At 36.3% G+C, this 72,089-nt stretch overlaps 4 protein-coding genes across 7 annotated transcripts; 2 read left to right on the top strand and 2 right to left on the bottom strand.

The window, feature by feature from the left end:
* Positions 1-24,586: 24,586 nt before the first annotated feature.
* On the top strand, positions 24,587-31,159 carry LOC107781937 (external alternative NAD(P)H-ubiquinone oxidoreductase B2, mitochondrial). The gene is made up of 11 exons (XM_016602755.2): positions 24,587-24,828; positions 24,990-25,120; positions 26,409-26,688; positions 27,167-27,373; positions 27,513-27,763; positions 28,780-28,999; positions 29,105-29,209; positions 29,634-29,906; positions 30,007-30,128; positions 30,472-30,591; positions 30,686-31,159. The coding sequence occupies exons 2-11, from the start codon at positions 25,032-25,034 to the stop codon at positions 30,771-30,773; spliced, it is 1,755 nt and encodes a 584-aa protein (XP_016458241.1). The 5' UTR covers positions 24,587-24,828; positions 24,990-25,031; the 3' UTR covers positions 30,774-31,159.
* Positions 31,160-50,334: 19,175 nt separating this feature from the next.
* LOC142172040 (uncharacterized) lies at positions 50,335-51,748 on the bottom strand. Its single transcript, XM_075235797.1, has 3 exons — positions 51,305-51,748; positions 51,038-51,157; positions 50,335-50,949 (listed from the first exon to the last, which is right to left on the bottom strand). The coding sequence occupies exons 1-3, from the start codon at positions 51,746-51,748 to the stop codon at positions 50,335-50,337; spliced, it is 1,179 nt and encodes a 392-aa protein (XP_075091898.1).
* Positions 51,749-53,146: 1,398 nt separating this feature from the next.
* LOC142172039 (uncharacterized) lies at positions 53,147-54,210 on the bottom strand. The gene is made up of 2 exons (XM_075235796.1): positions 53,836-54,210; positions 53,147-53,665 (listed from the first exon to the last, which is right to left on the bottom strand). The coding sequence occupies exons 1-2, from the start codon at positions 54,208-54,210 to the stop codon at positions 53,147-53,149; spliced, it is 894 nt and encodes a 297-aa protein (XP_075091897.1).
* Positions 54,211-55,965: 1,755 nt separating this feature from the next.
* On the top strand, positions 55,966-62,262 carry LOC107769845 (protein TRANSPORT INHIBITOR RESPONSE 1-like). 4 transcript variants are annotated; one of them, XM_075234819.1, is made up of 5 exons: positions 55,966-56,067; positions 56,587-57,329; positions 59,243-59,735; positions 60,705-61,478; positions 61,561-62,262. In XM_075234819.1, the coding sequence occupies exons 2-4, from the start codon at positions 56,821-56,823 to the stop codon at positions 61,455-61,457; spliced, it is 1,755 nt and encodes a 584-aa protein (XP_075090920.1). In that variant the 5' UTR covers positions 55,966-56,067; positions 56,587-56,820; the 3' UTR covers positions 61,458-61,478; positions 61,561-62,262. The 4 variants fall into 4 exon arrangements, with proteins under 4 accessions (XP_075090920.1, XP_075090922.1, XP_075090923.1 ...); XM_075234821.1 differs by having other exon boundaries at positions 55,994-56,067; positions 56,768-57,329; XM_075234822.1 differs by lacking the exon at positions 55,966-56,067 and adding an exon at positions 56,105-56,418 and having other exon boundaries at positions 56,768-57,329.
* Positions 62,263-72,089: the final 9,827 nt, after the last annotated feature.

Here is a 72,089-nt window from a genome sequence, read left to right as displayed (position 1 = left end):
TTACAAAGGTCGTATTATGAGCGTTCATGGCGCGAACTTTCAAAGGGTCGGTGGGAGGCCTGTTCTCATGGTGAGATTCCTTTCCTGTGTAAGTAACATTTGAGTTCCTCTCGTGTCGTTAAGTTTTCACTTGTTTCATTTCCTTTTGCAGGTTTATCCAAGGATGTCACACTGAGGCCTCCATCCGGTGGCGAGAACTTCCCCGTTGAGTACCCTATTTTGAGACAGTGTGGTAAGAAGAAAGTAAAGAGGGCCTCGAGTTCTCCGAGATTGGAGAAAAAGAAACCAAGGTGAAGGTTGGTGCGCAAATCCAAAGAAAGCACGAGCGCTCGAGCACCATCTTCAGGTTTACTCTATTGGTTGAGGTATGAATCCGAAGAAGAACAAGAAGAAGAAGCCTTCAATCTGGTGGCCCGAGTGTCGTCACGACTCGAAGGGCAAGAGGCCTCTGAACCGGAAAGAGATGAGGTCGATTCGCCTCAAGTTAGGGAGGCCGATGAGGAGGCCGTGGCCGACGCTTCTCAGGATGTGGGTAACGCACAGAAGGAGGCACTCGGTGTGATAGACATCATCGAGTCACCTTCGTTTAGTGAGTCCGTGTATAACGAGGCTCAAACGGTGAACGGTGAAAGAACGTCCCAACGAGGGGGCCCATAGAGTGGACGACCCCTTCCGCGGATTTTTTGATGACGTGGATTCTACCACCATGGAGGATATCGCCGGGTTGGGTGACTTGGAGATGCCGAAGAAGAGTCTGTCTTCGGGAACAAGCGGGCCTTCTTCAAGCTCGAAACTAGTCAATCGGTTCCCAGCTCCAAGTGTGGATCCTGACCGGAAGTGATTGATCGTCATCTCTGTTCCGGAGGATGCCCGGGTCCTCTCTGCCCCCGTAGGGATGGCCAGCTACCTTCGGCGTTTGGTGATCAAGGAAGACCAAGCTAATATGAATGAGGTGGACGCGCCATGCATGTTTAATGAACCACAACAGGTACTAAACCGGGTAACTTCAAATATCTCTTGATGACTTCAATTCATACTTAGACTAATTTGTAGATGATCCTAACATTTTTCTTTGTGTCTGCAAGCCTCAGTGCTTCATCATGAGACCTTTCTCCGATATCAAGACGATCTGAACCAGCTTGAGTCCTAGGTCCAAGTGCTCACTGAGAAGATAAATACTTACAAACTTCTCAGCGAGCATCGCGAAGGGGAGGCTAAGAGCCTATGAGCTGAGTTGGAGGTGTCTCGGAAGGAACATGCCGACCTGGTCGAGCAGGTAAAGATATTTGAGGTTAGTGACGACGATCTAGAATCGGTGACTAAAGGTCAGAATCCGCAGGTCCAACAGAAAATCGACCGGATCGCCCAACTTCGAGCTGAGATGGATGTTGTCAAGGCCGAGACCGATGAATGGAGAGGTAAGATGGATTGTTTGGCCTCAAAAAAAGAGACTGCATGGGCGAAGCTGACCTCGGCTGAGACCCAACTTTGAACGGCAAAGGAAAAGGCTGAGGTGCAGGCCAGAAAGGTTGAAGAGATCCAGTCTCAGTTAAGTGCGGCCGTCTCTGATAGAGAAATTCTTGCCAAGAAGCTCGAAACGTCCAAGTCGGTGGTCTTGGTGGTTAAAGTCAATGCTGATGAGATGGTGGCCTAATATAAGGCCGATGTCGAGGTGGGCCGGGATCGAACGAAGGATATCATCGGGCATGGAAAGTGGCAATCCCGAAGGGAGGCCCTTGAGGAGATTCATGCTCGGGGTTTCGACTTATCAGTCAAAATCGAGGGTGCTAAGGGGCTCAAAACTGAGGTCGAGGCTGAGGCCAAGAAGCTGGCTTATCCCGAGGATGAAGAAGGATCCTAGGGTTCGAGCGGATTCGAGGGTGGAGGAGACTCCGAAGACCTTGGCGACGAGGAGGGCTCCGGTAAAGACCATGCCGTTTAAGTGCCTTGTACATTTTTTCTTTGTTTTTTGTATTTTTGTACCTTTGTACTTTTTTGTCAAGGCCGTTTGGCCTTTGTAAAGACTTCATGTATATATAATACAAGGCTTTCTTTTCCCTTTGACAATTTCTGAATTTTGTTTTTCTCTACTTTATTCTTTATGTTCTCAAAGATCGAAATGCCTTAGCATGAACTAGTTAGGTTATGTTCGGCGGTTCGAACATGCCTTGCTTTTAATATTATTTTGTTTAAGGCATCGTGGAGGTTCAGTATACCTAGAACTTTTCCCCAAAGTATTTATAATTTTTCGAGCCGTTTTAATATGGTCGTAGCCTTTGAGTTCGGGTGTTGCCCTGTGGGCTTGTCACCTCGAATTATCTGGACTTGCCTAAGATAATAGTCCCCAAATGAGGATGGCCATTGACTTTTAGTTTGGACGCTGCCTAATAGGTCTTGTGCCCCCGGGCTCTGATAGCCCGGGCCGTCCGAGATTATTTCTGGATGGCAGTCCTCGAGTGGGACCGATCGTTTGAACCCAGATAAAAGCGGCTCGAGATCTTTATGGAATCGAATGTAGGAAATTCAGAAAGAAAAGAAAAGGTTTAAGGGACAAGATGTCTATCCGCAAGGTGGAGACTTTCTTTTATTTTTATGCGTAATATATACGATTACACATGCGTACAAGATTTATGTCAGGGATCGAGCAGTCTATGTGGGCACAGTTTATTTGACCATTTGGCCCTTACAGTAAATCCTAACGTCCGAGCTGAGACTATTCAATCAAAAAGTTTCTTTCCTTGCTAAATTCGTTATCCGAGGGTGATGGCCCCAGTGTTCGGGACCGATCATAGAGGGGCCTCGAATACTATTGTTGTGATCTTAGATACCGGTTCGCAACCAGCATTCAATGCTAAGTTAGCATGATTTACTATTGCCTTGTTAGAAACCTTGCTAGAAAACCCATTTGGGACAAAACCGGTTCAAGAAAAAAGAGTGCAACACATGCTTTCAAGCCTAAATATTGTGTCGTTCTTTGACGGTCGCATGCAAGTGTTAGTTCAAAATGCAAATAAGTTAAAGGAATGAATGGGGTCGTACCTTAGCAGTAATATCGCATCAAGTGAATTACGTTCTAGTTGTTCGGTAGTTGCTCACCGTTCATTATTCTTAGTTTGTACGATCCCTTACCGGTGATCTCGATATTTGATAAGGACCCTCCCAGTTCGGTCCCAACTTCCTTTCGTTCGGGTTCCGGGTACTTAGCGTGACCTTCCTTAACACCTAGTCCCCAACATTAAAATGTCGAATGTTAGCTCTTCGATTGTAATACCTCTCGATCCGCTACTTTTGGGCAACAAACGAACAAGGGCGGCTTCGCACCTTTCATCTAATAGCTCCAGGCTTGTATTCATGGCCATTCGATTCCTTGGTTGCATATCGGAACCTGAGACTTGGTTCTCCAACTTCAACCGATATTAGAGTTTCGACGCCGTAAACCAACGAGAACGGGGTGGCCCCGATACTGGACTTCGAGGTCGTACGGTATGCCCATAGGACTTCGGGCAGGATTTCTTTCCATTTTCATTTGGCGTCGGTTAATCTCTTTTTGAGGTTTTGCAGTATGGTTTTGTTGTTGATTCCGCTTGTCCATTCCCACTAGGGTGGTAGGGTATTGATAGGATCCTTTTGATCTTATGGTCTTTGAGAAACTTGCTCACTTTGCTGCCGATAAACGGCTTTCCGTTGTCGCACACGATATCGGCCGACATTCCGAACCGATATATAACGTGATCCCAAATGAAGTCGATAACTTCTTTTTCTCTGACCTTCTCATATGCCTAGGCTTCCACCCGATTAAAAAAATAGTCAGTCATAAATAATATAAATTGAGCCTTACCGGATTCCCATAGAAGGGGGCCGACGATGTCCGTTCCCCATTTCATGAACGGCCATGGCGACAAAATCGAATGCAGCAGCTCCCCAGGTTGGTGAATCATCGGAGCATGTCTTTGACATTCATCACATTTTCGTACGAACTCCTTCGCATCCTTTTCCATATCGATCCAGTAGTCGCCTGCTCTGATTATTTTTAGAATCAATGATTCAGCGCCCGAATGATTTCCACAGGTGCTTTTGTGTATTTCCCTAAGAATGTACTCGGTATCACCTGGTCCTAGACATATCGCGAGTGGGCCATCGAATGTTCTTCTGAAAAGGGTTCAATCTTCGGACAAACTAAACTGGGCTTCCTTCCTACACAGGGCCCTCGATTCCTTTGGATCTGAAGGCAGGTTTCCAGCCTTCAGATATTCTATATATTTGTTTCTCCAGTCCCAAGTTAGGATCGTTGAGTTAATCTCGGCATGGCCTTCTTCCATTACCGATCTCATGAGTTGTACGACTGCCCCCGAGTTGAACTCGCCGTCCTCAATTGATGATCCTAATTTAGCAAGGGCGTCGGCCTCACTATTTTGATCCCGAGGTATGTGTTGCAAATTCCACTCCTTAAACTGATGTAATGTTAACTGCAACTTATCCAGGTACCTTTGCATTCGTTCTTCTCTGACCTCGAACGTTCCATTAACTTGGTTCGCCACGAGGAGGGAGTCGCACTTAGCTTCGATCACCTCTGCCCCCAAGCTTTTGGCTAGTTCGAGACCTGCAATCATGGCCTCATATTCGGCCTCATTGTTAGTCAATTTCACGGTCCTAATAGATTGTCTAACTACATTTCCAGTTGGTGGCTTCAATACGATGCCAAGTCCGGACCCTTTTGCGTTCGAGGCGCTGTCTGTAAGGAGGGTCCAGATCCCCGAGGACGTCCCTGAGTTCACCAAAAACTCTATTTCAACCTTGGGTATTAGGGCCGGCGTAAAGTCGGCCACGAAGTCTGCCAATATTTGAGATTTAATGGCGGTCCGGGGTCGATATTCAATATCATACCCGCTGATCTCCACAACCCATTTGGTCAATCGTCCAGAGAGCTCAGGTTTATGCATTATATTTTGCAATGGGTAAGTAGTCATAACACATATAGGATGACATTGAAAATATGGTTCAGCTTCCTAGAGGCGCTTAGCAAAGCGAGCGTCAATTTTTCTAGGTGAGGGTACCTAGTTTCGGCCTTACCTAGAGTCCTGCTAATATAGTAAATTGGAAATTGCGTACCTTGCTCTTCCCGGACCAGGACTCCACTTACCGTTATCTCTAATATAGCCAAGTATAGGTATAGTTATTCGTTTGTCTTCGGCGTGTGAAGTAGCGGGGGGCTCGATAGATACCGGTTGAGTTCCTCCAAGGCATGTTGGCGCTCCGGGGTCCACGAGAAGTTATTCTTCTTCTTCAATAATGAGTAGAATCGGTGGCTCTTATCGGAGGACCTCGAGATGAATCGTCCCAAGGCGGCTATGCGTCCGGTTAATCTTTGCACGGCCTTCACATTGTCCACTACCGTGATATATTCGATGGCTTTGATCTTGTCGAGTTTGATCTCGATTCCCCGATTGGATACTATGAATTCGAGGATTTTACCTAATCCAACTCCAAACGCACATTTCTCCTAATTGAGCTCCATATTGTATTTCTTGAATATGTTGACGGTGTCCTGCAAATGTTTTAAATGGTCCTCTGCTCACAGGGACTTAACCAACATATCGTCAGTGTAAACCTCTATTGATTTTCCTATTTATTCCTCGAACATCCGATTTACTAGGCGTTGGTAAGTAGCACCGGTGTTTTTTAATCCGAATGGCATCATGTTATAGCAGTATATGCCGTATTTAGTGATGAATGAGGTTTTTTCCTGATCACCCAGATTCATCCGTATTTGGTTGTACCTAGAGGAGGCATAGAGAAAATTGAGGATCTCGTAGCTGGCCGTGGCATCGATCATGCGATCGATGTTGGGCAAAGGGAAAGAGTCCTTGGGACATGTCTTATTAAGGTCTTTATAGTCTACACACATTCTTAATTTATTCCATTTTTAGAGACTACCACTACGTTTGCTAACCAATCCGAGTATTTAACCTCCCGAATGGATCATATTTTAAGGAGTTTAGATACCTCATCCTTGATGAAAGCATGTTTGACCTCAGACCGGGGCGTCCTCTTCTGCTTGACCGGGTGGAACTTTGGGTCCAGGCTTAGCTTGTGAGTGGTTATCTCCGGAAGGATCCCTATTATATCAAGGTGGGACCAAGCGAAACAATCTCCGTTAGCTATAAGAAATTGAATGAGTTTTTTCCTTAGCTCGGGGCTTAACCCCGTGCCTAGGTATACCATTCGATCGAGCAAATGTTTGGTTAGCACGACTTATTTCAGTTCCTCGACCGTTGATTTTATAGCGTCAGAATCATCGGGGGCTATGAAAGACCTGGGGATCCCGTAGTCGTCATCCTCGTCTACTCTTTGTTCCTTCGATTCCGTCGAGGCTAGTATTGGTGATTGTTATTTGGCCCCGTCTTTGACCATCCGATTCGGATCCTCCAATGTCGAGAGTGTGGATGTCGGGATCACCTCATCGATCGTGAACATCTCCTTGGTGGCCGGTTGTTCCCGATAAACTGTTTGGACTCCTCCTGGTATTGGGAATTTCATCACCTGGTGCAGTGTCGAGGGTACTGCTCTCATGTTATGAATCCATGAACTCCCGAACAAAGCGTTGTATCTTATATCCCCTTCGATTACATAGAACTTGGCTTCCTGCATGGTTCCGGCGACGTTCACCGGTAATGTTATTTCCCCTTTAGTGGTCTCGCATGCCATGTTGAACCCGTTCAGGACTCGGACCGCAGGTATGATCTGATCTTGTATGCCGAGTTGTTCTACGACCCTTGATCTGATGATGTTGGCTGAGCTACCTGGATCAATTAACACACGCTTAATTTGAGATTTATTTATGAGTACAGATATTACCAGTGCGTCATTGTGGGGCTGCACGATTCCCTCAGCGTCTTCGTCGTTGAAAGACAAGGTTCCTTCCGGTACATAATCCCAAGTCCGTTTTTCCCTTGTGATGGATACTTTGGTGCGTTTCAGCATCGGACCCTGGGAAAGTCGACTCCACCGATGATTATGTTAATGACGTGTTGAGGCCCTTCCTGCTCGGTTTGCTTATTAGAATCCCTGTTCCAGAATTGGTTCTTAGCCCTATCACTCAAAAACTCTCGGAGATGCCCATTGTTGAACAGTCGGGCCACCTCTTCTCTTAATTGTCAGCAGTCTTCCGTTCTGTGGCCATGAGTGTCATGATATTTGCACATTAGGGTGGGATCCCTTTGGGATGGATCAGACTGTAAAGGTCTAGGCCATATGGTATCTTTGATGCGTCCGATAGCAGATACAATAGCGGTGGCATCGACGTTGAAGTTGTACTCCGATAATCTCGGTGCTTCTTTAGGCCCGGCGGGCCTGTCGAAGCTTTTTTTGCTTATGAGTCCTAGGTTGCTCTGACCTAGATCACTTGTCATTTCATTTATCATAGAGTTACGCTCGGACCCACTGCTTCTTTGGTCTCTATTGTACGACTGATACCGATCCCTGTTTGATCTCGGTTCACGATCGATGTCTCTCTTGACTCCATCGATGGTTCTGACGGGATACACTGACCTAGAAGGGGGGCCAAGTTATCTTCGACCCTGATTTTTGATTGATATCGGTTATGGAAATCGGCCTAAGTGACAGCCGAATATTCCACCAAGTTTTGTTTTAACTGTTGTGAAGCCAACGAGCTTCGAACGTTGAGTCCTTGGGTAAAAGACTGAATGGCCCAATCATCAGCGACCGGTGGCAGGTCCATCCGTTCCATTTGAAACCGGGATACGAACTCTCTGAACATCTCATTATCCGTTCCTGGTCTCGACCTTGATAGCCCCGGCTTATGCTTTCACAAAAGAATCCACAACCATAGCAAATGAGTCAATAGAATTAAGAGGTAAGTTATGATACCATATCATAGCTCCTTTTGACATGGTCTCTCTGAACTTTTACAACAAGACATATTCGATCTCATCATCATCCAAGTCGTTCCCTTTGATGGCACATATGTAAGAGGTAACATGCTCGTTTGGGTCGGTCGTTCCATTGTACTTAGGGGTCTCGGGTATGCGGAACTTCTTAGGGATCGGCTTTGGAGCCGCGCTCGGAGGAAAAGGTTTTTGCACGAATTTCTTGGAATCCATGCCTTTCAATATCGGCGGTGCGCCCGGTGTGAGCACCTAATTTTTGACTATATTTGAATTTTTATCACCTTCTACTATGTAAATATTTTTAGAAAATTAGTATATGTTTTTTTAGCTTTGTTATATTTTTTTATATAGGGTAAGAATTAAAAATAATTTAAAAGGTAAAATTATTACTATTAGTGTTATTTTTATTTTTTATCTTTATTTTAAAATAAAATAAATTTAAAAAAACGAAAAAAAAAAAATTAATTTTCGAATGGGAGTAAAAAATAGGAAAAGTATAAGGTGGGAAATTAAAAAGAAAGGAGATTTAAAAAGTAAAAGAAAGTAGAAAATTAAAAAAATAAAAATAAAATAATGTGAAAACTTAAAAAATAAAAAGTAAAACAAAGTTGGAATTAAAAAATAAAAGTAAAGGTAGGTGAATTTTTTTTTTTTAAAAAAAGTAAAAGAAAGTGGAAATTAAAAAAAAAGTAAAATAAGTGAAAATTAAAAAAAAAGAAAGTAAAATAAGTGGAAAAAAAAAAAGGAAAAGTAAAAAAGTGGAAAATTAAAAAAAAGTAAAGGAAAGTGGGGAATCATTTTTTTTAAAAAAGAAGAAAAATGGGATGTAGGAATTCGTTTTAATTAAAAAATAAATAATAAAAAATTATAAAAATCTGAAAAAATTCTGAATGTTTTTTTTCTTATAATAGAAGAGAAATGTGAGGAGAAAAATCAAGGGAGAAGGAGAAAAAAGAAGAGAGGAGGGAATTGAGAGAAATTATTTTTCTTTTTAGGGAATTTCTACTTGTGTCATTCTTTCTTCGTCTTTCTTTCGAAAAATCCAGCAATTCATCACCCAAAATCCAACAAAAAATACTTCAAAATATTCTTTTTCACACGCCAAACAGTGGAGTCAAAAGTCGAGGTCGAGAATTTCGTTGGAGCTCCGTTCACTAGCTTTGATGTTCTTCTTCGCTTATGCTTGTTCGGCGTTCGTCTAAGTTATTGTACCTGTTCTTGAAGACTCATTTAATTAAAAATTTTGCATTAAAGGTTTATTCTTTCCTCTATTCTTTTTATCTTATTTCATGTGATTTTTTTATTTGCCTTTATATTTTATAAATAATAATGTAAATTAGTCCTTAAAAGCTATATGCTTAATTATGTTTCTGAAAATATGGTATTCAAACTTTCTTTAAAGTTGGGAAGATTTGGATCCTAATAAGTTTGGGCTTCAATTGTTGGGCTATGGGGTATTGGTATATGATGATTTATTTATTCAAATATCTAAAATCATACACTTCTTCCACAAGTAATTCCATAATTCATGACCTCACAATAATCTCAAAGTTTAGGAAGAATAATGAACATCGTTAGAGTGCTTTCGGCGTGCTTTTAATTAGTTTATCGCAATTATGTATATGTTTGCGTGGCATAATTGTAATTTTCAAAATTAAAATCGAAGTATGTATTCGCGCAACTTTGGTCAAAACAATCTTAATATAATAAAATGCTATTAATTGTGTACGCGTGCGCGTGACATAATTTTGGCACAATAAACAAAACGGATTCACACACGTGATTCGTTTCAAAGATAATTCCATATTTTAATAATTAAAAGCGAATAGATAAAGCATGGAAACCAATAAATTATAGTTTATCCAAAATTAATTCAAGCCAAATGTAGTCAATAAAGCGACCGTGCTAGAACTACGAGACTCGGGGAATGCCTTACATCTTCTCCCCGATCAACAGAATTTCTTACCCGGACTTTGTTTTCGCAGACCAATAATAATAGAGTCAAACCTTCCTTTGACTAGGGATTCAAATAAAAGGTGACTTGGAACACCTAAAAAATCAATTCCAAGTGACGACTCTGTAAATAAAATAATCTCTACTCAAATTTGTCACTTTAATTGGAAAAACTCTTTAACCCATAATAATCCATAATACATATCTTTTTGGGGGGTATAAAAGGGGAGTGACAGGCAGTATAGATGCCGGGGAACTCAACTAGAATTCGAGCTTGTACATATTGACTTTTATTTGGCTTTATTAATTTTGTATATATTGTGATTTATTGGTGCCTAATGTTCTACTTCCCTACTTTTTACCGCTTTGATATTGTTGAACTTTACATATATATTGTCTTCTCACGCACCCATCTAAGTCTTCTTGAAATTAATTGGGCATTTGCTTGACATAGCCCGCTTTCTTTGAGATAGTTGAGTTGCTTGCCACCCGGTGAAGTATTTAAGTCACACATATTTTAGGCGGAGAGCACCACCAGCTAAGCCGAAAAGTAATGCTACCGGTACCCTGACCCTCCTCGGCTCGAGTTGTCTGCTCGAGTAAGCCAGTCTAGATACCTTCACCATCAAGATTTAAACCTAGAAGAATAAACCTCATGCCGGATATTCCTAGTAGGCTCGCTTTATTTGCATCACGTGCATTTGACTTAGCAAGGGTCAATACAGGGTCCGAGTTCTGTTTTAGGACAAGTACCTTGTTGAGATCATTATGTCATGCTATGTGCTATTTGTTGCATTATTTGGGAGGCTTGCATGTTGATCGACTTTATCATAAATTAGTTGAATAAACAGAGAAAACAAAAAGAAAAAAATGATGTGGTCTAGTGCGAATAGTTTTTAAAGATTAATTTTCATAAAAAGAAAAAAAGAAAAGAACATAGTCGGTTTTGACCGAACTACGCGGGTTTGATTCTCACCGGATGTGAGATACGTAGGCAAACCTCATCGATTTTGGCCCCAATTTTCAAAAAACAAAATCAAAAATATTTTCCCTTTCCTTGATTCCATCTTTAGAATTCTTTCCTTAGAAAATCCACAAAAAAAAAATTAAATCCAAAAGTATTTTCCATCTTTTCCGAAGTCTTTCATTCGAAAAATAAAAAGAACAAAAAAAATTTTCAAATCAAAATCCAAAATATTTTCTTCCTTCTTTAGAATTCCTTCTTTTTAAAAAAAAATCAAAATTCCATAAAAAGAAAAAAAAATTAAAGTCTTAATATAAAAAAAAGAAAAAGAAAAAAGAGTTAGTCTATTCCCGATCTCCCTGAACTACGGAATGATCTGATTCATGCGGCGACATGATACGTAGGCAACCCAAAAAAGGTTCGATCAAAATATTTTTCAACGATTCTAAGATGAGGGATCAAAATGAGGTGTGAGGGAAAAGAAAAAAAATGGTGATAATGTTAGGAGCATGACATATTACGTGTGATTCATATCTATAAAATGCCTAACCCTAACATATATGCTATCTCTTATATAGTAAGCTTAAGGTGGTTGGTTTGTGGTGAAACTGACAACACATCATTACTTCACCAGATCAAAGGGAATGGTAGTAATAAATAACAGTCATGAAATCGAGTTGCTCAGTTACAATCCCCAGGGCCTGTCAGTTGAGCAAGAATCGGAGGAAATAAGAAAATTGAGACAACAACTGTCTGATGTATATCAAGCTTAGGTTTCCTGTCAGCCTCCATCCCAGGGTCCCTCGGAGGGAACTTCCACCGTACCCCGGGCTACTCAACCACTGCTCCATGCAGTGAGCGATCACATTCTACCACCAGGGTATGTGCCAAACTACATCCTCCATGCTGCCCCTGATACCTCTAATATGTGACCTCCAGTCGCACCGGTGAGGAACACCCCTCTCGGCGTGTCTGGCACACCGGTGTATACAATCCCGCCACCACCTTCTGTGACGAGGCCAAACAACGAGCCACCACCTCAGGCTTATGATGGCCAATAGAACTCTACAAATATGGCTTTCAAGGTCTCGGCTCCATACATTCAGACTCCTCAGTACGAGTCACCAGTGGAAAATGAAAACTCTGCCAAGACATGTGAGCCAGATGAGATGGCCAGGAAAATGAAAAGTCTTAAACAAAACATAAAGAACATACAAGGACTAGGTGGTCACAAAAGTGTTTCGTTCAATGATCTATGCATGTTCCCTCACATCTACTTTCCACCCGGGTTCAAGACCCCAAAATTTGAGAAGTATGATGGACACGGCGACCCTATCGCCCACTTGAAAAGGTATTGCAACCAGTTGAGGGGTGCATATGGAAAAGAAGAATTATTGATGGCTTATTTTGGGGAAAGTCTTGTGGGGGTAGCCTCTGAATGGTTCATTGACCAAGATATCTTTCACTGGCATGTCTGGGACGACATGGCCCAAGCCTTCGACAAACAATTCCAGTACAACATTGATATTGCACCAGATCGCACCTGTCCAATATGAAGAAAAAGCCGACGGAAGGCTTTAGGGAGTATGCCATCAAGTGGAGGGAGTAAGCAGCTAGAGTTAAGCCGCCCATGGATAATCATGAGTTGATCACTATTTTTCTAGTGGCTCAAGAGCTTGATTATTTTCAGAACATGATGTCTGCTATGGATAGACCATTAGCCGAGGCTATCAAAATTAGGGAGATGGTCGAAAATAGTTTGAAAATGGGCCGGATCTTGAGTCAAGCTGCTTTTAAGGCCGCATCACAGGCCGTTCAGAATAGTTCGGGGGGTTTGATGAACAGAAACGGGAGAGAAGAGATAGTCATATATGCTTCCTGAGGTCCAACAACACTATTATCCATGTCAAGATGCTCCTTATGTCATGGCACAACATCCCTATGCGGTGATGAACGCGCAATCTTACACGCGGCCATAACATTATACACAAAACCGAGCTCTACCTCCCAGAAATGCCCGTCCCTAGCAAGCTCCATATAATCCCCAACCAAATGTTCCCCAATATAATCCTTGCCCAAGAGATTCCCTCAGAAGGAATCAGTTCACCCCTATTGGTGAATCATACTCTAGCTTGTTCCAAAAGCTAGTCAAGCTAGGTATGCTCTAGCCAGTGGCCCCGAACCGGCCAAACCCCGAGTCCCCCTCGCACTGAGTTGATGCTAGATGTGAATGCCACTTCGCAGTAGTGGGACATGATACTAAAGATTGTTGGACTTTCAAAAGAGCAGTGGAAGACCTCATCGAGATCAAGGCTAATAGTTCTTCAGGATGAGGAGGCTCATGATGCGACAAATAATCCATTGCCTGCTCACAACACTGGACCAGTAGTCGGAATAATTTGTGAAAATGAGAAATTTGATCCGGCACTGATGGTCATTGCAGCCATTGCCGAGACAGAAGAAAATCCAAAAAATGGTCGCCAAACCTGAAAGTTCCCTATCAGACGAGAGTCTCAGTAGCCGGTCTTGCTATCCTTTCTGCGTTTGGATTATTTCAGGGTGTGATCCGGATATTTAACTTTGTTGTCTTACTTTCCGATGTAAACCCTTCTATCTTTAAATTTTTAAAAAAAAAATCAAATGAAATTAATATTTCATTGTCTAGGAATGTCTCTTTTCTTAATCTTGTCACTTTTCTTATTCTTTTTTCAGTTCTATTAAATGCAGATTTTAATGACGTGACATGCCTGTGGACTTCAGGCTCAGATCCTAAAACGCTGTCACACTTTGAAATAATGAATCAAAGATCAGAATGCAATAAAGATAATTTTAAGGAAATAAAATAAAGAATCGAAAATGTCAAAAAGTCCATACATTGTAGCGAGAGTACTGCCAAAAGAGAGTGTTGTACTTGGGAAACATCGAAGGAAATCTCCCTGAAACAACTGTCAACGCAGGTGCAGTAAAAATGTGCTATGTTTGATCCTTTATATAATATTAATGTTCTCCGGTTGGGATGAAGAAGGCTTTCTTTCTCACTATCCAAGTACTATAAACCTTTTGCAAACCCTTTGAGCCAGCTCCCTTTTCTTTGATTACCCTCTTTGGAACTTGGAAGTTATTATTGAAAAAAAAAGAATGAAAATGTAAAAAAAAAAAAAAAAAAAGGAAAAAAAAGAAAAAGAAAGAGAAAACAAAACAAAAAAAAGTATTACTTGAACTACGTTCAACTTGATTCCAAAAGGATACCTAGGCAGCCTCTCTATGGGGTTCAGTCACACCAACATAAAAATCCACTTTCCCAAAAAAAAAAAATTAAAACTAGGGAAGATGTTACAATTGGTTCAGCGATGGTTTCGCCTGAAAGGTTCCAAAGTTGTAATTCAATCCAAATCCTTTTTACCCAAATCCTTTTCAAGTCCTTCTGATCAATCAACGAGAATGTTCAAGAATTGGAGGATACAGTTACTTGGATCTGATACAACCAAATGGGAGAAATAAAATAAAAGAGTCTTATTGGTGAAGACCCTCACGGGCACCGTAGGGCGATGGAGAGCAGAGAAAATAAAAATGAGAGTGTCTTGTTAGTGAAAACCTGCAAAGGGTACTATAAGGCGATGGTGAGAAGAGAAATGAAGGAGGTTAGCTGGTGAAAACCCGCAAAAAGCACTACTGATCGAAAAAAGGATCTTCACATCCATTGGCATCGACACAGTCCTGGGCAAGGTTTCTCGGTTTCGAGGGAAAAGTTGTGATGAATTGCTGAGAGTCGGACAGTTTACACAGATCAGGCATTCAGTCCAAAAGGTATGTCATGTTCATTGAAGTCCGCATGTACTCCTAGATATGTCCTTTAATTTCTATTCCCCAAAAAGGACACCTCTTGTTTAGACTCATTCTCCATTCCATTGTTGTTTTTCTTTGAATCCCTTTCGGTATAACTTCGTGTCAAAATAAAGGCAAAGAAAGGATGGTAAGACCGATTACAGGGCTCTCGTTTGAAGCGAACAGATACTTTAAAAAGGCACCCAACCTCGTTAAGGGCATCAAGGCCACAAACTGACCACCACTTTGAACACTCATGATTTTTCTTTGTGTACAGTAGGAACAGAGCATTGCAGAATGGCGATTCCTAAAGGAAGAATGTCTCCAAAGGTAAGTTTCCTCAAAATCTCCACTGTCCTTTATTTTTAGCATGCATCACGTTTGCTCATACGTCTCATTTTCGTAGCTTAACCCAAGTAGAACCTTTTCTCTTAGGGGGATCCAGCTCATAGTTCCGGGTAGAAGTACTCTTCGCTCAGGTTATTTTATATAGCTTAACTCAGGTAGAACCTTTTCTCCTAGGGGGATCCAGCTCATAGTTCCGGGTAAAAGTACTCTTCGCTCGTGCTGTTTTTCGTAGCTTAACCCAGGTAAAACCTTTTCGCTTAGGGGGATCCAGCTCATAGTTCCGGGTAGAAGTACTCTTCGCTCAGGTTACTTTTCGTAGCTTAACCCAGGTAGAACCTTTTCGCCTAGGGGGATCCAGTTCATAGTTCCGGGTAGAAGTACTCTTCGCTCAGGATGTTTTACGTAGCTTAACTCAGGTAGAACCATTTCGCCTAGGGGGATCCAGCTCATAGTTCCGGGTAGAAGTACTTTTCGCTCAGGATGTTTTACGTAGCTTAACCCAGGTAGAACCTTTTCGCCTAGGGGGATCCAGCTCATAGTTCCAAGTAGAAGTACTCTTCGCTCAGGATGTTTTATGTAGCTTATCCCAGTAGAAACTTTTTGCCTAGGGGCATCCAGCTCATAGTTTTTGGGTAGAAGTACTCTTCGCCCAGGCTATTTTTCGTAGCTTAACTTAGGTAGAACCTTTTCTCCTAGGGGGATCCAGCTCATAGTTTTTGTGTAGAAGTACTCTTCGCTCAAGATGTTTTACGTAGTTTAACTCACGTTGAATCTTTTCACCTAGGGGGATCCAGCTCATAGTTCCAAGTAGAAGTACTATTCGCTCAGGTCGTTTTCCGTAGCTTAACCCAGGTAGAACCTTTTCGCCTAGGGGGATCCAGCTCATATTCTGGGTAGAAGTACTCTTCGCCCAGGCTATTTTTCGTAGCTTAACCCAGGTAGAACCTTTTCGCCTAGGGGGATCCAACTCATAGTTTCCGGGTAGAAGTACTCTTCGCTCAGGTTATTTTACGTAGCTTAACCCAGGTAGAACCTTTTCTCCTAGGGGGATCCAGTTTATAGTTCTGGGTAGAAGTACTTTTCGCTCAAGATGTTTTACGTAGCTTAACCCAGGTAGAACCTTTTTACCTAGGGGGATCCAGCTCATATTTCTGTGTAGAAATACTCTTCGCCCAGGCTATTTTCATAGCTTAACCCAGGTAGAACCTTTTCTCCTAAGGGGATCCAGCTCATAGTTTCCGGGTAGAAGTACTCTTCGCTCAAGTTGTTTTACGTAGCTTAACCCAGGTAGAACCTTTTCGCCTAGGGGGATCCAGCTCATAGTTTCGGGTAGAAGTACTCTTTGCTCAGGATGTTTTACGTAGCTTAACCCAGGTAGAACCTTTTCGCCTAGGGGGATCCAGCTCATAGTTCCGGGTAGAAGTACTCTTCGCCCAGGTTGTTTTTTGTAGTTTAACCCAGGTAGAACCTTTTCGCCTATGGGGATCCAGCTCATAGTTTCCGAGTAGAAGTACTCTTTGTCCGGGATATTTTACGTAGCTTAACCCAAGTAGAACCTTTTCTCCTATGGGGATCCAGCTCATAGTTCCGAGTAGAAGTACTCTTCGCTCAGGTTGTTTTACGTAGCTTAACCCAGGTAGAAACTTTCACCTAAGGGGATCCAGCTCATATTTCGAGTAGAAGTACTATTCGCTTAGCTCGCCTTTTGCAGTTTAACCCAGGTAGAACCTTTTCGTTAGGGGGTTCAATTTCATTTCAGTAATAGAGGGCACCAACCCCTGGTTACATTTCTTTTCTGTAATACATGGTGCCATACCCTGGTTACATTTCCTTTCAGTAATATAGGACGCCATCCCATGACTACATTCTTTTCAGTGATACAGGGTACCAACCCCTAATTACATTTTTTTTCATAATACAGGGTATCAACCCCTGGTTATATTTTTTTACCAGTATCAGGGTACACCAATCCCTAGTCGATTTTCCAATATAGGGTCTTCACTCCCTAGTTTCTTTCATTTTAGACATGGGGTCTCCATTCCCTAGTCTCTGTTATTTTTTCTGGGGTACACCATTTCCGACCTTTTATTGCTTTCAATAAAGAAGTAGTTTAGAATTTTGCTATAGTAACTCACGAAATTTTTCTAGTGCAAACTGGGGCAAAAAAATTTCGCTAGTTTATTTATTTTGGTGTCTGAGTAGGTTTTACCTAGAGGCACAGGGTTCGAGATGGCCAAAAGAAGAAGTCTCAATTCAGAATAAAAGAAACAAAAAGGTGAATCCAAAATGCAAAAGTAGTTGAAAAGATGTGGAATGCTCAAGACATGACTGAAGCCACAAGCATTGGAGTCCCGTTTTGATTAGAAAAGCTATAGAACAATGAACTAGCACCTACAGCTAGCGAGCATCAAGGTTTAGATCAGAGTCTGCATGAAGAATCAATCAAGACTCAAGATCAAGTTTCAGAAGACTCATATATAGGAATCTTATAACTCATAGCTGACATGCTTGTTTAGTTTCTTTTTTATAATAGCAGGACCGCGGACCGGAGCCTCGACGGAACCTCACTCGACTCCTCAACCTATCATTCCACCATTCTCCTTGAACTACACGTGATCTGATTCCCCTATAACCCGGGATATATAGATTGTCCAAAACCAGGACTCAGTTGCACCTTATCTTTTATTTCTTCTCCTTCTGAATAACAGTTTGGTCAAAAATTAATCACATGGCTCACCTAGTCTTTGTCTGAAAACTTTTCGTGTTTCCAAGCAAAGAGGGGCAGCTGTGATCACCTAATTTTTTACTATATTTGAATTTTTATCATCTTCTACTACGTAAATATTTTTAGAAAATTAGTATATATATTTTTAGCTTTGTTATATTTTTTTATATAGGGTAAGAATTAAAAATAATTTAAAAGGTAAAATTCTTACTATTAGTATTATTTTTATTAAATCAAAAAAATTAAATATTCTTTTTTAATTTTCTGATGGGAATAAAAAATAGGAAAAGTAGAAGGTGGGAAATTAAAAAGAAAGGAAATTTTAAAAGTAAAAGAAAGTGAAATGTTTTAAAAATAAAAGTAAAATAATGTAAAAATTTGAAAAATGAAAAGTAAAAGAAAGTTGGAATTAAAAAATAAAAGTAAAGGTAGGTGAAAATTTTTAAAAAAAAGTAAAAGAAAGTGGAAATTAAAAAAAATAAAAGTAAAATAAGTGGAAATTAAAAAAAAAAGTAAAATAAATAGAAAATAAAAAAAAAGGAAAGGTAAAAAAGTGGAAAATAAAAAAATAAAAGTAAAGTAAAGTGGGGAATTCTTTTTTTTTTTTTAAAAGAAGAAAAATGGGAAGTGGAAATTCTTTTTAATTAAAAAATAAATAAATAAATAAAATAAAAATCTGAAAGAATTCCGAATGTTTTTTTTCCTATAATAGAAGAGAAATATGAGGAGAAAAAGGAGGGGAGAAGGAGAAAAAAGAAGAGAGGAAGGAATTGAGAGAAATTATTTTTCTTCTTATACGTTAAGGGAAATTCTACTTGTGTCATTCTTTCTTCGTCTTTCTTTCGAAAAATCCAGCAATTCATCACCCAAAACCCAATAAAAAATACTTCAAAATATCCTTTTTTACACGCCAAACAATGGAGTCAATAGTCGAGGTCGAGAATTCCGTTGGAGCTCCGTTTACTAGCTTTGATGTTCTTCTTCGTTTATGCTTGTTCGGCGTTTGTCTGAGTTATTGTACATGTTCTTGAAGACTCATTTAATTGGAAATTTTGCATTAAAGGTTTATTCTTTCCTCTGTTCTTTTTATCTTATTTTATGTGATTTTATTTATTTACCTGTAAATTTTATAAATAATAATATAAATTATGTTACATCCTATATTTTCGTACATTAAAGTATGCAATAAATAAATTAATGGAAGCTCAGAAATGAGATGTTACATCCCGCATTTTCGAACGTTAAAGTTTCGTCGTAGGTTAATCGAAGCAAGTTCGGGAATAAAATTTATTTTGTGATTATAAGCATTATCTTATAATAATCTCAAAGTTTAGGAAGAATAATGAACATCGTTAGAATGCTTTAGGCGCGCTTTTAATTAGTTTATCGTAATTATATATACGTTTGCATGACATAATTGTGATTTTCAAAATTAAAATCGAAGTATGTATTCGCGCAACTTTGGTCAAAACAATCTTAATATAATAAAATGCTATTAATTGTGTACACGTATGCGTGCCATAATTTTAGCACAATAAACAAAACGGATTCACACATGTGATTCGTTTCAAAGATAATTCCATATTTTAATAATTATAAGTGGATAGATAAAGCATGAAAACCAATAAATCACAGTTTATCCAAAATTAATTCAAGCCAAATGTAGTCAATAAAGCGACCGTGCTAGAACCACGAGACTCGGGGAATGCCTTACACCTTCTCCCCGATCAACAGAATTCCTTACCCGGATTTTATTTTTGCAGACCAATAATAATAGAGTCAAACCTTCCTTTGACTAGGGATTCAAATAAAAGGTGACTTGAAACACCCAAAAAATCAATTTCAAGTGGCGACTCTGTAAATAAAATAATCCCTACTCAAATTTGTCACTTTAATTGGAAAAACTCTTTAACCCATAATAATCCATAATACATATCTTTTGGGGGGGGGGGGTATAAAAGGGATGTGACACCCGGGATTTGGTCGACCTTGGAATTGTAGGTTTTTACCTTTTTGCATTAGCTTCGATTTTCTTCTCCCCTAATTCTACTCGTTTTGTCAGTTCCTCGAGCATCCTTATGATCTCGGGGTTCATCCTAATTCTCTCTACGACCGGTTCATCCCTGTGGGCGTCTTCCCGGGATGGATAAGGTTCAATTCCGCTGGGTGCGCGGCTTCAGTTCTGTAACAGAGTTATCGCCGTCTGTTGAACCTGTAACATTTCGAAGATCATCCGTAAATCGATCTCGTCTCCTCTAATATTTTGTGTATTTTGAGCTGCTGATCGAGCTCCACCACGGACCCTATTCTCGGGGTGGGTAGGCAGATTTGTGTTGATAGCCACATACGAGTTAGCATCAATCGGGTCCGTGACCGAAATTCCGATGGGATCAACGGGCGGTACCTCATCACTAGGCACTATGTTGTTATTTTCGTCGTGATGGCCGGACTCATTATTAACGTGTAGTGGTGCTGACTCAGAGTTTGATATTTTGAGCTTTAACCTGAAATTAGAGACACTTCAAAGAACAAGTGTAAAGTAGTGTGTGTTATGGAGATTTTTATCAAATAACCACTATTATCCTTAGCCCCACGGTGGGCGCCAAACTGTTTACCTTCAAAATCGGATAACAATTAAATTTGTAAGTGATTTTAAGGATACGTGGATTAACTTGATACAAAATGATAAATTAGATTGCAATTGAAATAAATAACGATAAAGTAAATGCAAACCACACGAATTGGACAATTTCAGCCTTGGAAGGTTAGCCACCCTCGAGTCAAATGTATTTCGATCGGTATCAAGACTAAGAAGAATAAGAGCTTAAAGAGAAAAATAATAATGCATTGCTTTGGAATGCGTGTTACAATGTGTTAAATGAATTATTAAACCCCCTTTATATAGTAGAGGAGTCCTACTTTAGGTACAATTCTATAAAAGGTAAAAAAATCTCTTGATTTGCCGATTGCGAGTTCCTCATCGATACGCGCTGAGATTTCCGACGTAATATCCGACCGGTCATGGATATTTCGGTCTTCTGTTATGCTAACAATGTTTCTCCGAACTCGTTCGGGCTGAGATCGATTCCGGGATCACAGCCCCGATACTCTCGAAGGCAGGCACTCCAACCTCGGATTCTAGCCCAGTGGGGCTTGGGTCGATCTTTAGTCCTTTATTGCCATATTCGGAACTTGACCTACTATGTCGTAGGCGAGCTCGATTTCGACCGTATACAGCTCCATTTCGGGTGTGTTTGGTATAACGAAAAATAATATTTTCTTGAAAAATAAGTAGTAATCTTACTCATTTCCCGGTGTTTGATACACAAATTAAGGAAAATAACTTCTCAAGAGTATTCATAGGTAATTTAGATACAATAACATGAAGCCATAAACTTTCGAACCAACAACCTTCCTACCCTATAAATTTGATAAACTTCTGAACCGCTCAACTTTGGAACCCGCAAACTTTTGAACCGGTAAACTCTATAATTTCTAAACCCGCAAACTTCCAAACACATAAACCTTTGAACTCATAACTTTGGAACTCGTAAAATATTGAACCTGTAAACCGAAAAAATGAAAAAACCAGCACTGAAAATATTAAAACAAAAAAATTGCCGCGGGGGAGGGGGGGGGGGTGACGGAAAAGAAAAAAAAACTGAAATCTGAAAAAAAAAAAAAAAAACTTTTTGGAGAGGGGGCGGGGTAGGCGAGAGAAGAGGAGGGGGTGGAGTTAGATGTGAGAATAGGTGGAGTTTTTGTAAAATATTTTCCTAACTTTTTCTAGGGAAGTTATTTTGCTCCAATTTCAAGAAAATGTGATATCTAGGAAAATATTTTTCAAACTATTTTGTGCAACCAAACAGTGAAAAATAAAAAAATATTTTTCGAAAAATATTTTCCGTCGTACCAAACAAACCATTCATCTTTTGTCAGAGTGTATTACTGGGCAAGAATTTAGGAAAGATCAAAAAGTTTTTTGACACACAAGTTGAATTTGTATAACACATCAAAAATAGCTTTTAAATCTGAAGGTCTTAAATATATCATATTATTTCTATAAAAGAGTGCCATTGGGAAAAAAGTGGAAGTTGACACTTGTCCACTACGGTGCTCTCATATCTATTGTCTCTCGATTTAATTTTATTGCTCAAGTGTTCTTTCTGTAAATTAACAGCCTATGTTTTTTTGGAAAATGATTTGTCAAATCTAATTTTGAATTAAGTACCTATAGTTTAATGCTTTTACATACAAAATTATGTAAAAATTTCAAAACTAAGTCATGCAACGATTTTAAGGCTTTGTTTAATAACCTCCAAAACAAGATTTAATCTAATTTACTTTTTAGATTTTGAGTTTTGTTCGCGGTAAAATACGCGGCATAATACTAAACCTTGCATTGGCCAAATGTCCAGATTTGTCAGCTTGCTTGAGCACACACCTAAGTTAGGTACTAATCTATTAACTATTAAGTTAATGTTATAACTTACAAGTTGAGCTGTTACACAAATGACAACGCTGACGAAAACCAAATATTTCTTCCCTTTTTTATTTCCTGTAACGTATCTTATAACGTGGCTAGAATCAGTTCATCACCTAGATCTTAGGATTTAGGAACTCCAAATTCTGATTTACCTTTAATTATTTAGCCATCAAACTTTGAACCTAAATTCCCCAAGCTTGCGTCATGATACATGAACCTCTTCTTCTTTTTTATTAGAAAAAAAAAAGATTCAGACAAATAAGAAATTGATTAAACTAGTGAATATGAAAGCAAGTGTCAAATGAGACGAGGAGCCAACCCAGTCGGTGATATCGGCATTCCTCACGGCTTTTCCTTTCCCTTTCCATAACCTAATAGTTGCGTATCATAATAAGAGTGCCAAACTGCCAATTAAATGCCAACTTCAACGGCCATGTGAAAGCCGCTTTCATGTTCATTCCATCACACGTGGCGGCGAAACTAAGAATTTTTTCTTTGAAAAAAGTGAAAAAAAGTTCCCGACAAAAGATGTTTAATATATGTTATATACCTCTAAAACGAACATTATAATTTTTTAATGAATGATGGTCAACTAACCACCCTTGTGACCATGTGGCTTCGCCACTGTCCATGACTCAACAATATTATGGCGTGTGTTTGGTTCGACAAAAAATATTTTTAGAAATCAAGTTGATTCGAAAAATAATTTCTTTTTGTTTTGAAATTATAACTTTTTTAGCTATTTGGTTCGTGAGCGAAAAATATATATTTAAAAAGAAGAAGATATAATTAAAGATTAAAAATATTCTTAGAAAATAAGATAACGTTTTGATGATCTTTTTAATATCAAACTATAAATAGTGTCTGAATGATAGTTGGAGCATTTTTATGAAGTTAAAGGTCTCTTAAGTTTAGATAGTTATGAAAAATAATTTCCGACAATAAGTGTTTTTAAAATAAATTTTTGCAACCCAAATACTAGGAAATAACTTCATAGTGTTTTCTAAAAAGAACTTTCTATCACACCAAACACAGAGAAAGTTATTTCTCACACAATATATATTTTAACTCTGTTTTAAAAGACAGAATTGGGGCTCGCCCTGGGGCGGAGCACTCGTAAAATGCCCCTGGGCTTATGTGTGGGGCTTAATTCCGTGAGACTTACGCCTCATTCGTCGGGACTTACGCCTTGGACACGCCCAACGCCCAGCGTACTGGGCTCGCCTAATAGAACTTTATGCAAATGTGTGTAACTAACCCTATAAATCCTCGATTTTCTTAATAAATCGTTGACTATTCAAAATTATTTTTTTCTTAATCATAAATTATTAAGTTGAGAGTATTTTATGTCATAATTAAAATAAAAATTATTGCATGTTATCCACTAAGACTGCTATGATAGTAAATTTTAAATAAATCTTTCATTTAAAAGTATTTATTTATTAACTTTTGTTATGTATTTATTATATAATAGTCCATAATTTTTTTTTATAATTATTTTCCTAAATATTTTTTTTTCACGTTTACGAAATACAATACTTATTAATTTAATAGCTCAGTATTAACTAGTAAATATTTACAAATAATTAGTTATCATGGTATGGTATGATGAATTATGTGTCACTTTATTAACTTGTTGAAACTTAAAAATAAATGATGCTAGAGAATAATATTTAAATTGTGAATTATATTTTTATATAAATTCTCTTTCAAATAGAAAACACATTATTTAAAAGGAGTATTTTTAAAAAAAATCAAATTATAATATCGAAATTCTTTCAAGATTCATTACTCCTTAAGAGATAGATATAAGATTTCGCATCGAATACATTACTTTTGATGTTTGAGTTGTAACGACTTGCAGCTACTTTGCATATTATGATATATGTCATACTTTTTGTATTATTGTTGAATTATAATTTATAAATATTTTAAATAGATTATTTGTTATAATTTTGTGATTTTAATGTATTTTTTATAATTATTTTTATTTTATATTATCTTAAAATTCTTGAAATTAGTAAAATATAAAAATTTGTGGGACTTACGCTCCATGTCTCGGGGCTTACGCCTCGCCTTTTAAAACATTATGTTTTCTCTAGTTCAAAATTTGGGGATTAATTTGATTCTTTACACAGAGTTAGAAGGAAAATTAAACACCCTTAATTATAAAAATGGCAGCGTATGCACCTCTAATTTTCAGTATTAAGTCGGACCAAATTATTATTGAAAGTACATAAGAGTACCATACTACTATATATCACTAGTTTCATTTAATTGTTAAAATAAAATAGGTCCAACTTGGAACGTGTTGACTTTTGACTGCGACAACAGAGCAAAAATGCGCTCCGCCTTCCAAAATACATGTGTCTAATTCTTGGGCATCACGTTAAGCAAAGACCAGCGCTGCTCTAAGCTGGAAAGTATTAGAAGCTTCCTGACTCTCTCTGACTCTTCACCTTCTCAATTCCCATTTCTCAGGGGAAAAAACTTTGCACATTTCCATGTTCTCTTCTTCTCGCTGATTCTTTCTCTCCCTCTTCATATTCTCTTTCTACAACTCACACCACGTTCTCTCTCTCTCTCTCACCATTTCTCTCTACGCAACAGCAAATCTCAGGTATATATTTCGTAGTATATTTGTATAGATCTATATAAGAATTCGTAAACGCTTTGATTTCTATTTGTACCTGAAGTGAATTTAAGGTGATATTTCTGAGGTTTTGTAGCATTATCAGTATAGCTGTGATAATTTATGGATGCTTTTGTTGCTGTTGATAGGTGAATACAAGGTAAGGTGAGATCGCTTAAATTGAACGCAAAATGCAGGGAGTAACGGTGATCGAGAGATTTTCGAGAACTTTCCGTGATAATCCTTCGCTTTCTAAGCTGCTCATTGTTTTCACCGTCAGGTACCTCTCCTATATTTTGCTGCTATGTTTAACATAATCAGCTTTGATTATTAAGTTGCTTGTTTCGGAGTTTGAATTTGCATTAGTTCTCTAATTTTCAGCTAAATTTAATTCTCTTAATCTCGTAATTAGTTACGTTTATGGCAGTTAATATGAAGAAAACAACGTAAATGATTATGCACGTTGACGTTGCTGATGAAATGAAACAGCTATATTGAATTTCTATGTGAAGGGACGATGTGTTGGTTATGATATGAACTTGTAGTTTGATCAAGTAGTCTCTGGATAAGAATTTTCAGATCTGCTAATTGAAGTTTTAAATGTTTGGTGGTCTTGGCGAAATGTTTTATCTGCTAGCTAAAGGAAGTTTGTATAGTAATTTGATAATATACTGATCCTAGTTCCCTACTTATTTAGTTATAGTTATTTACTTGGCACAGTGGCAGAGCAGGTACCTCTGCTTCGCTCTGTTTCAATAATTGCTTTGCCTTGATGATGGAATTAGAAGTAAGCATGCTTGTGGAATCCTAATTCCACTAAAGTTTATTGTTTCCTGCTTATGTGTTTATTTCAATAATAAAATCATTTTGACTTGCGATTGCTATAATATCAGATGCTTAATACTCCATGATCGGGCTATAAAATGTAGTAATTGTCATGTACAGTAGCTTTTTTTCCTGCTTGGGCAGTGCTAAATGTTTTACTATAGATACAGAGTTTTCTAGATCAAAGGTGAAAATAGGATAAAGAACAGGGGAAGTGGCAACGGAATACAGATAGCTTAGGTATGAGGCTGCAAATTGAGGGCACATAAGACGAGATAAATGTTAGGCTTAAGCTCCGTCCCTACTTTACTAAATCAGTAATATGGGATGTCTCTTTGGTGCATCCATTTGGAAGCCTTTTATATTTTTTTTTCCTCAGAAGCCTTTTATATCGTAGTGCTAAAAAATTGCGCTATTTAACTAGTCTCTACTTATTATGCTTTATATACATGATATTTTTAAGCAAGTTTTCTAATCATCTATTCTCGAAAAGAAAATATATCTTTGTTAGCTCCTGTGGAAAAAAATACTTTATTATTGGTGCTTCATAGGCTTTTACCTTATTATCATTATTACTTTTTGAAATGAAAAAAATTTGGTCTTCCTTCTTTTTTTCCCAAAAGCACCAACAGACATTTTTTCTTCCATCCTACCACCTTCAGAGATACTTTTCTACTGCAGCTCTTTATGTTATCTGTTGCAGTGAGTTTGATCTTTTCTGACCTTATTCATGTAAATGACAGTGGTGGAGGTCTTGTGGCATACTCTGAGGCAGCAAAATCATATGAGAATCCTAATGCTGGAGAGTTGGTTGAGGCCAACAACAGAAAAAAGAAAGTAGTTGTCCTTGGAACTGGCTGGGCAGGAACCAGTTTCTTGAAGAATTTGAAGGATCCTTCATATGATGTCCAAGTGATATCTCCAAGAAATTACTTTGCATTCACCCCTTTGCTGCCAAGTGTTACGTGTGGCACAGTGGAGAGTCGCAGCGTTGTTGAACCAATCCGCAACATTATCAGAAAGGTAGGAAAATGGTAATTCGAACTTGTAACATTTTGTTTGTGTTTCATTTTAATTCTTCAATACAAAGCCTATAGCAGCACCTGCAACATTCTTGTTCGTAGGCTAAACCAACTCTGCAAGTATTGTTTGTTCTTTGCCACCATGCGGCAAGCAGAGGCGGATGTAGCGTACTAGCTACGGGTTCTAGCGTACTAGCTACGGGTTCAACTGAACCCATAACTTTCGACGCGGAGTAAAAATTTGTATGTAAAAATGCATTAAAATTGCAAAAATAGTAGATATGAACCCATAACTTTAAAAATATAATGGGTTCAATGTTAAAAATCTTAAAATTGAACCCATATGATTTAAATCATGGATCCGCCTCTGGCGCCAAGTATAATAAATTCATTCAACTTTGCTATCTATATTATGAATGTCAAGGCTAGTTAATGAAATATTGTGTTCTCTCTGATGTTATATGTGGTCCTCCTAGCAGAAACATGTAGATGCCTACTACTGGGAAGCTGAATGTGTCAAAATTGATCCAGAAAACAAGAAAGTATATTGTCGATCAAATCTAGACACCAATGGGAATGGGAAGGAAGAGTTTGCTGTCGATTATGACTATCTTGTGATTTCCGTTGGAGCCCGTGTAAACACATTTAACATTCCTGGTGTTGAAGAGAACACCTTTTTCTTGAAGGTAATCCCTAGAATAGGATTTGAAGTTTGTGATGCCACTAAATGAGTTTTAGATAACTTATTTAAGATTAGGTTGGCGTCATATGTAGCACATGCAAAACGTTGATCTTTACATTTCCCATCGGAATGCCTTTGTGCAGGAAGTAGAAGATGCTCAAAAGATCCGTAGAACTGTTATTGACTGTTTTGAGAAAGCAAGTCTGCCAACCCTCAGTGATGAGGAGAGAAAGAGACTGCTTCACTTTGTTATTGTTGGTGGTGGACCAACTGGTGTGGAGTTTGCGGCACAGCTTCACGACTTTGTCAATGAAGATATAGTTAGACTATATCCTAAAGTCAAAGATTTGGTGAAGATAACACTTCTTGAGGCAACAGATCATATTCTGAACATGTAAGACAGCACCTCTTTTAAGCGGTCATCTCAAAATATATATATATGTGTTTTTGGTAATTAAATCTAAAGTATATTTCATATACTGATTAATTGTTCCTTGATCGACCAAATTTTGGAAGTGAGATATATACTTTGCCCAGTCTGTAAAGAAATGTCTTGGTGAAGATAATACCTCTTTGAGGCAACATAGTTTTGGATATGCAAATGTAAGAACTTGTTAAGAGTGATTTGTCACGCTTGGCTTACCAGTGATGCCTAGTAGTGGAAATTGTGCTCTTAAAGTTCCAATTTCTGGCCCTTGATTGAGCTTGTTGTAAATAAAAGATGTTTGAACGCAAAGGCTGTTTCCCTCCCTCAACATTAGGATGTAATACCCAGACATAGGACATACTGTGGTTAAAAGAGGCACAAAGCAAAGGGACACTTTAGCTGCTTCCTCTGGTTTAACAGTTGTGGGTTGGTTGATCATTGTTTTCTGTGAGAAAAACAGAAAATCATCTGTTTATATTCCTTCCCTTTTTCCCACCTTCTTCTTTTCTTTTGGTGAAGGGCAATTAAATCAAGAGTTGAGCAGTGATGCCATACTTACGCAGTTATGTGAGTAATAAAACTTTAGAAAGAGGTTGAAGTAAAGTGGCTTATATTCCAAAATCTATCAGTTTATGCAGATCTTTCAGTAGATGTGCTTCTATTGGTCCTTGGGCAAAGTACTAGTAAAATCCCACTAGTGGGGTATGGGGAGGGTAGCGTGTACATAGACCTTACCCCTACCCCGAGTAATAGAGAAATTGTTTCCGAAAGACCCTCGGCTCACTGGCAAAAATAGTTGGTTAATTATTAGCTAGCCGTCATCCTAATGTCTAATTCTCCTATGTGATGGGTAATTTGAAGCAAATTCTTATGTTTCTATTTCTACTGCCACCTCTTTGACTTGGAACATGCAGTTTCATTATGAGCTCATTTTCCACTTTCACTTGTGTTCTAATGTGGTAATTTGTATTTTTCATTTGTAGGTTTGACAAGCGCATTACCGCTTTTGCTGAAGAAAAATTCCAGAGAGATGGTATTGATGTGAAAACAGGATCAATGGTTGTGAAGGTAGGAGATAAAGAAATTTCTACCAAGGATGTCAAACGGGGAGATATAACTTCAATGCCTTATGGAATGGCTGTCTGGTCAACTGGTATTGGAACTCGTCCAGTAATTATGGAATTTATGAAGCACATTGGTCAGGTATCTTTCCTTGTTTATTGGGAGCTAATGTAATGCTTCTGTCAAGCTTTTGTTTGATTTTATTGTTATTTACGTTGCTTATGTGAGAGCTCTATTTGGTAACAGGGTAACAGACGAGTGTTAGCAACTGATGAGTGGCTGCGTGTTGAGGGACAGGACAACGTATATGCACTTGGTGACTGTGCAACAATCAACCAGCGGAAAGTCATGGTAATTTCACCTTCACTTCCTGATCACATTTCTTATATTGGGTGGTCATTCGATCTAGCATTCCACTAGAGTGCAATCTTCCTGTCCATCTATTTTTTCAACCAGTTCTGAGTAGACAATAACTTTCAACTTCATTTTCTTTTACCCATGACGGCAACACTGTTGGAGCTTAGGAAATATCTACAGGCTACACATTGTAATTTGCACTTTACTTCAAAGCTTAGAAAAAAACTCAAATAGGGGTGCAAAGCGGGCAATAATTTTCAGGATACTTGTTGTTTTAAATATAACCGGTGACCTTTTGGTTAATTAATATCGGAAACAGTCAGCATCTGATAAAATAGAACTGGTTTGAATTTTGAATTATTAGATATTAAATTTTGCAAATACTGATCTTTGTTTTGCCAAATTTCTCATTGTTCAGGAAGATATTGCTGCTATATTTCATAAAGCAGACAAGGATAACTCTGGAACACTTACCGTCAAAGAATTTCAGGAAGTACTTAAAGACATATGTGAAAGATACCCGCAAGTAGAGCTTTACTTGAAAAGTAAAAAAATGAGTAATCTGGCCGATCTCTTGAAAGAATCAAAAGGAGATGGTGTTAAAGAATCAGTTGAGGTGAATATTGAAGATTTTAAATCAGCTCTGTCCCAAGTGGATTCTGAGATGAAGAATCTCCCAGCAACAGCTCAGGTATTATGCAAACAAGACTGTGCTTGTAGCTTCTGTTTGTGTTTCTGATGGATGCATGCGTGCTTAAATATCTTTGTTGCATGTGCGACGACTTGTTCAGGTTGCATCTCAGCAAGGTGTCTACTTAGCTAATTGCTTTAATCGTATGGAGGAATGTGAAAAAAATCCAGAAGGTCCTCTTCGATTTAGAGGAGAAGGTCGCCATCGCTTTCACCCTTTCAGGTACCAGTCGGCTTGTCTGATCATTTCTTAGCATCACCTCTCTATGAGATTGTCTTCCTCAGCACAACACGAGTGAAACGCACAACTTTGGTCAGAAATTGTTAGATGATCACATGATGAGATGTCTCGTGGGATATCTGAAATTTTGCAAGCGGTCCCATGCAGTATATTAACTTCTAAAACCATAACAGAAATGTAGGTAGCTCGGTTTGAGTATGCACACAATCATTAGTGGGAGGAAAGTTTAAGGAGGATGAACGGCAATAAAATAAAATATCTGGAATGTGTTGTAATTTTGGCTTGAAAAAGTCTTTTTTTAACGCTGTACAAATGTTTGTTCCAGGTACCGACATTTGGGACAGTTTGCACCCTTGGGAGGAGAGCAAACAGCAGCACAGCTCCCAGGAGATTGGGTTTCAATTGGTCACAGCACTCAGTGGCTCTGGTATTCTGTGTATGCTAGGTAATCCTTTCAAGTGTTTGTCTTGTCGCTTCTCCATTAACGTGTCTTAACCTTCTATGGACATCTGATGGTTACCATGTTTTTGAATTTCCAGCAAACAAGTTAGTTGGCGTACAAGGGCACTGGTTGTCTCTGACTGGGTAAGGCGGTACATTTTTGGAAGAGACTCGAGCCAGATTTAAGGAGCTGTTATACCCTCGACGTTTTGTAGGAGCTCCCTATGGATTTATCTTGAATAACTTCCACTAGGCTATTACAAAAGTTTTCTGATGTGAATGGATTTGTTTGTTTAATTCTTTTAGCAACTCCTTGGCACTGGTTGTTTGTAGGTGTCCTGTCGTTCCAATTTTGCAGCTACACGGGGTCCTATACTATAGAGGGTCAAATTTTCTGGTTTTGCATCATAATAAAGGTGAAATGAACAACGTCAATAGGAGAGTTGCTAACTCGTAATCTGTATGTTCCCATATATTCTTGAGGTGTTTTCTTCCGAACAACATTCAGTTAAGCCTATTAACGGCACAATGTTGCTTCAACGGAATACAAGTTTCTCTAATTTTTGCTTTGAGACTTGTTTGAAGAGTTCCCTATCCACTGCTGTTAAAATGCATGCCTGCATATGCTTTCTGTGGTTTATGATCTAGCTTCTTCTTTGAACCCCTGAAGTCCAATGAAGCTAGGATTGACTAGCAGTTGACACAGTCGATCATTATGCATTCATTAGTATTGAGATTTCTATTAACACGTAATTATACTGGATATATGCGATCAATGTCTGAACATTAGCATTGGTAGAGAGGAAAATTAACTTGTCCAACTGATATAACAAGCTATAGCAAAGAAACGAAGGTGCAGGAATGCAAGTCAACAGCTATAAAAAACTAGTAACAACTACAACTATATGAAAACAAAGTCTTGTGAATCTTCTTTGGCGTGCATTACCATGCGTCCATGCCGCAGGAACCTCCCGATTTCCTATTCCTGCAAAACGAATTTAAATCAGAAAACTGGCGAAGCAAAATGAAATGAATAAAAGGAGGAGGAACAAATGAGAAAATGGGATGAAGCCTTGAGTCCTGTAAACATATATATTTCATGATTTTATGACATTGTAATTAAGCAGAGAGTATACATGAAATAGGTTGAAAGAGTGTGTTTTCCTGTGACTGTGATCAGACGGCAGGGCCAACTTCAGAGAGGATAGTCAATTGTGATCTAGCTGTTTCACATAATCAATCCAAAAAGATGGACCTTCGGCCTGTTCCTCCGACTCCAGGAAATTATCAGGTTGCTCTTGAGCCAAATTGTTCATGTCCATCTCATCCATAAGCATCTTCCTCAAATCCGAATCAGATTTAAAATCTAAAACACCTGCAGCTGCAATCTTCTTGCTTCCTTCATTCTTTCCCTGCAACTCTTCTTCAACTTGCTTTTTCCTTTTTTCAACACCATCTTCTATCTCATCATCCTCCTCGAGTCCCTGTGCTACTTCACTGCTACCAAGCTCTCCTATACACTCAAACAAAGGGTCCAACAAATACTTGAGAATTTTGGCTTTCTTGGAGGAGACATGGTTCCGAGCTTGCTTAGTATTATCTTCCATCTCTTTCTCTAGTATGTTTAGCTGCTGTTGTAGCATTATGATTTCTTCCCTCATTGCATTTTGCTCTTCTCTGATTTCTTCAATTTCCTTCTCCATTGTAACTGCAACCGTTTCGTCAATACCTTGCTCTTGTGGCTGCTGATTCATCTCGGACTTTCTACTACCCTTCCTCTTGATATTCTTCAACCACTGTCCTTTTCCTCTCTGGAAACATTCATGCTGAAACTCAAATTTGTCCCAACTTATTTTCCTGAATCCCTATTGTTAATTTCATCACAAACCAAAACAGAAAAACATCACCTTAAAAAAGTAATCTCTCTAATTACATACATTGCAATATTAATAAAATCGTACTCACATAGCAGTTGAGTTGGCAGATGAAGCTAGAGATATTGTTATGGCGGAAAAAGCGGGGGAGAACTTCAGCAGCAAATTTATGACAATCATGGATAATAAAGCTGGTACCATTACCATTCCAAGAAATCAAGGGATTGAACTGAATATCAGCAAGCATTTCATAAATCTTTAACACAAATGGACATGCACGTTTTTGCAAATTGCGACGCGAATTCCTGACTCCAAAACTATGTTGATGAGCACCAGTAGCACGGCCATGAAATCCTTCATTGCTTGTGTTTTCACCTTGATAATCATCATTTTCTAGCATTGATATGTCTATTTGTACATCTTCTAGCCCCTCATCTTCATACCATTCTTCGAGTAATTCACCGATATTATTTGTCATTTTTCCTTTTCCTTTGTCTGATCCCATGGTTGTCAAATGAAGATATCTTTTAATGAACTTCAAAGAAAACTACTAACTGATCAAGGGTTCAAGACTCAATGTATATGTTTGAGAAGTGCTATCAGTTTTCTGAAGCTTTACTAGTACTCTTCTGGTTGTACAAGTGCCATTCTTATTCTAACATGCATTTCCCCCCTAACTTAAGTTTTTTTTCTTCAAATATTCTAGTCGGACACATGTTTTGTATTCATTTGTTTGATGCAAACATCCATTAATTATGAATGTATACAATATGTACCCTTGGAAAGCCTAATTTCATTGTTTTGTAATTTTTATTCTGCGTTACCGAAATATTGAAAGGATCGACATACAACTGGACATAAGTAAACTACGGTGTACATTAATCCATGTTGCGAGAGATCAAACGGGAATAGGTACATATTTTTAAAAAGAGCGTATACTTTGAGTAAAGTTGTACTTGCAAAAGGTAATACATTGCAGAAGGAAAACAAATGCAACATGCAGGAACTTCCTAATATAAGGAGAAAGTAAAATCTGTTTACTACCAAAAAGTTAATTTGCTAGCCAGTTTGGCCACTTTGTAATTAATTACTCCTACTTGTTATGATTATCCAAAGTCACGCAAAATTAAAACGGCTTCATTCTGGTTTTGCACGTAATTTATTCTGTTGGATAATGGATATTAAATGATTCTAGTTAACTAAACTAAGTGTGCATTGTTATTAACTAGACTAAGTTGATATTAATCCTAATATTTTCTGGTTTGGGTTAAGAGGCTTGAGTCCCTTTGTATCGAAATAGGACTCTGTGCTGCTAAATAAGATCAGAGAAATAAAAATAATAATAATTGAGTGAAATGTGAAAGAAAAAAAGTACTTAGTAAAAGAACGTGCTTACTAATCATAAATAACTTTTTTGTATTTGATTCAAAAAGTATTTCCCACACCCAAATGGTGTGTACTTGTGTACCTTCTCAACATAATATTCTCCACTTACACTTAATTAAACGTATGCTTGCATCTCTTTGTTGCTCAATTCCCTTTTTTATTTTGTACAATATGTGACCCAAGGTTCATTAAAGGAATTTTCAGAAATTACTATTTGTATAGTGGCTATTAATTTCTTATAGCTATCATATACATAATTATTTCCTATAGCTACTATTCAGTTGTTACGGTAGTGTATTCACATGTATTCGCGGTGCTGTATTCATGAATACAACAACAAAAAATGCCTAAAAATCAGGATAGTTCGGTTGTGCGTGCATGTATTCACATGTATTCGCGTCATGTATTGATGTTTGGCATATTTCGATATGTGTTGATGTTACTTTACCCATGTTTTAACCACTTCTTGATGTTATTTGATCTTTAAAATTCCCAACATGGTTTAATTATTGGTTTTATGACTAATTAAGTTATGTGTGACGATTTAAGGTGTTTGGAGTGCAAAATATGAAGAAAAGGTGGTCTAGCCAGAGGAAGAAGGGTTGGATGCGTCGCATCCAACCTAGAAAAACTACATCTTTCGTGCACCCTTAGCAGTGAAGTCGGCCCATAGCGTCCGCCATAGCATCCGAGACTGGGAAGTAGAAGAGAAGGGTGGATGCGTCGCGTCCACCCTCGCATGCAAAGTTAAGAAATGGAGGACGAGGTGGATGCGTCGCATCCACCTTAGCATCAACCCCTGAAGCCGATTTGGACTAGGGTTAGGAGAACTCTAGCCCACGACTTTTGGACGCAATATATAAGCTTAAAAACGCCTCTTTTAGGTCATCTAACATATTGGGAAGAGGGAAAAAGCCACGACAAAGCTGTGGAGGCCGGAATTCATCAAGTTTCATCTTTCTCCTACCAAACTTAGTAATCTTTATGTTTCTTTGTATGATTTGTTGTTTGGCTACCATGTCTATATGGAGCTAAACTTCACGTTCTAGGGTTGTGGTCCTTTCATAACTATTGTTATTCGGATATTGATTTTGACTTCTTGAATTATCATATTAGTTTATTTATTCAATCTTGCGCTTATTTATTTGATTGCTTGATCACCAATTGAATATTATCTACGAATCTAGAATTGAACTCGAAAGTGGGAATTCTATATTGCATACAGGATTGAGTAGGGCAAGTTCTTGAACTCGGGCATCGGGGAACGGATTCGTGGTTAGGATAGACATATACCTAATTGCCTTGCTTGGTTGATTTACAGGATTTATAAATGCGTTCTTGTTGATTCTAACTCCATAGACATATAGGCGTTAGGTTAGCTTGAATAGGCGAGTAAGAACTCGACAGATTCTTATGAGCAATATTAACCCTGTCAACCAATAAGCTAGATAAATTAGTCTGTCAATTCAATTGAAGAATACAATAGGATTGTTAGATAGCCCATAACCCTAGATCGTTTTCATTACATTGATATCATAAAAATCTGCTCTTTCTCTGTTCAAAGTTCATTATTTATATTTTTTTATTTAATTAGTTTAGAATAAAATATTTTTAGATTTAATTCTTGTTTAGATAATTAGGATAGTCTAATTTAGTTAATAGTTAATCATAAGTCCTCGTGGGTTCGACATCCGACTTTTAGTCACTTTATTACTTGACGACCGCGTATACTTGCGTGAGTGTGTTTGGTCGCAACAAGTTTTTGGCGCCGTTGCCGGGGACTTAGAAATTTGCTATTTTTCTAGATTAGATATTTTTTTTATCTATTCATGTTTTTTTTATTATTTTATTTTAGTTAGTATTTTTTATTTATTTTAGCATGGCATCTTGGAATAAAAATTGTTCGAATGATGGTTATTCTTATTTTGATGATCCTTGTCCATATTGTGGAGGACCCCACTGGTGGAAAAATTGTCAGAATGTTCCCAGGAGCGAGTTGTGCGCACAATCTCAATCCTTTGAGTGGAATATTTGTAATATGTGTGGTGGTCAAGATGGCCATTGGGATGGTTGTCCTAATTTTGTTCATCCTTCTCTGAGCCCTTATTATGATCTTTCTAATGATGTTTCTGAGTTTGATAGGGGCAATGAAGTGCAGGATATGGAGCCTGATGCATATATTAGGGATATTCTGAGGCAAGTAGCAGAGCAACAGGATGAACTCAAAAAAGATATGAAAAAAATGAAGGCAGCAATCACAAGAATGAAGGCCAATATGGAAGAATTGAATGAAGAGAGCGAGTACCAGCAAGAGAAAATTTTTGAAAAAGAGGAGATTTTGAGCCAAACTTGGCTGGTAGAACAGGCTGAAAAGTTAGAAATATATGAAGCTCAACGTGAGGAACTTACTGATGGGATGAGACACTTTATAGAGGGAAGATCTAAACTGGGACAAGGGATCGATAAATTTGTCACTACTATTCACGACTTGCAAGATAAATTAAATGCAAAGGTTGTTGCGTCTATCGCCCAACAAAATAGTAATGAGTTGTCAAAAGCTGAAAAGGAGCTTATACGCCAAATTGAGGAGCTAAAAGTGGAGAGCCACTCATTCGAGCATATTTCTGTTGATGATGCCCATGTTGAGAAAAGTACACTAGAGCCATGCGAGGTAGCAGATAATGTTATATTTTAAGACTCTAATGTGTGCACATATGAGGATATAAATAGTAATACAATTCCAAAGTTGGGGCGTGTTGGTCCTCATTCTAAACATTTTTCGACATTGTATTTGGATGATGACATGGAAATCGAGTCATCTAAGCCTTTGGAGGAGTCAATGGAAGAGGAACATGATGCTTACATTCTTGGATTTGTCGTGCCAGAGAGAAAAAATTACATTCCTCATATAAAGGCCGAGAAGTATAGAGTAAAAAATTTATTACTTGGCCTGGTTATCTTTGTAGCCCCACCACTGGAGCATAGCCGCAGACTGGATGCCATGTTAGGGGCTCAATTCATAAGTTCGAGGTGGAGGCAAAAAGCAGTTCACGTCGTGCCGCGACGTTAAATCAGGCGCTTGTTGGGAGGCAACCCAGCTTTACTGCTTTTTTTTATTTTTGTTTACTTTCTATTTTATTTTATTTTATTTTTATTATTTTATAGTATTTATTTTTGTTTTGTAGGATTATGAGCATAGGAAGCAAAGCCATTAGAAGAGTGCAAAAGCGAGCTAGATGGTGAGGACTAAGTGTGGGGTTCCCACACAAAGGACGATGCCTGGGGAAAGTCTGAGTACCTCGTGAGCCGCTATTGCTTCGGCCTTTGGCCTACCAGGGAGTCTCGTTTACCCTCTTATTATTTATAATGTGCATTGAGGACATTACAAAATTTTAAGTGTGGGGTGAGGAGATCGTTTGGATGAGTTTCTGTGCTATTTTAGCTTAGTTATAGTACTCATTCTTAAGTGTAGTAGCTTTTGTGAAAGAAAAAAAAAAGAAATTAAAAAAACGAAAAAGTAGAAAAATTGGACTTTTCCCGACGATTGATCTCCTAGACAGTTTTCTTGAGGGATTAAAGTCTAAACAAAAATTCAAAATATGTCTTTTAGCTTTCTTTAGGTAGTAATAATCCCATGTGGTTTTTCTTTGTGCCTCGGTTCTTTTCCATGGGATGTAGTTTGAACCGGGTAGTTTTTTTCTTTCCGAGTAGATTAGGAATTTAGGGAATAAAAGGAGCAAGAATGATGAACCTAGGCGCCCTTGACTTGTTTGATAGTAACATATTTATACTTTCGCATGTGTAGTATCTTCTGTATGATTTGAATTTGTTGATGATGCCTTGTTAAATTGGATAGCATGTTTTGTGGCGCCTATGTCTCGTTTACATGACTTATGTTCACCTTGTGTTTAATACTTAATATCTCGTGGCTCTGTGAATACTTGCATTGCTTGAGAGTCGGAATGTGATCGTCTTTAGTGAGTCATGTGCCATGTGTGGTGAGGTTTTTGTGTTGTCCATGTATTGTACTTGTGTCTAGAACTTGCCCGGTATGTGAGTTGAAGCGAAATTTTAGGTGATGCTCGGTTTGAAAAATAATTTTAGGCTTTCTTTGATCTTTTTGAGCTTATTTATTATCACAAATAAAATCTATCCCTAGTTAACCCTTTTGAGCCTGTAGACCTTTTATTTGGTACCCACATTACAAGCCTATACCCTTTTTATTTTTAATTGACATTGTTTTGATCCTTTTACCTCTTAAAGCACTTTAATTGTTAGATGAGCGCTAAAAGAAGTAAGAAGGGACTAAGTGTGGGGTGACTTTTGAGTGGAACCAATGAAAGAAAGAAGGGTGCAGTAAAATAATACACCACTAGTGGAAATTAAAAGGAAAAAAAAAAAGAAGAGAAAAATCTGGAAAAAAAAGAAAGAAAAATATAGATGAATAAATTATTGTCTTGTTCTTGCTAGTGGGTATGAATTAAAGTAGTACTTAAAGAAAGAGAAAATATTGTTGGGGTGATATTATTTGTGAAATTGAAGTGGTGTTAAAGAATTTGCGTTTAAGTTATTTGATGATGTGTTAAAGTGCTTAGGAGGTTGAGTCACTATTCCTTAAATATATCCTACCCGTCCCTTAGCCCACAGTACAACCATGAAAAAGTCCTAATTGATTTTAGATCGAGCAAGCTTACATTAGTAGAGATTTACATTAAGGGCAAGCCTATGGTACTAATTTCATGCATGTGACTTCTTTGTGAGAGTGAGCGATTTTCTTTGATATATGTGAGTCATTAAAATATATTTGATCATGAGATTCGAATGTATGGATTGAACTCGCTCTCTTGTTCTTGTTGTGAGGGCACATGGTTTCACGAGGGATAGGTAACGTTATTAGACTTCTCTATGATGTTGGGTGTTCAAGCCATGAGTGCATAGTGACATTGAGTCGGTTTTTGAGGTTAGGATTGTTGTGAGCATGTTGTCTTTGTTCGAATATTTTTAAAGAATGGCATAAGTAAAGGGAAGTGTATGTGATGCATATTCTAGAGCCTAATTGTTGCAAATAACCATGGTCATAGGTGCAGTGTGCTTTGAATGATAAGAGCTTAATTTTGTTTCGTCTACTATAGGATGGTTTGTTCGAGGACGAACAAAGGTTTAAGTGTGGGGTAGTGATGTTTGGCATATTTCGATATGTGTTGATGTTACTTTACCCATATTTTAACCACTTCTTGATGTTATTTGATCTTTAAAATTCCCAACATGGTTTAATTATTGGTTTTATGACTAATTAAGTTATGTGTGACGATTTAAGGTGTTTGGAGTGCAAAATATGAAGAAAAGGTGGTCTAGCCAGAGGAAGAAGGGTTGGATGCGTCGCATCCAACCTAGAAAAACTACATCTTTCGTGCACCCTTAGCAGTGAAGTCGGCCCATAGCGTCCGCCATAGCATCCGAGACTGGGAAGTAGAAGAGAAGGGTGGATGCGTCGCGTCCACCCTCGCATGCAAAGTTAAGAAATGGAGGACGAGGTGGATGCGTCGCATCCACCTTAGCATCAACCCCTGAAGCCGATTTGGACTAGGGTTAGGAGAACTCTAGCCCACGACTTTTGGACGCAATATATAAGCTTAAAAACGCCTCTTTTAGGTCATCTAACATATTGGGAAGAGGGGAAAAAGCCACGAAAAAGTTGTGGAGGCCGGAATTCATCAAGTTTCATCTTTCTCCTACCAAACTTAGTAATCTTTATGTTTCTTTGTATGATTTGTTGTTTGGCTACCATGTCTATATGGAGCTAAACTTCACGTTCTAGGGTTGTGGTCCTTTCATAACTATTGTTATTCGGATATTGATTTTGACTTCTTGAATTATCATATTAGTTTATTTATTCAATCTTGCGCTTATTTATTTGATTGCTTGATCACCAATTGAATATTATCTACGAATCTAGAATTGAACTCGAAAGTGGGAATTCTATATTGCATACAGGATTGAGTAGGGCAAGTTCTTGAACTCGGGCATCAGGGAACGGATTCGTGGTTAGGATAGACATATACCTAATTGCCTTGCTTGGTTGATTTACAGGATTTATAAATGCGTTCTTGTTGATTCTAACTCCATAGACATATAGGCGTTAGGTTAGCTTGAATAGGCGAGTAAGAACTCGACAGATTCTTATGAGCAATATTAACCCTGTCAACCAATAAGCTAGATAAATTAGTCTGTCAATTCAATTGAAGAATACAATAGGATTGTTAGATAGCCCATAACCCTAGATCGTTTTCATTACATTGATATCATAAAAATCTGCTCTTTCTCTGTTCAAAGTTCATTATTTATATTTTTTTATTTAATTAGTTTAGAATAAAATATTTTTAGATTTAATTCTTGTTTAGATAATTAGGATAGTCTAATTTAGTTAATAGTTAATCATAAGTCCTCGTGGGTTCGACATCCGACTTTTAGTCACTTTATTACTTGACGACCGCGTATACTTGCGTGAGTGTGTTTGGTCGCAACATGTACTTATATGAATATGTCATTGGTCGCATACATGTGATACGCCAAATATTTTGTCAAGCCTCATGAAAGTTATTAAAAGCAAAATTAAAGCAAGAAATTATTTTACTTATGATGATTTTGAACATGACAATTATTATGATATGATTCTCTTTGTAAAGGAGACATTCATTATATAGATGGTGTGACAAAAGATCTTGTAGTACAAAAGCAGTTAAGAGATCTGAAAGAACTAATTTGTTACTACCCGAAAGAATTAAATTGTTCATGACATTAATCTTGTAGTAAGTCTCAAAAGAAACATTTTGATTTACAAATATATTAGCCAAAGTATTCGCGCCATGTATTCATGAATACAACAACAAAAAACGCCTAAAATCAGGGCAGTCCAGTTGTACGCACATGTATTCACATGTATTCGCGCTACTGTATTCATGAATACAACAATAAAAAATGCCTAAAAAATCAGAGTAGTCCAGTTGTACGTGCATGTATTCACTTGTATTCGCGCCATGTATTCATGAATACAACAGCAAAAAAGGCCTAAAATTAGGGCAGTCCAGCTGTACGCGCATGTATTCACATGTATTCGCGCTGTTGTATTCATGAATACAGCAGTAAAAAGCACCTAAAATCAGGGCAGTCCAGCTGTACGCGCATGTATTCACATGTATTCGCGCCATGTATTCATGAATACAACAGCAAAAAGCGCCTAAAATCAGGGCAGTCCAGCTGTACGGGTATGTATTCACATGTATTCGCGCTGCTGTATTCATGAATACAGCAGTAAAAAGAGCCTAAAATCAGGGCAGTCCAACTGTATGCATATGTATTCACATGTATTCGCGTCATGTATTCATGAATACAGTAACGACAATCACCATAAAAATTAGTATGTTCACCTGTAGAGAGAGGAAAGACATAAATAGCGTATTTCATGCCTTATTTCATGCCTCAATGGTAGTATATACCATAAATACTTATTTTGCTATAAAATATAAAAGATAGCTATAGAAAATAATATTTTAAAATAATTTTAATTTATAATAAATAGGGTGTATACCTTTGCTATAGGAGTTAAAATTTCCTTCATTAAACTCGAGTTTGGGCTAGCCCAGCAAAAGAAATATTTCTTATTAGGAAAAGAATTGAACCAGCAAAAGAACCTTTCTATTTTTAAAAAATATCTAGAAGAATTAACCCAAATAGCCGCACACCCAATCGTTTAAACAGAAAATGTCGGTGGAGATATAATATATGAATAATTTATGTATTATATGTGTATAATCAATGTATAATCTATGTATACGGCTAAAAAAATAAATAATAAATATAACCGATTATTTGTGTAAAGATCCCTTTTAACTACAATATATAGAAATTTCAACTGTGTGGGATAATACTGGATATGTTATTGTTGTTGTATATAGAAAACCCAATATATAGAAAGTGAAAAAAGCCCTTTAGAACATTAGAGTAAAAAAAGTCTGATTACGCGTTTGTTTCAAAAACTGGTCAAAATGCTTTTGGAGAAATATTTGTTCAACCAAAAACTATCAAATAAAAGCTTTCAGTTTTTGCAAAACCTGAAAACTATTCCACATGTGCTTTTATATTCAAAAAGGTGAAAAACATTTCTCTAATTGTGTTTGGTTGAAAACTTTCAAAAAAGAAAATAAAAAGTTTCAAAGCAAATGCCAGTAAGCTCCCAAATTATAAATGCACAAAATCAAACAAGTACAAGAAGATAGCTATAAATTGGATACGTGTCGAGGCCCCAATAGAGTTAGAAAATGGGAGAGAAATAGACAAAAATGAAGCAAAAGGATAATGAGGGAGACATGGAAAAGAAAAAAAAGGTAGGTAGTAACATGGGGTTATTGTAATTAGGGAGACAACAGCTTTTAAAAGGTCTATTCTAATTCTAAGTAGAGAATGAGATAGCTCCATTTAATAAACCATCTTCTTATTCCTACCTTAGTGGTGTCTATTCCCCCAAAATTTTGTTTCCAATACTCTCTTTGATCTTATCTATCTCTTATGTCATTTTGGAAAAATTCATGAGAGGTTTCTCCTCTTTTCACGTACTCCTATTTTATATGCTTTTTGTGACCTTTTTCTTGTGGATTTGTAACTCTATTGTCACTCCAAATTTGTGATACTTCAATTGTTTGGTCAACTAGGAAGGTGGTGATGCAAAAGTAAGATCATGTCAAGTATAGTATGCCTTTTTTCTTTTAAAAAAATATAAATAACTTGGATTCATTTTGATTGAATTGACGAAAATTGGATAAGTCCAAGGTGATACCAACTTAGGATATAGTTCGTCCGTTAAGCTTTCATTTGCTTTACTGCGTTGAATTATCTTTAACTTTGTTATAAGATTCTCTTTAATTGTCTTTTTTTTTCAACAATGAAATCTCCACTCTAGTAGAGACAAATCCAGTATTTAACCTTAATATATTCAAAATTCTAATTTTTTTGGAAATAAGGATTTCAAATTGATATTTGTGCTAGTTCTTAAGGTTGTTTTCACACACACACACACACACATATATATATATATATATATATATATATATATATATATATACACACACACACACACATAGTTCAGTTGAACCCACCTGCAATGCTTTAAATCTGTATATGATCCTTAGAGTATGTAAAAGTAGTATAATATATAGAGAGAGAGAAAAAAAAAAATTATCTAGTTCCTTCGGCAAATCTAGTTATCTGTTTATATCTCGTGTTTGAATAAATCACATCAAATTCCTTTGACATTAATGGCTGACAATACTTTCCACAAATTTTATAAACTGAAGCAACCTAGCTAGTAACGGTATAATTGAGTTTCAGCTGTAGATCATAATGATAAAGGATTTAATCCCATGATATTTTTGAGATACATCGATAGCTTTAATTAATTTCCATCGATCACTTGTCAATGTTTGAGATCACAATAATTTGGACGTAGCTAGCAAATGTTGACTTCATCAACAAGGACTGTTAGGATAACAATGACTCTTCTAAAACTATAGGTATTGATGTGATACACTTGGAAAAATAAAGCCATTATATTGCTACACAACCATGCTATTGTTCTTTGTCCTAAAGTTAGTAGGGTGAACAAGTCTCAATTCACATGCTACGACAATATAAATGTTCTTTTTTCGTCCCATGAAAAAATTTACAACTAAAGTTTCATTGGTTCTTTTCCTCCTTCATTCATTTGGAGAGAGACACATAACCTATAGTTAGTGAGAAGAATTGTTAATTAGGTGTGTGTGGGAACTTAACTTCTTTTTTTAAAAAAAAATTTCTCCTAAATTAGGAGAATTTATAATGTTTTCACACTTTTCCTCAAGCGTAACTCGAACTCAGGACCTAACGGTCGTAGGTTGATGTGCTTTACCAATTTAGCAAGCCTCACTTGTTCAGCTAACTTTTTAGCATATGGGGAAAATCTCAATCTTAATCATTGTTTAGAAATTTATTAATTGATGAAAAAAAGAGTTAGATAACAGACAGAAGGTTGGATGCATGTGCTTGCAATGTTCAAACCCTTTTTGCAACAATGAGTAACTCAACTAGAGAGTTATTCACATGAATGCTTTGTCAATATGCCACTATTCCATTCATTAGAAAGGACACTTTCCTAATATATTAATCCTATTCCATACTACACTATATACTAATTCAAGAGCCATAGCCGCAAAACAAAAAAAGAAGGAAAATTTTAGAGCTATCACAATGCTCCAATTCAAGAGAGCTTAAGGTATATACACAATAATAATAAGTATAGTTTTTTTTTTATAGTCACTGTAATTTAACTGATTATACTCTATTTTTAGGTGGTTATATTGAGCTTGCTATTGATAAGGAATTATACATTTTGTACGTCAACTTAGCGTGATAGTGCAAAAAAGATTACACTATCTAAGCATATAATAAAAACGAATTCAAAATTAGGAAGCCCTTTGTTCTGCGAGAAATGGCATTCTCCCCTTTTTTCTAATAAGCTAAATGTGCAGTAAAAGTGGACTTTATATGATGTACTTTAGACTTTAAATTATTGGAACCCCTTGGATTCGGATTGGTTTAGAAAGAGTTGGTTCTACATATAAGCGAAGGGACACAAACTCAAACTCAATCTCATTAATCAATTAAATCGGACCTATTAATCATACCAGCAAAGGGACATAGTTTTACTCCACAAATTTTCTTAAAATACTAACCATGTCGAAAATGGTTACTTGCTGGTCCGCCGTGAGTATATTAAAAGTTGGGCAGAATAGTTCCGAACCCCTCTTAACTTGATAACTTTTATTTTGTTCCTCTTAAATTTCACGTGATCTTTGATACCTCTGAACTTGACAATTTCACTTCGCGACCCCCCTTATTCATTTTAGTTCTTAGAGATGATGAAGCTCATAACTGCATTTAACCCTGTGAAAGTAGTTTAGCCCCAATCATGGTTAATATATGACATAGTTTGATGTTGAATTCATTTAAAGACAAATTGGCGACTCAAATCTTTTTAATTTATTTCTTAGAAAAAAGAAAAACAAAGGATCGGAGTACTTTTTTGTTACGGTGTTATAGTACAAATTTTGATAATTTGATCACGAGTACAATCATCTCACCCTTTAATATGTGTTGAAAATTTGATTTTTGAAAAGAGACTGGAATTGTTTTTACTTCTTTTTGATCCCTATGATTGAAAATGAACATGTATTTCCATTTCTATGCTACTCTCTACCCCTAGCTTTTGTTTTAGAAAGCAAAATAAGCAGCTACACTTGTTTTTGTTTAAGAGAAAAAAAATAAATAACCATGATGCTATTTTTCTAAAACTGTTCTTTCATCATTTACAAAATTAATTTTAACCAAAATCAAATCCAGACACACACATATTGCTTATCGGAAAGTAAAGTCGAACCAATCAAACTTTTTAATGATCCAAGTGCTACAATTAACAACCATAGAAAAAGCAAACTTCTAAGGGGCAAGTAAATAAAGAATTAATTTAGATTGTCTAAGGTTGTGTCAATTGATTAGGTGGTGGTATAGAAAAAGTTAAATTCCTCCGCATCACATAGATAAGCACCCCTTTACTTTATGTATTAGGTACGTCTATATTCAATGCAATTTAATTAATTTGTGTAATACAAGTTAACTAGGTCGTCTATAATTAAATTCTAGTCATAATTTAAACTCCTACTACATATTGTGACAACATTCACGGAGGTAGATTTAGTACTATGGCTGGCATGTGGGCCGGGTCGGGTCTAAGTGGATTTCGTGTGCCGATTTTAAGTAGGTCCGGTCCCAATTTAAACGGGTTTCGGGGACCCGAGCTTTTTGTATGAATCGGCTCGGGACCGGGCTCACGTACTAATGGTCCTGGTCTAAGTGAGCCGGTCCCGGTCCTAAGTGGAGCCAAGTGATACTTTCTATTTTTTTAAAAAAATTTATAGAAGTTAGAGAAAAAAAATGGTAATAAAAATATCTAAGTCAATTCCTTGTAAATTATATTATAGAATTGTGACCTAAATTTTTTAATTCAAATTTAAAGACAAAAATATTGTAAAGAGATATTCAAAGCAATGTGTTATAATTTTATTATAGTATTAAAAAAATATAACAATATCTTTCTTAGTCTTCCTCCCCTCTATGGAATGAGCACGACAAGGTGCTAATACCACCATTGAGAATAAAAAGAAACTAATCAAGATGTGCCAAAATACAAGTTAATATTAATTTTTGTTCATACAAGTTATATGGTATCTCTTACAAATTTCATAAATCCTTCAAGGTCCGGAGAAATTTCCGTTGGTGGTGGCGGAAAAGAAGCTTGGTCATCACCGCTTCCGGGAGAAGCAGTATCCTCTGCAAGTTCAGCTAGCATTTCTTCGTAAGCTTCGTCTACCTCTGGTTGTGATTCAGCAAGTCCAAAATTTCTTTTTTCCGAACGGATCCAATCTCTGAAAAGTACTGATTTTTTCAAGCTCTCCCTCATAGACGCTCTATAATCACCGAGTTGAAGTCTTGCTTGACAGAAAGCGCTCTCTGATGCCACTGTTGAAGCTTGAATAGTTAAAATGTCTCGGGCCATCCTTGAAAGAATCGGAAAGTATTTTTCTTTGTCCTTCCACCATTCCAAAATATTAAAGGAGCCGTCGGGATTCACTTCCTCAATTCCCTGTGATAAATAAACTTCAAGCTCATTTAGTTGTGAAAAATCACTGGTACTAGAACCTTGAGAACCCTTGAACCCTGCTCATGCATTAAGTGCTCTTACTCCCGCAGTTCTTCTAGATGATTGAGAACTAGAAGAAGAAGGAGTTAGAACATTTGGTCTAGCATGATCTAATGCAACTTGATAAGCATTATAAATAGTTTGAACATTTATTTTAATTTAAGCTATTGCGTCCGAAAGTTTAGACAACTCCTCATCTTCAAGTGTTCAACCATTATAAACAGTTTCATACTAAAATTGAGGACCTCCTAATTTCATAGTAGGATTTAACAAGGCAGCAACACCATAAATAGGGGGAATAAGAAAAAAATATTTTTAAAACTTTTTTCTCATAGAATCAATAGCAAGTTGATAAATTTCTCCACCCTCTGAAAAATGATCAAACAAATTTGCAAGTTCTGCAATATAAACTAAACACTTAGAAATAGTAGGATAATATTGCCCAGAAAATTTATTTGTAGCAATATAAAATTTTTCTAAAAAATCTACAAGTATTTTAACATTAGCCCAATCCGCATTTGTAAGGTGCTTATCATCATCACTTACATGAGCATTAAACGTTGAGTTTATTGGGTTTCTATATTCATATGCAACAACTAAACTTTCATACATGTAATTCCATCTAGCTAGACAAGGTATATGAACCTTTCTTTCTCTTAGGCTAAATTCATCGCATCTTTTAAAATATTCTCTAAGTCGACTTCTACAGTTTGAATAAAAAACCCAGTTAAAAGCCATTTTAACCTTTTCAATTTTAACATTTAAAATTCTCATACCATCACCCACAATTAAATGGTAAATATGATAAATACATCTAACATGAAAAATATTATTAAATGCAGGACTTAGTATAGTGGTAAGTAAGGCTACAACATTTGTGTTACTGGTAGCATTATCCATTGAAACTGATATTATTTTATCACTAATGCAAAAATATCTACAAATATCCTTAACCGTGCTAGAAATAAACTGTCATGTGTGACATGAATTAATTATTCTATAAGCAATAATGCGCTTTTGCATTATCCAATCCTCATCAATCCAATGACTGGTAACAGTAAGGTAATTACAGTCATTACCACTTCTACCAATATCAGTTGTAATAGCAACACGATAATTTATATGAGTAAATAAATAGCGCAAATATTGTTCATATTCATGTTTATATTTATAAATATCGCTCTTTACGGTTATACGAGGAAAACCCTTATAAGTAGGATTAAAAACTTTTCTAATATAATGCATAAAGTGAGGGTTAGAAGGAAAACTATAGGGTAAGCACATAACAATAAGTATTTTTGATAATTCTTCCCGATCTTTTTTTAGATCATAATATAAAATACCACCGGTAACAGTGTTAATTTCCGATTAAAATTGATTTGACCCGGTACTAAGGTCAGCCTGACTAGGTACACTTGTCCCCTCAACCAAAGCTTTCATACGAAAATATCTAACTTTATCTTGAGGGTGTAGCAATATGTGTCTAGTCAAACTCCCCCCTCCCCCTCCCCGACCTCCAACATATTTAAAAGCTAACTCTTTGCCACAAATTTTACACTTAGCCCTATTTTTTTTCTCTTAGTTGAGTATAAAATGGTCAAACAACAGATGTTTCTGTCCATTTAGAAGGTTGTCTAGAAAAAGTAAGGGCAACAACATGAGGGTCAGACGGGGCATCATTTGGATTATTATTAGCTGGGTTAACTTTAGGAGCAGGACTAGTGGGTGTATCGTCTTCCGGGTGCGTTTCATCAAAATCTATTTCTTCATTATCATTTTCATCAATAGTTGGATTACCATAAAGAGCATTCATATATTCATGGTTTAATTGTTCACCGGGTGCAATATTATGGCAAAATTGACTCTCGGTAAATTGTAATAAACTATCATCGCTATCAAGAGTAGTAGGTGTAGGACGGGTAACAGGTTTGGGTCGGGGAGCCGGAGGAAGTGGAGGAGGAACAGATTGGCCACTAGATTCACCACTCTTGGATTTTTCCTTATTTTTACTAAATATTTTTTTAAGGAATAAGCCATCTTAATTAATCAAGCAATATAAAGTAAATAAAAGAAACGAAACTATAATATTAAAACTTAAGAGTTGGAACGAGTTTACCGAATTGACGAACAACTTGTTAAAAATTAATTATCGTTGAAGATTTGAAGACTTCAATTCACCAGCTTCATAATTTTTCACAAATTGTAACAATAAAGTAAGCAATTATAAAAGAAAATTAGAGAGAGATTGATGATTGTTTGAGAAAAATAAAAGAATGAGGGGGTATATATAGTTGAAAATAGGAAAAAAGTATAATTATAAAAAGTTTGGGGTTAAAATAAAGTTAGGGAGGTTAAATGGCTATTTTGTAAATAGCCAACGGCTATTTTGGCAGAGGAAACGAGCAGATTTTTTTTTTTTTTTTAAATTATGGCCGTTGGGACCGTTTAGGCCCGCTAGGACCGGTCCGGTCCCGGTCGCAAATGGTCCGGTCTCGCGGGCCTCAAGATAAGGACCGACCCACTTGCCAGGCCCACCTCCCCCGGTCTTAAACGATTCAGCCCGTTTAGGCCCACTACCCACATGGACCGCGATCCTGGACTGATCTCGGTCCTGGACCGGCTCACTTGCCAGCCTTATTTAGTACTCGTTTGTCCATGTAAATTTTTGTTCTTATTTTGAAATTAATCTTCAAACTATTACTTGGTTCTAAATTACATTGAATTTTTGAAAATGTTTTTGAAGATGAGCTTCAAATTTGAAAAGGTGGCACTTTTTCAAGTAAAAAGCTATTATTTTCACTCATAAAATTATAATATTTTTTAAAGTGAAATACATATCCAAACATAATTTTAAATTTCAAATATCTTTTTTTAACTTAACTCCAAGCATAAAAATAAACTACAATTGTTGTTTCATGGTTGTAAAGGGTGAAGCAGAAGAACGTGATGGATTAAGGGTACAACTGTCTATGATGGCTATATCTATTCAAAATCGATTAATTAAGATGACAAGTTTACTAATACGTACTTGATTTTGTTTATGTTTTTTGTCTTCTTACGTTGAAATTCTTGTTTTAATTATTAAGTAATATTTTGAAAGAAAATTATAGAGATTCGAGATCATTAGCTGTTTTCCTCAGCTGAATTCATGCCTCATTAAACTCTCTTAATTAGTGTATGATTTATTCTTTGTTACATCCTCGACTCGTGCGGCTTAAGGAGGAAATCACGTGATTCCCTCACGTGCGCTCATCCTCGGCCAGCCCAAACTATGTCGGCAAACCCAGCTGTTAGTTTTAATTAATTCTGCACCAACTTTAATTTTATTTAATTTGATACAATTATTCTTTTAAATCGAAGTTAAGTGAAGCTTGAATATATTAAGAACACTTAATTTTGTAATTCTTAAATGGAGAACTGCGGGAATATGTATAATTCATAGGATACTACAATTGACGAAGTACATGTTTATAAAAAACAAAATGGATTGCCATGTGTTCTTATTTTAATTTTTACCTGTTAAAATAAAAGTACTTTTTTTTAACTAACTAAAACTTTTATTAACGAGTGGAAAGAGCTGCTACATTTGGGAAAGGGGGGCATTCACCTGACCCTTTCGTATCCTTTGTGAGCTTGGTGCACATGCTCTATTGCTAGTTACTACAAAGAAAATACATAGACTATTATCTAGCAGCACACCTTAAGGTGGTTCAAAATATATCTTTGAAGTTTTCCTTTGTCTGATTCGGAAGGACGCCATTTCCCATCTATCCAGCTGGTGCAACCCTCTGATTTGTCTCGGCAATCCAGTAATGGCCTGCTTGTGGAGATGGCTTATTGATGCTAGTTTGTCTGCGACTTTATTCGCTTCTCTGTAGCAATGTTTTACTGCTGCTCCTTTTTCACTTACAATCTGCTTGATTTTATCCACAATTTGCAGCAGCCTCCATGGTGTGCTTGATTCTTCATTGATCGCAGAAACTAACACCTTTGAATCCGCTTCCACTATTATTTTATCCAATCCTCTCGATATATAATGTTGTAGTCCCAAGAGCATGGCATGCCCTTCTGCCCAATTGCTCGTCCCTTGACCTAAGTATACTGAGTACACCATGACAAGTGTTCCATTGCATTCTCTAATTACTCTACTAGCTCCACAAGCCCCTTCCACGCAACTTCCATCACTGTTAAACTTGTAGTAAAAAGGAGGAGGTCTAGACCACTTCACCACTTTGTATATTCTATGAGTAATAGGTTGGTTAACAATTCTTTGGAGCTTTTCCCATGTTGTTTCCATCTGTAACTGTCCGAATTTCTGTTAAACCAAACATGAGAAATTGAAAGAGATCATAGCCATAGATCTTGGGATAGAAGGGAGCTCAGAGCCGTACTTTCTGGCACACCTTGACCTCCACAATTTTCACAAAATTATTTGCGGCAATAACTTGGCTATAAAAGAAGCTACTATATTCAAAACTCTGAGGTTCCACCAGGAGTGAAGTAGTTGTAACAAGTGAGTATCCCTGCAAGAAATACCAAATGGAGCACAAAAAATTAGACCATATTGTTTTTGCAAAAGTTCCTGAGCAGAATAAATGTTCGATCGTTTCAGGGGTTGCTGATCTGCAACAGTAACATCTTGTCACTAAAGAAATACCCATCCCGGATACTCTCTCACCCGTAGATAGTCTATCATGAATTGCTCTCCATGTGAGAAAGGCCATTTTAAAAGGGACTGACTTATGCCAAATCCTAGTATCCGTAGTAGAAGGTCCCCTTCTCTGTCTAAATATGTTCCATGCTGATGATGTCGTGAAGGTTCCTCTCCTATCTGGTACCCATATTGGTTTGTCCAGCTTGTCAGGACATAGGGCCAAATCCATATTTTGCACGATATTCTTTAAGAATTCTGGCCAAGTCAATCCAGTGTTGTTCTCATTCCATTCACCATTTACGAAGACGTCCCTCAATTTTATGTCTTTGGGTCTCGCTTCATCTCCCAGATACTTGCAAAGTGGTCCTAGTGAAGTCCAATTATCATACCAGAACGATACTTCACCATTTTCCACTAACCATATCATGTGCTCCTCTACTTTATGTTTGATCTTACACATCTGTTTTCAACTATGTAATGTCACTGTGCTAGGTTTTTTGGCTACAGGGTGGTACCTACTGCAGTATTTGGCTAGCATAAAGTCCCTCCACAGAGAGTTGCCCGTTCTTAGATTCCACCATATCTTGGATGAGAGTGCTTTACATATATCTTGTAAGCTCCTGAAATTCGCACCCCCATCCGCATATGGATAACATAAATTAGACCATGAAGCCTAGTGGTGTCTAACTGTGCCATTTGTAGAACTCCAAAGAAATTTTGCCAGTAGTTTCTCTATTGAACAAGAACACCCTTAGAAGGTTGTAAGGCTGATATTAGGTGTATAGGGAGGGCAAGAAGAATATGTCTGATCAAAGTAGCTTTACCCCTGGAGACAATAACCTAGAGTGCCAGCCTCTTATCCTGCTAGTTACTTTAGTGATCATCTCTGAGTAATATGCAATCCGTTGCCTTCCAACAAACAAAGGGCAACCTAAGTATCTGATTGGAAAGTTTTGTTGTTGCATTCCCGTCCATCGCGCAATCCTGTTGCCCACACTGTCTGAAGTACCAGTTGTCATTAAGAAACAACTCTTAGTCTTGTTTACTAACTGACCGGATGCAACTTGATAGGCCGCCATGGTATTCATCACTAGCTTGATTGTTCTCTTTCTTCCACTACAAAAAAGAATAAGATCATCTGCAAATGCAAGGTGATTTATTTGAGCCCCCCTTTTAGACATAGAGAAACCAGTGAAGTCTCTATTGTTGTGTAGGTTGTTCAGCATAATAGATAAGAATTCAGCACATATAACAAAATAAAGAAGGTGAGATGGGATCTCCCTGTCGTAGCCCATTCTCTGATTTGAAAAAACAGTGTCGCTGACCATTCACAATAATAGAGTACCAGTTACATGAGATATGCCTTCGAATCAAATCTACCCATTTCTCTGAGAAGCCTAACTTCTTCATCACATGATAAAGATACGACCAGGATACTCTATCATATGCCTTGGCCATATCTAATTTCATGACTATATTACTCAATTTCTTTGATTTTGGGAATTCATTTATGATCTCATTGGCTAGCATTATGTTCTCTGAAATCAGTCTCCCCTTGATAAAGCCTAACTGGTTTCCTGAGATGATCTTGGGCAATATTTGAGCCAACCTAGCATTCAGTACCTTGGATATTATCTTACTTGACATATTGCATAAACTAATTGGTCTGAGCTCTGACAATTTCTGTGGGAACTCTACCTTTGGCATCATGACCAGACAAGTGTGAGAGAAGAATCTAGGAATGGTGGCACCTTCGAAGAAGGCCAAAAATGCATTGTGTACATCATCAATAATAATAGTCCAACATTTTTGAAAAAATAGAGCATTTAGCCTATCTGGACCTGGGGCACTAGTCGGATCAATTGAAAAAAATACTTTCTCTGATTTTCTCCAAGGTGGGCAAGGCAGTTAACATCTCATTTTCTTCATCTGTCACTCTTGGATTGATACACTCTAATGCAGAGAAGTCATTTGAACCAGCACCATGGTTAAACAATTTCTGAAAATGGTTTATAGCAGCTTGTGCAACTTCACTCTCCCCTTCTTTCCATTGTCTATTTTCATCTTGTATCTTTTGTATTGATAATCTTCTCCTTCTTCCTTTTATGACACTATGAAAGTATGCGGTGTTTATATCTCCTTCCTCAAGCCATTGCGCTTTTGCTTCCTGTCTCAATACCTCATCTTGTATTTTCAGAACCTGCACATATTTAGCCTTTGCTTCATTCAATTCAGACCTATGCGCAGATGTAGTATCAGCAATATGTAATTCTTCCAAGTCTTTTATCTTCTTTTCAAGCCTTTTTGGTTCTTCATATATATCACCAAATGCTTCTCTCGACCAAGAACTCAATCTTTTAGTGACCCTCTTTAATTTCTGATGTAAAATTCATAGAGTATTACCATATATAGGTTCCGCCACTCCTCTTGAACTACGGAAAGAAACTCTTCATGTTTAGTTCAGAAGTCTAGAAATTTAAAATATTTTGGATAGGTAGTGGTTACTTTTCTCATGTTGAGTAGCAGGGGTGCATGATCCGAACAAACTCTAGCGAGATGTTCCACTGAAGTTTCTGAGAATTCATCAGACCATTCTATATTAAACATCAACCTATCTAGCCTCTTCCATATAGTATTAGGGGGTCCACTATTGTCGCTCCACGTGTACATAAAATTATAAAAACCTGCACCTTGAAGCCCACAATTATCAATACAAGATAGAAAATCAACACTTTTTTCTAATCTATAAGGTGTGCCACCTTTCTTCTCTGTACAATCAGTGATCACATTGAAGTCACCAACCACTCCCCAGGCACCTTGAATTCTGCTTGCTACACCTCTCAACTCTTTCCATAACTGCAGTCGTAAGTGAACCTTGCACTTTGCATACACTACTGTCAAATACAATGGCGTAGAACTCATGTGTTACTAATCTGGCATGTTACCTGTTGTTCAGTATCTTCCACAATATTCACTACGTGGTCGTCTGTCCAAAAAAGCCATATTTTGTTGTTGCAGTTAAAAAAAACTATGTTGGACCCCAAGTTGTATTTGATTTAATACAATCACCTAAAAAAAATTCTATTTTCTTTAAGAAAAACAAAGAACTCCTACAATCTTCGTTTCCACCATTTGCCTAATTTTGTTTTTTTTGAGCGTTTTCCGCAAATACCAAATATGAAAAAATTACAATAAATTATTTGTTAACAATTTCATTTTCATCTAATTATCTTGTGATTTCACTCAATTATTTTGTTACCAGTTTCATCCAATTATTTTGGAAGGTTAGGCTTAGTTTTCACCTTAATTTGGAAAACTTTTGAACTAGATCAATATAATTTTATTTAATTACGTGAATCCTTCTTTTAGGTTAGGGATTTATGTGGATGATTGCATTCTTGGCTATAAAATTAGTTATTATACATAAAGCTACTTTTTAAAATAAATCAAGGTGAGCACAAGATGGTCTGGACACCACAGTTTTTTAAAAGAAAATTCCATTTATTAATGTATATACGTAGGAAATAGAGCATTTTCGGTGTCAAATATTTGGAGAAAGAGAGTGTCTGCAGGCGTTTGGATAATATTTGAATGAAGTTAAAGTAAAAACTTAGTAGTATTTAGACATTGTTGACATGAGTTTTAATTAACAAAGATTAAAAAACTGGTAATTAAAAACCACTGTTACTCAATTTTATTTGAAATACCATCAAAAGAAGTAGTAGCATGCATGACGTGGAACAAGGGAAAGAAAGTATATATTAATAAATAAATACAAATAATACCTAAACTCCAATATGAAAGCCAAAATGTGTAGTGTGATTTGCCAATCTTTGCTGACAAAAGCTAGGACCGCCACTTTTTCACTTCGTTTAATACCCTTGTGCTAATCTCATTATTTTTTTCTCGTTTATGCACTTTTAATTATCTCTTTTCAAAGTAAGAAAAATCTTTTTACTTTTCACCTCTCCTATTCGCATTTTTTCCTTATCTTTCCTCTCACAATTGATAATTTGAACTTTGAACGACAACATATATGTTTATTTCTAGTCTAATTTTAGAAAGGACGGAACAAACTTACATAGAATTTATCTATGGGTGAAATCTTTTACGTCTCTTAATTTTGCTTTACTTACATAGTTGTGTAAGAATATTTATGAACTTCTATTAATTTTCCATTCACATTGACCCTCCTCTCACCCTTAACAACGAGCTGACCAACTACTACAATTATTCAAGTACACTTTTTTTTACATAAACTTTTTTCTCTAACAAATTTCTTAGAAAAACTTTCGCCAAAACTTATTCAAAATTGTTGATAAGTATAATAAGGAAATACCACATATCGTAATTGAGGGGTGAAAGGTACAAAATTACCCATTTACCGTTACTGCGCACCATAAAAATGGCTCTTGTCTAATATGCGCCGTGAAAGATGTACGCACCAACGTGATTATGTACACGTGTCAGGTAATCATAAGCTCACACCACTGTCCCCACGCTGGAGAGGGTTGGGTTTGGCTCGCCTGCCATGTCTGTCAGCTTCACATATGGTAGACTTTCTTATTATTATAACCTTTATGTGTACAGTACTTTGATAAATTAAAAAATGAATTTAATCTTGTAATTTAATAATTTATTTATGCAATAAAGTTTTCTTTTTCTTTTGGGGGTATAATTTGGTTTGCTATATAATATATAAGGGGTTGGGTTGAGAGTTTCTTTGGCTCTTCTGGTTCACCAAAGTGTCCACATTTTTACACCACACTCAAGACTGAGGTATGCAATAAAAAAAGCCTACACCTTTTTCAATTCTTGTTCAATCCCAATTTATTTTCTCAAGAACCCACCTTTTCCTGATTTTTCTTGTAATTGGACTGTAGTTTTAGTGGTGGAGTTTTTTTTTTCTTTTTAATTTGATCTAGGTATGGTTTTAAGCTGATTTTTATGTGTCATTCTCTATCTGCTTTTTTTCAGAAGTGTTTCAGAAAGTTCTGCTATTTCTGAGCCTCTTTCCCCTCTCTTCAAGAAATACTCTTTAGACCAATATATCTTTTATTTGTTTTCTTGAAAGCTCTACCAAAGTGGACTAGAACTGATTGCAGATGATGTATCCTTGTTGAAATTCAGGTGCCTCAAGATGGGTTTAGTTTCTAGTATTTACTATTATGTTTCAATTTTTTGTTACAAATCTTGGAAAATTAGTGTTATTCTTTGTAATTTGCAGTTGATAATTTGTCTATATCTCAAAAATGGTATAAAGATTTAAACTTTGTAATTGCTATTATTTAAATGCAGTTTCCTTGGGGAGAGCAAGGTGTTTGAATCTACAAGGAGCTGAAAACGCTTTAAAGATTTAAACTTTGCCATTATTTTATTGGGATGCAGTTTTCTTGAGGAGATTTAGCTGTTTGAATCTACAAGGGGCTGAAAATGGTGTAAAGATTTAAACTTTGCGATTGTTTTTATTTAAATGCAGTTTTTTATTTCTTGAGGAGATTTAAGCTGTTTTGAATCTACAAGGAGCTGAAAATGAATCCCAGCTTGAAAAAATCGAGGGAATCGGTAGATTCATTGAATGAGTCAACAGCATCACCATTCCCAGATGAGGTGTTGGAGAAGGTGCTGTCACTTGTGCGGTCTCACAAGGACAGAAACTCAGCTTCATTGGTTTGCAAAGATTGGTACAATGCAGAGCGTTGGACAAGGACTAAGTTGTTCATTGGGAATTGCTATTCGGTCTCTCCTGATATTGTAGCAAGAAGATTTCCCAAGATTAAGAGCGTTACCCTTAAAGGGAAGCCAAGATTTTCTGACTTTAATTTGGTCCCAGAGAATTGGGGTGCTGATATTCAGGCTTGGCTTGATGTTTTTTCCAAAGTTTACCCCTTTCTCGAGGAGTTGAGGTTGAAGAGGATGACTGTTAGTGATGAGAGTTTGGAGTTTTTGGCTAAATCCTTTCATGGATTTAAGACTCTCTCTTTGTTGAGTTGTGATGGGTTTAGCACTGATGGGATCAAATCCATTGCTACTCACTGCAAGTAAGTCTATCTTGTTAACATTGATTGTTCTGACTGGTTATCCTTAACTATTTCAAGTAGCAAATTCTTTTAGTTCATATTTTTCTGATTGGTAGATACTCTAATATACCAGTTATGTTTCAGGTATGGGTGTTGATTGGATGAAAACCTTCTGTTTCTTTCTTCAAATAGTTTCTTTTTTGTTTGGCTGTAACTGGGTATTTCTAGCTTTGATCTTTTAGGATCTTAGTTTTAGTCTGGTGGATTTAGAATTCATTCAAGGCACATAGAGAAAAGGAAACAATACTGTTTACGTGGTGGTCCAAGCTAATTATTGTAATAATGGAGGACAAAACAGTAGACCCATGTGTCTGGATGTGGAAAGGTTAAGAAACTTTCATTTTCATTTGAAGTGGCCATGTGGGTGAAGAAACAAAGTGACATGTTCTTGGTTCGGGACACGTTACACGCCTGTTATCTTGTTATCACCACCCTGCCTTCCCTCACATTTAAAAAGAAAGAAGAAAAAAAAGATAGACAAAGTATAAGTGGACCTCTTCATTTTTATGTTACTTTCTTGATGTGACATTGACCTGTTAATGAGCATTAACTGAGAGAATTCCTTGATGCCATTGTTAGGCACAAATAACTCTTCTTATTTGTCAAGAAAGAGTATCTCTTTAACTTAGACTTCGTACTGTACATTTGATCTCTTTACCTTTTATAGGCGATTAGACTTGTGGAGCTTGAACTAGTATATGCTGTCAAATTGTTGCCCTAGATTTATAGCAATGCTGGGTTATTTTGGTTCACGAGACTGTCATGTTGATTTTTTTCTTAGCAAATAAGGAAGGTATTGACTATGCTCATGGATGGCCCGTGTCATTAGTATTCTGACTTGTAAGTATTTCCAAGTTTATACCTTCACAAAGTTCCAGATTGTTTACCAAGATTCCATTTGAGCAGCACTTATGATTTCGATATCGTATAGTTTGAAACCTAGAAGCTGGCATCTTTGCGATTTTACGTTATGAGAATCTGAACCAAAAAAGAAACTGAGAATATGGATCTTTGGATGTTATGATAAGCAATTAATGAAGGCATTGGCTACTGCACATGGATGGCCTGTGTGATTAGGATTCTGATTTTAAGTTTAAACCATAATAATGTTCCAGAAGCAAATTTTCATAATGAGCTGCCCTAAGTATTGCGGTATCATATAGTTTCAAACATAGAAGTTGGCATCTTTGCGACTTTACATAATGAGAATCGGAACCAAAGAGAATCTAAGAATGTGGAATCTTTGGATGCTACCATAAACAATTAGAATTCTCACTTTGTAAGTATTTCCATGTTTATACCATCACAAATTCTAATTGCTTACCAAAATTTCATCTTGAGTTGCATTTAATGATTCCGAATCATAGAAGTTGACAACTTTACAATTTTACATTATGAGAATCTGAACCAAAAAGAATCTGAGAATGTGAGATCTTTGGATGTTATGATCCTCAATTGTTCCAAGGGGATATAGTTTGAAGGATGGCTCTAAATATCACATCCCATATTTCTATATGCTGCAGAAGCAGGACTTGTGTGTTCACTTTCTGGTTTGTGGCTTTGATACATAACAAATGTCTTCATGTATTATCAAAATGATACATACAATTACAATGTGGTTTTATGTAGATGATAACAAGAGCTCGTTTGAGTGATTTCATAGTTCTTCTTTCTCCAGACTCCACCTAAGCTGGTGATACCCCTAATAAACCATCAAGGTTTAGAAAATGCAAAACACGGTTTTCTCCATAGGCAACAAAAAGTCAGCTTGTTTTGTGGCCCGCTCTTAATTTAATGCTTATCAGCAGTCTAAATGGATGAATCCCAGTTGTCTTAATTGCCTTACCAATCTAAATGTTGGTTTCCCTTTGCAGGAGGTTGACAGAGCTGGACATTCAGGAGAATGGCATGGATGATATTGCTGGTAGTTGGCTAAGTTGTTTCCCGGATGACTTTGCGTCACTGGAGGTGTTAAACTTTGCCAGTCTGAACAGTGAGATCAGTTTCGATGCCCTAGAGAGACTTGTCAGTAGGTGCAAATCACTGAGGGTTCTGAAGGTGAATAAGAACATTAACTTGGATCAATTGCAACGCCTGCTTGTCCGGGCTCCTCAGTTGATGGAGCTCGGTACAGGATCCTTTCATCAAGAACTCACGAGTCGGCAGTACGCACAAGTTGAAAGTGCATTCAGCAACTGCAAACATCTGCACACTCTCTCGGGTTTATGGGAAGCGACTTCTCTATATTTACCAGTTCTTTATGCAGCCTGTGCTAGTCTGACTTTCCTCAACTTGAGCTATGCAACCATTGGGAGTGGTGAATTATCGAAGCTTCTTGCTCATTGCCCAAATTTAAGACGCCTTTGGGTAAGGATCTAGCTGCAACTCTAATATCTTTGTGACTAATCCTTTCATGATGAGGTTTTAGGTATTAGCATCCTAACATTTGACATTTTGTGGAGGAATGACACAGAGATCTTTTATTTTTCCCACCTATGTTTTCTCTGAAGAACAACCTCACCACTAGAGAGCATTGGACGTGTTCATGAGAATTGATATTTCCTTCATGTACTTCTTGTATCTTCTTGATGCCTTTTATTAACATCGCTTACTTTATCAAAAAATAATTGACATCAAGATCTTCCTTACTAGTTTCGAGAAGTTTGTCTGACATCATCCTCAATTCTTTGCCAAGAAAAAGTTGGGATTGAACTACTCTTTATTATTATAGTTATTTACTGGTGCATGTACATTCCTGTTTGAATGAAGGTTAGCTTGACCCTCACATGATGGACTGATCAGGATTATCTACATGCTTTTAAGAGGAATATTACCTGTTTATCGCCTTAGTAATAGGAGGAGGAGTTACCAAATTCATTTGTCATGGTGTCTCTTGAATTCTTAATCTGTATGGTGAACGCAAAAATTTTCAGCTGATATACCACTGGTGCCGTTAGAGGCGCAGTTGTTGTTCTGATGATCAACTGTTGTATTCTTCAGGATAAAGGGTAAAATTGAAAAGGTAGAGGAAAATAAGGAGTTTCCAACTGTAGTCGTTAACAAGATACTTTCATTCCAGCACTAAGTAAAATTTAAAAGCAAATAAATTTCATGACTTTGTTTTCTTCATTGTCACTGAAAATGACCACTAATATGTCTTAGAAAGTTTAAACTGCTCTGTGGTTGTTTTCTCTGGGGGGAAAATCTTCAAAGGATCCCACTGTTTGTCCTCTGGTGGAATCGCTGTTTCACAGCCACTCCCTCTAATCACCTTCTTATCCTGGTAGTTCCATTTTTCTATTTTCAAGGTCTTCATGCTTAATCTTTCTGTTATAGGTCCTTGACACTGTCGAAGATAAGGGATTAGAGGCTGTTGGAACCAGCTGCCCCTTGCTCGAAGAACTGCGAGTCTTTCCTGCTGACCCTTTTGACCAGGATATAGTCCATGGGGTGACGGAGTCGGGCTTTGTGGCTGTGTCTGCCGGTTGTCCTAAGCTTCAATATGTTCTCTATTTTTGCCGGCAAATGACTAATGCTGCTGTTGCAACGATAGTGCGTAACTGCCCTGATTTCACCCATTTTCGTCTCTGCATAATGAATCCTGGCCAACCAGATTACCTGACAAATGAACCCATGGATGAGGCTTTTGGTGCAGTGGTCAAGACTTGTACAAAGCTCCAGAGGCTTTCCGTTTCTGGGCTGTTAACTGACCAGACCTTTGAGTATATCGGTAAGTATGCCAAGAACCTTGAGACACTTTCAGTGGCTTTTGCTGGGAGCAGTGACTGGGGTATGCAGTGCGTGCTTGACGGCTGTTCTAAGCTGAGGAAGCTGGAGATAAGGGATTGTCCATTTGGAAATGCAGCACTTCTTTCTGGACTGGACAAGTATGAATCCATGCGGTGTCTTTGGATGTCAGCTTGCAATGTCACCATGAATGGTTGTCGGTTACTTGCAAAAGAGATGCCTAGATTGAATGTCGAAGTAATCAAAGATGAGGACAGCGATGACTACGCTGATAAGGTGTACGTCTATCGTTCTGTGGCAGGGCCACGAAGGGATGCTCCACCTTTTGTTAAAACTCTTTAGTACAAAGAAACTGGAACTTTGGTAAGCTCCCTCCCCTCTCCCCGCCATAGAAGAAATTAATACATTGATATGCTGATAACACAGTTTTATTTATATCTGTCAGGTGTTGCTCTGAGACACCTTTCTATTCCAGCTGGCTTTATCTGCTGCATGATGTTCGTAAAGGTGGAAGAGAGAAATTAAGTGGACAATGGGGCTGAATATGCTACACTTTCTATGTTTTACTTGTTGGAGAAGCGTGAAAATTTTCAAGGAAGATCAACAAAAGGGATGTTTGTGCTCTTGTTGGCCTTTATGCATTATTATGATGAGAAAGAAACCATGCTAATCTCTTACAGTTGGTGAGATCTTTGCAAATAATCATCAATCTATTGGTATTGCCAGCTGCCAATGGCAATACATGGAGCAGGGACGGGAATAAGTGGAACGAATGACCACATGAGGGAGTTAAAGTTGAATCTGCCTGAGAAAACCTTCAGCAGAATGTGCATGTCAGAAAATCTGTAGAGTCCTGAAGTTTTTCTGGCTCTTTCAAAGTGGAAGCATGAGAAAACTTAGATATTGAGCGTGAAACTCGCTCAAGCTGATGTATGCTGGTTTGATTAGTCGCGAAGTTTCTTATAATAAACAGCATAATCATAAAGAAAGAAAAATGAGAGTCACAGATTTTTATCATGTAACTTGAATGATGATCATTAGGTCTCACAGACTTTAGTCTCTTTTTTTTCTTGCACCAGACTGAAGTCATTTGGCCAAAGTTGAAAATGCAAAAGAAGAAGAAACCATGGTATTCTTTTACATGTGATTGCTGCCTTGTGCTTGCTTCGTCAGAATGTAGTTAGCTTTATGCCTTTATCCATTGATTCTGATTTAGTAATTAATTTTGCAACTACGCTACATAAATGCAAGATTTAATGAGTAAGATATACTTCCATTTCGTTTTACATGTATCCAATTCAAAATCCTAAAAGCAGTATTTTCAACTTTGGATTAGCCAAAGCGTTAGGAATGGTTTAACTTTACGTGGTTATTTTAGGACAAGAAATGTAAGATGTTTGTGTAAGAGTGTACAAAAGCTTAAAAAAGAAAGTAAAAAAATCATTTGTGAACGATTTATGGCTCTAGAGGAAGTTTAAGCAGATAAAAGACGAATTAGCGCCTCAAGTACTGAGACAAATGAAAAATTGTGATACCAATCAATATTCTGAAAAAAAGAGTAGCACTTCATAAATCTCTAAGTCGTCAAAAAGTTTTAACTTAATTATATGATCATATACAATTTACCAATTATATACAAATAAATTTTAAATAAGTATCCTTTTATATTATGAATTGAATAAGGAATTTTCCCATCCCTTTATACCCACCCCTTCTCTCTCTCTGTCTCTCTTTCTCTCTTCCTCTCTTCGTCTCTCTGTCTCTCCTTCTCTGTCTTTTTCCCCAATTTTTCTTTCTTTGATATTTTCTGTTTTTTATGTCTTCTTGCTGTATAGAGTTTTAATGTAATTCATCAGTGAATTTCAATCGTTTTACTATAGAGTTTTAACTTGCAATTTCCTTTCATGTTGCACAATTGATGTTCGAATTAAAATTGTCAATCAATAAATTTTGAAAGTGTTTGATTCTCCACCATTGACAACCATTAAAAACCTTCGAAGCTTTGAATTCAAATTTGGGTTTTCAAAAACTATTATTTGTTTGAATTGAGTGTTGTTGCAAACAATTTAAAATATTCTTTGGAGTTTATATCTCAATTTTGAGGGTGTTTGGTGAAGATTAGACTTGATTTTGATTGAAAAATAATTGTATAATGTATGAATCATTGTAAGAAATTTATATTTAAGTTATAAATACTATCTTTTTAAATAAAGTTGTTGATATGTATCAAAATTGTATTAAGAGATAAAGTTTTGATTGGAATTTTAGAGAGAAAGAAGAACACACCACATATAAAATATATACAAATCATATACAAAATACATACAAAAGACATATTGTATAAAATTTGTATTTAAGTTGTATGATATAGTAGATGTATTTAACCGGGTAAAAATAATATATGAAAGTTGTAGATAAGTTGTAAATATGTTGTATACTATATACTTAGTTGTATAAAATTTATTTTCAGTTTATATATTGTTGTAGATGTATCAAATTTGTACGAAATTTATTTTTTAATTTGTAGATGTATCAAATTTGTACGAAATTTTATTCTTTCTAACCGAAAAAAAATTAAATTTACGAGCACCTTGTTAATACTCCGACTTAATAGTACTAGTTAAAAGTCCTAATACTTAAAAATAATCAGTTACAGTCACCCTAATTAATAGTGATAAAAAAGAATTAATTTGAGAGATTAAGCTTTCTTCCCTTGGTCATCGTTGCCATCTCTATGCTGCAGGAATTAAAGTTATTTGTTGGGCGAATAAAGTGAATTGGCTAAGAATTAATCTGCTATTCAAAACCTAGAGGTTTTCAATCTCTCTTGTATTTTTTTTGTCTGATAAAGTATTAAATAATGTGAGGCATTTGAATGCACAAGGACTATATATAAAAATCGTCGTGCCAGAATCTTCGCCCCTATTCATTCTTCACAACGTACAACGCTGTATACGCTATTGGCAAAACGCATCAGAGACTCTAATTTATTGCCCATTAATCTCTCTTGTATCTGTATATATGGTTAGGTTTTTTTTTGTTAACCTTTTATGCTTATAGAAAGGGGAGAGGAGAGAAAATAGAAAAAAGATATAACTAAATCCCTTAATTTAAGACACTAATAATGGATTGTATATAATTTGTAAGTAATCTTTATTTAGGCTGGGTAATATACAAAATTAAGACAGTTTTGGTAAATAAATTTAAATATTGTATAGGAAGAAAAAAAATCCCATTACAAAACTATTCCACAATTGGATTTGAAGATGACTGTGTTACTGTTAAATCTCAACTTTGCAGTTTTGTTCTTCTGTCCTAGCTAACAAATATTTACACAATTCCACCTTTCTTAATTCCATTTGTTACCCATAATAGCATACGTACCCCGCGTTGCGCGATTTATATGAAATATAACATTTCAAGAAGAATATTATTTGAAAATTTTGATAGACACAAAGGAGCATTAAAATGCTATTATTTTATGAACATATAAATGTACTAAATATTCATACATTCAAGTCATGGGAAAATAGACTTATCCATCAGAAAACATCTTGTGAGGAAAGGACGTAGTTTAAATATGACACATAGGAAACTTAATTGTGATTGAACAATATTTATATTAAAATAACCACATTGTAGTTGCTACATATCATATATATTGCTTGCAAAATGCTTGGTCCTTAGTCATTCATCATTATTTTTTCGAAGTTCTAGTAGTTGTTGAGATTTTAGCTAAACTTTTAGTCAAATAATGACTTGACAAACAATACAGAAACGGCTAGAGCTAGTATAATTCACCACAAGAAGTTAGCACATTGTGATCATCAAACGCTCCTTTGCATTGAAGTTTACAGTATAACTGTTGGGAAAGCCAAAACCAAAATGTTCGATGTCTTAGGTTATACTGTCTCCATCGGCGAAACTGAAATGCAAGGCAAAAGGGCAGAGACATTGAATAAATGCATTTATACATCGACTGTTAAAACTTTGGAGAATATGATTTCTGCATCCTATACATAATAGAACCAGTAAAAAGACAGTTAAAGAACTTCATACCTGCAATAGTTAAATTGCTTCTGTTATCGATGATTTATTTTATACCTCCGAAATCGAAAAATATTGATATTCACAAAATACTTGGCTTCATGGGGTTGATCTTCACTTTGGGGGTAGCAGATGCAAATATCTTATCACGAGTCGATGATTTCAACAGAACAACCTTCGTGTTGGTAGCCTTGCACGAGATAATTTCGAGAACGCCAAATGCCTCCTTTATTGACCATTCTGAAAGGTGAAGCGAATAGTCAATGGATTAGTTAATTATTAGATGGAAAGCAGCAATCACTGGAGAATTGATTTTCATTTGAAGAAATTTGGCATTTGAATCCTTTCTATCATCCGTAATAACAAGATATGGAAGTTCTTGATGTTTGAAGTTGTCACGTCCCAAACTACCCCGTAGACGTGATTGGCACCTAGCTAAGATCACTCGTCGGGCGAACCAATTCTTGTACTCTTAACCCTTTATATAAGCCTTGAGAGAAATACGTACATGTCCAAACGCAAAAAATTACTAAATGCGAAATAATTATTCAACTAAAATCATAATTTATTAATAAAATCTAATGAGTACTCAAATAATAAATCTCTAACCCAAATTTCATACTAAGACCATGGAGCATCTAATAGAGTAATAGTAGTTTAACTGACGAGCATGAAACCCCGAAAAGAAATAATAGACATAAGATAGGTAAAGCTGAAACAACGACCGCCACGAAGAATGCTACGGCTCACTTCAGCAATAGAATCCACATAATGAACTCGTTAGGCACTAGCCTCGTCCTCGGCAATAATATCTATATGGATATGCAGGTAAAGAGTGAGTTATACGTAAATATAATCCAGTAAGATCGTCGACCCGCCACTCTGAATACCTCTGGAACAAGTGTTAGAAAATACAAACACACAACGAGCACAGAAATAATATGCACATAAATTCTTTCACCATATAATTACTATATAAAGTCCAAAAAATTATTCAACGACACTATATATCTCAGCACAATCTACACTAAGGACTTATCATAAATGACAGTGCAGAAAATTAACTGAACACCCCCAACGAGTCCACGACAACATACACAATGCCCAAAATCTACCACGACGACATACACAATGCCCCAAATATATTATGGCAGCGAAGAAATAATTTCTAATGCGCCAACGCCATAGCACGAGGCTACGCCACAGTACACCACACCACAATTTACTTATTAAATAATTTTAGCTTTTTACAAAATAATATATATTTATGACTGGTCAAAGACCACAAATTCTGCCAAGCGCACGCTCATCTCTTAATGTTCAATATGCATATCCAGTATACTAATATCATATCCCAAATAATAATCCTAATGTATACAAAGATTGTAAAACCGAGACAATATTCGTAAGATTCGAACAAATTCCAGAATCTGCACATATGCGTAACTGATTTTCTCAAACTTTTACTTCTAAATAGTTACCCATCATTGCATCATCATTATTATTCCTAATCAATAGCACATCATCATTATTGAGCCATCGTTACACTTCCTTTTTGTCAAAACATATTTGCAGTATATTTTACAGTCAAAATATATCATAATGTACTGACCCTAATGCCTGACTAAACGAAGATAGGAATTTTCATCCCAAAAATTTTAAATGGGAAATTGATTCAATCATTAAAGTCGATCACTTCAATTGTCTCAGCATTGAAAGTCATTTTATTTGTGAAGTCAGAGAAAGAAAACTAAAATTTACAAAGTTTCAATTAAAAATCTAAGAATATTCAACCTCAACTTTGAAATCTGAAATTTGTTAGTTGTTTTTGAGTGGGTGTGGCTGGAATTTATCGAAAATACTTGGACAAAGTTATATACAAAAGTTGAGGGAAATTGAAAGTAATTTGGACTGGTTTGAATCAAAATTCGTAATCGAAATTAGTTGAAAAATGTCTTTACGACACATGTATCTCAAATGTATCTCAATTGATATCCATGTATATCCCATACACAAATATACACATATTATATATTATACAACTTATTTACAATTTATCTACAACTTTCATATATTATTTCTACCCAGTTAAATACAACTACAACATCATACAACTTAAATACAATTTTTATACAATACGTATTTTGTATATATTTTGTATCTGATTTGTATATATTTTGTATGTGGTGTGTGCTTCTTCCTCTCTAAAATTCCAATCAAAACTTACTCTCTTAATACAATTTTGATACATATCAACAACTTTATATAAAAGGATAGTATTGATAACTTAAATACAAATTTTATACAACGATTCATACATTATACAACTATTTTTCAATTTTCATACAACATTCAAATAAAAATATATATATAACTATAACATAATATAATTTACATACAATTATAATACAACTTTACTATAATTTCGTAAGTATATTGTATGTATGTGTTCTTCCTTCTTCTAATCTTCACCAAAACACCCTCAAAATTGAGATATAAATTTCAAACAATATTCCCAATTATTTGCAACAACACCCATTCCAAACAAATAATGATTTTTGAAAACGCAAATTCGATTTCAAAGTTTCAAAGCTTTTAATGGCTGTCAATAGGGGTGTGCATAGGTCGGGTTGATTCGGATTTTTCAATTAACAAACCAAATCAATGGTGCCGGGTTTTTAAATTTATAAACCAAACAAAACCAATAAAGTCGGGTTTTTCAATCTCGATTTTTCTCGGTTTTTTCATTTTTTTTTTCCGGGTTTTTTTGGGTTTTTTCCTGGTAAAATCTTAATTGCACAAAATATGTAACTTATGCTCCAAATATTTATTTTCGTCCTAGTAGGATACAACTATATAATGTATTTTCCAAGAAAATAAAATAATAATATGAGATGAGTCATAATATTGTGCTAAAATATTCAATAACATAGATAATAAAATCGCACAAAGAAAATATTACTAATTAATACACAATAATAAAAAATTAACATAATTTAAAAATACTATATAGGTCGTGCTAAAATAAGTACAACTAATAAGTACTATTAATTACACAACTAAGCATAAAAAAAAAGATAAACTAGGTTATACATTTTTATTATAAATAATGCAAAACTAAAAAAATAAATATCCACCACTATTGTCATTCTTAGTGTTGAATTGAATTTCCTTTATTGATTGACAACTTGAATTTGAACACCAATTGTACAACATGAAAAGAAATTGCTAAGTTAAAACGATTGAAATCCATTGATGAATTCCATTAAAACTCTATACAACAAGAAAACATAAAAAAACAGAGAACATCAAATGAAGAAAAATTGGGGGGAAAAAGAGAAGGAGAATAGAGAGACAGAGAGAGAGAGAGAGAGAGAGAGAGAGAGAGAGAGAGAGAGAGAGAGAGAGAGACGAAGAGAGAGAGAGAGAGACACAGAGAGAGAGAGAGAGAGAGAGAGAGCAAGTATAAATAGATAAGGAAATAACTGATATTCCTTATTCAATTCCTAATATAAAGAGATACTCATTTAAAATTTATTTGTACATAAATGGTAAATTGTATATGACCATGTCATTAAATTGAAATTTGAGTAGGGAGGGTAATAATATTTCAAATAGTGTATAGGAAGGTAAAAATCCCAAGTCTAAATAGGAGGTTCCAAATTCTCCATCTCATTATGTGTGGATAATTAATCAATATCTTCTTGTGATATATATAAGTAATTAAGTATAAATAAGTATGTTAAATAAAAGACCACTTAACAAAATAAGATTAAAAAGAAGACAGCTAAATGATTCAGTTTCTGGTCTTTTAAGACTTAAATTATAGTTTATTGAGTGATTTTAAGATCTTAAGAAAATTGATTATGATTCCTTGACTCTATAAATAAGTTCCAGATGGCCTTTTTTGCAAAGCCAATGATAGAAAAAATTAGCACCATGTGATCTCAATTATATAAAAGAAAATTTTCTCACCATTAGAGTCCTTAGGATTTTCATACTTTCTTTAAGTCTAAGCTATATGAATTGTCACTCCACTGCTCAACATTCCCAATTATAGTGGTAATTTTCATTCTTGTCACATGGAAAAGCTCCAACCCTATTGTACACCTATTGACTAGCAGTTGCATGTATATGAAGCAAGAAAATTCGGTTGGTGGAAATTTTACTCAACTTCATTACTAGCATTTAAACCTATTTGTACAACATGAAAATTATTAATTTTTGGAATTTCAAAAGTGAAGTAAAGTTCTGTAATAATTAATGGGATTGCAATCGATACTTGAATCAAAATAAGGTGAACTATTGTGACAATAATTAGCTAAGGTTAGTATATGACACTTCGCCTACCCCAAAGTCAATCTTATTTGTTCATACGGAAAAGCACACGCGGATTAAAATAAATGAGACAATTAATTAATCACGTAGCATATGTCACCAGCAAATTAAATTAGGCCATCTTAGGGAAAGTTTGATAACTATAATTTAATAGAGTCTGTGAGTTCATTTGGTTGCCGGAATTAATCCCAGTATAAAATCTGAAATTATATTTATCCCGTATTTAGTTATTGATATTTGCTAATATAGATAGAAATTTTATATTAAAATCTTGGTATTATTTATGATATTATAATTCCTGAATTATAATCTCGAGATATCCTTGTTCCGAACAAAACGATCCCCCAGTGAATTAGCATTAGCTTTGGCGATTCATACGGAGTCCACGACAACATACTTAGTGTAATCCCACAGTACCATACTTAGTGTGATCGAGTAATATTTAAAACAAGGCAGGCTCCACTGAGTATTAGTCATAAATAGGCCAAGTCAAATGGAGTTGAGTCCCAAAGGAGATGTTGATAATCAAACAAAATTTATTTATAGAGCAGTCCATATCAAGGGATACTAATCAACTAATCTGGATCCATAATATCAAGAACCTCAACTACAAGTTGCATATAAATCTTGTAATTAGTTGGCCTTTCTATTTTCATTGATATCTATATATGACTTTTGTCTTTCACTAAAATGAATGTGTGAATGTGTTCACTTACCCATATCCCCGTCAACCTATTAAAAAGTTGAAATATAAATATATCCCCATAATTAGACAATGATAATGCATAATATTGCCGAATTTCAGTTTACTAATTTATTTTGCTGACTCATTATTGTATTAGTAATTATATTGGTGTATGTGGCTTTTCTCTTCAAAGCTAAGGTATTTTGTAGGGCTTTTGGTTCAGGGTTGGATTTCACTTCCTCCTCACTCAAAGTCAAAAGGAGGGTATTCGCTATTCAGGCACATAATCACTCACATTTCCTCATATAAGTTGTCTTTTTCTACCTAACATTTCATGAGCATTAAATAAGCACCGCATCATGCAATTTCACTGTTTATTTTGCTGCTATAGAAATCTCCTATCTCCAGATTCAAGATTATGATTTTCTACGTGACAATAGTTTGGGATATCACCATTATTCCGGATATATGAAAATTCATAATTTGGGATGTTTAAAAGGATTTAGTTATGGTATATACACTGATAAAGTAAAATCTCTCTATACCGAGCTATCTTTTATTTCAAGTTACACGATAGACCCTTGTACTCTCTCTCTCTCTCTCTCTCTCTCTCTCTCTCTCTCTCTCTATATATATATATATATATATATATATATATATATATATATATATATATATATATATATATATATATGTAAGTAACTTTTTTCTTTTCCTTGTAAGTGGAATGCAAATAATTATTGATTATTTTATTTTGTATATGATAATAAAAAATAATATGGTTGATAATGGGTATGTGCTAACTCTTTAATCTAAAATGAGGAGAAATTAGTTGGAAGCGACAAACCTTTTTCAGATTAAAAGGCTAAATATTCGCACGCTGGCATTCAAAGGGACTTCTCTAATTAACAAAGGAAACTATTATATTAAAGGAAAAAAATAGAAAATAACTAAGGTCGGCGATCACTAAAAAGACTTTATTAGTAAATTCATGCACTTTTCAAGTATTTAGTGCTAAAAGAATTGGGTTTGGCAGCTGGGGTAAAAGATAGTATAGAATAGTACTCCGTGACCAACAGAATAATGGCTATTTTTGTCATCTAATAAGACCCTCTTCGTACTAAATAGGCATCTAATCATATTAAAGGAACTTTTTAGTTTTTTTATTTGTTTGTAATTCGTCTTCTTCTGAAAGGGTATACTTTTTCTTCTTTTTTTGGATTTATATATATATATATATATATATATATATATATATATATATATATATATATATATATGTATTTACACCAACTCAATATGCATACTACATCTATCTTTATATAAATCACTATCACTTATTCACTTAATATAAGACTATAACAATTAATGGCTCTTTCAATCCATTTACTTACATTTGAAACCAACTCAATAAACATACAATATCTATTTTTACATAAATAGATTACTACTTAACATTGTTAATTATGCAATTTACATTCTCGCCATTTCAATCTTAGCAGCTTTTGGATTGGTTAAGGTCTTTGGATTGGTTAAGGTCATCTCACCATCCAATACCAAAAAGGTCAGAAAAGAGATGCAATTTTATCAAGAAAGATTGAGCTGAAAAGGTGACAACAAGCCTAAATATATAGGGGGTTCACATGGTGGGACTATGCATTTTGGCATCTCTATTGCCAAAGTTCTTATTAATTGAAAGCTACACTATGTTTTTTTTATCTGTTTGCTACCTTTTTTACCTAAGTATTATACTGTAGAAAAGGAGAGTTCTAATTAAAAGGATGGTCCATTACAACTTCAATCTTTTTATTCTATTGTGTCAAAATTCCATTCCTCTGTCAAATGTCAGATCCTCTGTAACTCTCGTCTTTCTTTACTAAGCAATGTATAGCACCGCTTTTAAC

The sequence above is a fragment of the Nicotiana tabacum genome, chromosome 17, assembly GCF_000715075.1.
Source record: "Nicotiana tabacum cultivar K326 chromosome 17, ASM71507v2, whole genome shotgun sequence".
Classification (NCBI taxonomy): Eukaryota; Viridiplantae; Streptophyta; class Magnoliopsida; order Solanales; family Solanaceae; genus Nicotiana; species Nicotiana tabacum.
Note: the sequence above shows the minus strand (reverse complement) of the source record. Positions and strands in the feature narration are given on the sequence as shown.

Excerpts from the sequence above, each read along its gene's own strand:
- LOC107781937 (XM_016602755.2), top strand. The coding sequence starts at position 25,032 with ATGCAGGGAGTAACGGTGATCGAGAGATTTTCGAGAACTTTCCGTGAT. Across the intron at positions 30,129-30,471 it reads CATCGCTTTCACCCTTTCAG|GTACCGACATTTGGGACAGT; the intron begins GTACCAGTCGGC and ends TGTTTGTTCCAG. Across the intron at positions 30,592-30,685 it reads TGGTATTCTGTGTATGCTAG|CAAACAAGTTAGTTGGCGTA; the intron begins GTAATCCTTTCA and ends TTGAATTTCCAG.
- LOC142172040 (XM_075235797.1), bottom strand. The coding sequence starts at position 51,748 with ATGTGTAAGATCAAACATAAAGTAGAGGAGCACATGATATGGTTAGTG. Across the intron at positions 51,158-51,304 it reads GACTATCTACGGGTGAGAGA|GGATACTCACTTGTTACAAC; the intron begins GTATCCGGGATG and ends TATTTCTTGCAG. Across the intron at positions 50,950-51,037 it reads TGAAAATTGTGGAGGTCAAG|AAATTCGGACAGTTACAGAT; the intron begins GTGTGCCAGAAA and ends TTGGTTTAACAG.
- LOC142172039 (XM_075235796.1), bottom strand. The coding sequence starts at position 54,210 with ATGAGTTCTACGCCATTGTATTTGACAGTAGTGTATGCAAAGTGCAAG. Across the intron at positions 53,666-53,835 it reads CAGTGGAACATCTCGCTAGA|AAATTAAAGAGGGTCACTAA; the intron begins GTTTGTTCGGAT and ends ATTTTACATCAG.
- LOC107769845 (XM_075234819.1), top strand. The coding sequence starts at position 56,821 with ATGAATCCCAGCTTGAAAAAATCGAGGGAATCGGTAGATTCATTGAAT. Across the intron at positions 57,330-59,242 it reads TCCATTGCTACTCACTGCAA|GAGGTTGACAGAGCTGGACA; the intron begins GTAAGTCTATCT and ends TTCCCTTTGCAG. Across the intron at positions 59,736-60,704 it reads CAAATTTAAGACGCCTTTGG|GTCCTTGACACTGTCGAAGA; the intron begins GTAAGGATCTAG and ends TTTCTGTTATAG.